Source organism: Enoplosus armatus, chromosome 12 (genome assembly GCF_043641665.1).
Source record: "Enoplosus armatus isolate fEnoArm2 chromosome 12, fEnoArm2.hap1, whole genome shotgun sequence".
Taxonomy (NCBI): Eukaryota; Metazoa; Chordata; class Actinopteri; order Centrarchiformes; family Enoplosidae; genus Enoplosus; species Enoplosus armatus.
The window spans coordinates 22468536-22540624 of record NC_092191.1 but is presented as its reverse complement, the minus strand read 5'-3'; the positions used below and the strand labels follow the sequence as shown (position 1 = coordinate 22540624).

At 41.5% G+C, this 72089-nt stretch overlaps 3 protein-coding genes across 6 annotated transcripts in view; all 3 read right to left on the bottom strand.

Moving 5' to 3' along the window:
* Positions 1-9513, bottom strand: part of LOC139293921 (B-cadherin-like) — a 15685-nt gene extending 6172 nt beyond the window's left edge. Inside the window, exons 1-9 of one of the 4 annotated variants that reach the window (XM_070915598.1) lie at positions 9330-9513; positions 8137-8251; positions 4147-4235; positions 3411-3552; positions 3277-3332; positions 2844-2984; positions 2531-2686; positions 1322-1466; positions 505-674 (exon numbers count right to left, since the gene is read on the bottom strand). In XM_070915598.1, coding sequence (XP_070771699.1) covers positions 505-674; positions 1322-1466; positions 2531-2686; positions 2844-2984; positions 3277-3332; positions 3411-3552; positions 4147-4235; positions 8137-8251; positions 9330-9380 — 1065 coding nt within the window. In that variant the 5' untranslated portion in view covers positions 9381-9513. Of the gene's footprint in view, positions 1-504; positions 675-1321; positions 1467-2530; positions 2687-2843; positions 2985-3276; positions 3553-4146; positions 4236-8136; positions 8252-9329 lie in introns of all 4 variants that reach the window. The other 3 variants (XM_070915597.1, XM_070915596.1, XM_070915599.1) reach the window with 3 other exon arrangements.
* Positions 9514-31497: 21984 nt separating this feature from the next.
* On the bottom strand, positions 31498-43267 carry LOC139294634 (NK-tumor recognition protein). Its single transcript, XM_070916555.1, has 8 exons — positions 43067-43267; positions 37716-37861; positions 36980-37592; positions 34780-35437; positions 34267-34334; positions 34062-34158; positions 33860-33978; positions 31498-32043 (listed from the first exon to the last, which is right to left on the bottom strand). The coding sequence occupies exons 1-8, from the start codon at positions 43265-43267 to the stop codon at positions 31498-31500; spliced, it is 2448 nt and encodes an 815-aa protein (XP_070772656.1).
* Positions 43268-44004: 737 nt separating this feature from the next.
* Positions 44005-50821, bottom strand: fam98a (family with sequence similarity 98 member A). Its single transcript, XM_070916144.1, has 8 exons — positions 50781-50821; positions 49923-50071; positions 49385-49519; positions 47588-47769; positions 47267-47347; positions 47058-47174; positions 46594-46761; positions 44005-45353 (listed from the first exon to the last, which is right to left on the bottom strand). The coding sequence occupies exons 1-8, from the start codon at positions 50816-50818 to the stop codon at positions 44694-44696; spliced, it is 1530 nt and encodes a 509-aa protein (XP_070772245.1). The 5' UTR covers positions 50819-50821; the 3' UTR covers positions 44005-44693.
* Positions 50822-72089: the final 21268 nt, after the last annotated feature.

Below are 72089 nucleotides of genomic sequence, written 5' to 3'. Positions count from 1 at the left end.
TTTTTATATTTTTGTACATTCTCTCATTTCTAAATTTATGCTACTTTCTACTCTTGAATGGGAGCACCGGTACTGTATAATTTCCCCCCGGGGATCAATACAGTATTTCTGATTGATTCTGATTAAAATCTGAAGCAGTGGCGGCACTACGGATGAATTGAAAAACATCAGTTCTACAAACTACTTCAGGCTGCACATTGTACAGTTTCTTCTGCATGGAAATTTGTGTTTGTTTTCCACCTACGGCAACCAATTTCTGTAGCTGTAAATCTAGATGACTGGGTGAACTTAATCAGTAGTTTAGTACCAGTTACAAAGCAGACCAAAAAAACGTCAGTCTTGGTGTGGTTGTTTGGTCTGCACCAGAGCTTGCATGAAAGCATTTACACCGGAATAATTGAACCAAATCAAATGGGAAAACGGGAGTTTGTTTGAAACAGATAATTTCAACATTTAGGTGTGAAAGCCTGCTAAGGCAGGTCAAATATATTTTAAAAGCCTCACCTCTCTGTCTAGCCCACTGGCATCGACTCTGATGGTTCCAGTGACTGGGTTTATGACAAACAGATCAGTGGGAAACTTCGGCTCCTGGCTCAAGATTTTGTAGCGGATATCTGCGTTGTCTGTGCCCTTCTGGTCAAGATCGTTGGCCACAACCGTAATCACCTCAAAACCTGGAGAGAGGGAAGTCAGCAGAAATTAAGAACAGAAGTCTAAATTAAGTACAGCGGCTTATCAAAGTATTTAGAGCACTTCATTAAAGACGTGTTTTACAAAATATAGCTGGGCTAACTATGATGCATTGTGCAGACCTAACAAAAAAGTAGATTTAGACAACTTCCAGATGAGTGTAATGACCCGAGTAGCGTCCAAGGTCGTATTTGATGTTGTCATCCGACACACAATATAGTTCTCTACACAGAATTCCTATAATTAGTGAATAACATATTGCACAAGTTGAGGGGGCTTTGGCTTAATTAGTGTGCACCACTTCAGTGGTGCACACTAATTAAACCAAATAGTTTTTCAATTTACATCTTTATTCTCCTGCCGTTTCGTTGTCTTCCCTGCAATATATAATTTCACCGGGAAACTTTGTTCAAACTTTGTTCAGCCGCTTAGCATGTGTGCTTCAATTCAAATGAAGAACTTTCTCTCAATGTTTTGCTCCAATGTACGGCTATGGGATGCCTAGAATGGATGATCATCAAAGTGAGTAGACCACACAAAAGGGGTTTTAACTGCGATCATTAGCCAAGTACATTATTTTGTAGACATCCAGACATCTTTTTCAGGCTTAAATGAGATCCACTGACAGTACCTTTTGACGAGGCCTCAGCAACTTCTCCCAGGAAGGTGGCTTGAGTGAAAGTAGGTTTGTTGTCGTTCTGGTCAATTACATTCACGTTAATGTCCATAGGTTGCTCAGCAAGTCCTGAACCTTCTACCCCAGCATGTGCTTGAAACTGTACACAGACAAACACATTTGTATTACAATACTGTAAATACAAGAGCAATCCATTTAGATGCTTTCATTCCACATCTCGAGAGCATATATGCAGGCGACACCATGCACATTCCTGCCACCGGTTTCACACTAAATCACTGATCTACAGGTGGCGGTAACATACCAAGATAGGCCGAGAGGAAGAACGCTGTTAGCATGTGCAATGTCTGCGTTTTGGACAAAAACCTCTTTGCAAAATTGGGCATTGATCATACAGATTCAAGAAATCCCGCTATTGACTAATACTTGAAAAGGTGACGGTATAGCGTCACCATGTCATTGGTTGATCGTGAGAGGCTTTGAACTTGCATAGCTTGGTTTTGTACGTGCTGCAGTTTCTGAGATGCGTTTATGTAATATAACAATAATCCTAGCAGCTTAATTTTCAATAAACTGAGGAACATTTAAACATGACCGAGTTATGCAAGAAAGAGAGAATTTCAATAGTCTGAATTCACATACGTGAGCTTGTAACCCTCATGTATTATGAGCACAATAGTGTGACACAAAATGCACATTCGGGCAAATTTGACTTTTTGGAACATATTTGGGTGTGGCTTGAGAAGGTTCTTGGGACATTAGCTTTTCAGATGTGAAAATTGGACAACAACCCATTTTTAAATTACATGAATGAAGCCATGCCATACCAACTGTTTTCTGAAGGAGCAAAGCACCAACAGGGTGAATGTTAGGTACTAAGAGGATATATTTTGGGTGAGGTATGGCTTTGAAGACGGGCCGAAACGTTGACCAAATGTTCCGAATAAATACCTGTGATTGTTCTGATTGGCACAAATTGTATTTCCATGTTTAATTCTGAATCTAAACTGAGTCAGCAGAAAATGTACTGCCTGTTTTACTGGATTGCATAGATTGCACAGGTGCAAGTTGCAGACTGGTAACTCAGTGTACTTGCATATAATGATGGGAAACAGAGTACCAAGTGTGTTCAAATGTTTCCCACAACTCCCAGTCTGATCAAAGGGTGTATGTATAAAACTAACATCAGAGGAGGATGCTTACCGTGTATGTGGCTTGGGTCTCTCTGTCCAGTGGTTGTGTGATATACAGATTACCAGAGTCTTTGTCCATGGTGAAAAGGCCATTAGGGGGCTCATCAGCTCCTGGACCAGTGATGCTGTAATAGATCTTCTTCAATGTGTCCTCATTTGAACGGATCTGGACAAAATACACCAGAGTTATGCTGCATAATAATTTTAACTACAGTAAGGAAGTATTGCAGAGGTCTTTGGCTTATGCTGCATTTACATTTATGGAGGTACAGAGTGGCCTGGTTACAATATTGTACATCTTTAGTTCCTTTAGTTCCTCTTACTTGAGATATTTTCTTGGGGAAAGGTCCTCTGTCATTCTCTGGAACACCAATGACAGGAATAACCCAGTCTCTCTTCCTCCTCCTCAGCCCTTTACCAGACTTGGGGAAATGCAGAACAGGCACCTGTGGTTCGGTTGCATTCTGGAAGAAAATGCACATTTGTAGTCACAGTTACAGTGCAAACAAATGGAGCCAATGAGTCTTGCCCATTCATGTATAGCCATAAGGGGGCAGTGTTTGTTTAAGAAAAACAGGTCTTTGCATGCAGAGCCTTTTCACTGTCAAACTGCCTGTAACAAGGTCTTTATTGTTCCAGGCCCTTGCCTGCAAAGCACATCTCAAAACAAAAAACAAAATGTGTTGTTTTGAAAGAGTTTTCAAAATGGGGTTGGAAGTTTCCGTCAGGCCCCTTCGACAGTGTCTCTAATCCTACCTCTGTGTTATTAGCAGAGTCCACCTCAGTAAGGTGGTGCTGATGGTTGTGGTGTTTGTGGTCTCCAGGGTGATGCTCAACATTGTGGCGGTGGTTCCCATGGTGTGGCCCATGATGATGCCCATGGTGCGGCCCATGGTGCGGCCCATGGTGATGCCCATGGTGATGCCCGTGGTGCAATACCCTGACAGTAACCGTCATTTTGTGACCTTGCGAGTCCCAGGCGTGGAGGAGGAAGTCTTGGTGTCCTTCATGAAGAACAACCTGTCTCTTTACCTGGAGGGGAGAAATAACATCAGCAAATTTAAGAAAGCTCTCTACATGACAAAATCAAAAACTAGGTCAAACTGAGATGCTGGGACAGTTTTGTTGTGTAAAGCAGATCGACAACAGTGTTGTTGCCGTTTGACTAAATCTCTGCAACATTTCAGGTGGGTTCAGGTCAATATGTAAAGAAAAAGACAAGAAAACATGCACATGTAGGGGTCTCTCTGAGCTACCGCTGCCACATCTTGAAGGGAATTCATATGGGTCTTCAGTATGATGGATATCACCCATACTTCATCTAAAGTGAGTCAAGTTGTGTTTTGTTACCGCACATCTGGCTGAAACCACCTGAATTATTGCTGAGAATGTATATTTCAATCTTGTTGGTTTCTCAATTAGCAAATCATAAAACTATAAAGTGCAAGTATTACATCATTCGTGGGACACAAAAAAATCCCACTCCTATTACTTAGTAATACCAAAACATAGTTACCCAAATCCCCTAATCATTATAACTCTTGCATAAAAGGATGTGTGAGGATTTTGGAGAGGTAAGCATTAGAAACTGCAAGTGCAACTGCAATCAAGTCAAACTCTACTGACCGTCAATATGCCGTCTGTCTGCACCTTGAAACGTGTGTCTTCACTTCTGAAACGAAATCGTGTTCGGCCTGTGCAGTCAGTGAAGCCCACTGGGATTGAACAGAAGAAACAGGTATCCGTTACAAATACAGTACATAAAAGAGAAAACAAAAAGAATTGGCATGTCTTCAGTACACCCTTTTACAAGTGTCATTACTGCCTCTTCCGGGCAACAGTGACACAGATTAAAACTACATCATACATACTCAACAGGCGGACTCTTTGACAACATGGTGAAGAGTGGACACCAACCATGCCCACTTTGAACAAAACCATGCCGAGAACACAGAAGAAAGTTGTTGTAGTAATTGTTAAATCACAGCAAGGGCGGGGAACAGAGACTCCACTTAATAAAAGAGTGTTTCACTGGCATGATGGAGGACGTGCTAGAAGGAAAGCAAAAGGATTAAATGAAAGAGAAAATAAATCAGATGCCACTGTCTGCTCTGCAGCAAGACAAACAGATTCCTGCTGAAGATTTGCTCCAGCAACTTCGCTGCGGCGTAAAAAAAAAAAAAAAAAGGGTACAATTCATCTCACTTGCTGTGGATGAACAGAAAAGAGGCACAGGCAACGCACAAGTGATTGTATTTGTCAGATTTTATGATGAAGAAAAACAGGGGTTTTGTGAAGATGTTTTGGGACTTACATCCCTTCATGGTCCCATAAGACGGGAGGATCTGTATGAAGCCATCGTGCAAAACGCTTTCTGACAGAGGAACAGATCTGAAGCATGCTGTGTCCATTATTACTGATGGAGCAGCATCCATGACAGGATAGAGAGAGAGAGAGGGGATTGGTGCGATGCTTAAAAATTCACCACCCTGGTTTGATAGATCATATTATATCACTGTGTGCTGATCAGGGTGAAATGTACTCAGGTCATGACAACTGTGATGAGACTTGTCAACTATTTGAAAGCATCATCAGAAGCACCGCAGCATTGTATGCTGCACAATTTTGGCAGAGGTCGACGCAACTTTTGACGATTTGTATTCAGATCCTTTGCTATGAGAACTTCTCAGCTCAGAGTCCGGCTGTGGTAAATTCAATTGACTGGACATTGGGGGATTGAACCGCCAGCCCGCTCTACCTCCTGTGCACCAACATGGCGAGACCAGATCGTACTGGAAAAAAAAAAAAGCAACTAAAAAAAAAAAAAAGGACAATGACAACAAATCTGCAGATTCAACTGCTAGCTTGCCAGCAGAGGCACCATAGACGAGCGGAGCAAACAATGAAAATAAGGTTGTCAACGAGGGATACCACTTACTTTTATCCAATATAAATCAGATTAATTAGAAATTGTGCCTTTTTAGGTGTTTACAGAGGTGTACGAAAGGACAAAATCTAATTTTCATTTTAATTTCAAGTGTGTGAGAAACTAATTAAAAAAGTGGTGTACACACTTCCACAGCAATACATTTCAATACTACACCTAATTACTCAATGCAAAAGTTCACCTACAACATGAATGCTAATTTTGTTTTTTTACCCCCAAAAATAAAAAATAAAGATTTAGTTTGGCCAATTTAGCTGGAATACTTAACAGTCTCAAAAACCTTGGTTATGGCTTTCAAAAGTGGTGTTGCCCTAAGCTGGAATAAAAATGTCTTGGACCAATCTCTGTACTGAACGCACAGAGATGACAAATCATCTTTATCTCTGCAATCTGATCAGTAAGAAAACAGACAATTTCATTTCTCAAAATTGACACTACAGTCTCAAACTACTGCTTTGCTAGTGTGAGGTTTAATGAACAGTCACTTTGTCGGGGTTAGAAATAAGGATGCCCCGATCAGCTTTGATTGGCCCCCGATCCCAATCCAAATGCGTTAATATTGAGTATCTCCAATACAGAGTCCGATGCAATACTTATATTTACTTAAATGCTGACTAAATATGTATCTGACACAATGAAATGACATGTAGCCTTCTGAACTTGGCACACCGTATTTTTCATGAGCTACTTCATCCAAATACTGAAGGTTAACAGCATAACCACTGAGAAAGAAAGGGGGGAGGTTCCTTAATGTCCCAGCCCGACTCAAAAATCACGACCTCGACAGCACCATCATGACTGAGTTCTCATGATCAACATTCAAAATGCATCCCATGCAGTACACAGTCCCTTTACATAACATGGTGTACAGCACCATATCACTTCATCCATCAATCACAGATCGAGGGTTTAAATTGTAGGTTGGCAACACAGGCTAGATCACAGGGAGCAACCACTTTATTATATTATAACAGTACTTCAAACAAGAGAGACTGTTCTATGTATACCTTTGTTCATAAAATGTAGCAGAGATTTCGTTAAGACACCATCTAGGTTCAATACCCAACTATGGGATTTAGTGTTCAGGTTGGGATTTCAAAAGCAGAATAACTGGTTTTACGTCACCACATTAAAGTACAGACCTTCACCTACCTACACACCCAGGAAATGACTGACTGATGACTGACCCGGCACTGCTGATGAAATCACACTGACAAAGTGCATCAAGTAAAAAAAAAAAAGAAAGAAAAAGAATTCAAGAAGGATCTGCCAGGACAGGATTAGTGGGCAATGTTTCTGGTAAACAAGCAATGGAAGAGCAGACAGTACAGACTGTGATAATCAGCTGACTAACCACTCCCTTCATTTTTCTAAAGAACCTGAACTATGTCAGCCAAAGAGAGGATGACAACATATGAAGATTACATTTACCTGCACAGCCACTTAATACAAAGCACTGATGTCTCAGCATTTGGTTAACCCCTGCAATGCACGTCTTTACTTGTACACCATGGAACACTCACAGGCAAGTGTCCACAGTAACTGATTATGAGGAGTATGGGAATGACAGGAGGCTTGAGGGGCATAAAAAGAGTTCTACAACTCCAAACAAACAATCTAATATTGTAACCCTCCTGCTAAGAAAGACACTGTACTTGAACACCTGATACTGTCATACTTGTCCAGGAGCATATTACTACGCACTGGCCACTAAACACAGACAGGCTTTCTTGACTGTAAAACAGTCATAAGGCTGCATCGGACTGCTGGTCAAGACCACAACAACTGGACAGCTGTTTTGGTTGTCCCAGATGAGTATGAACAGTTTGTGTGTCAGCAGGGTCATCATGGACTCTCCGATCACCAAAGAGCTAACATGTCTCTATAGACTCTGCCTGTCAGTGCATGAAGTGAAGTAAAATTTGACCTCACCCTGAGGGCTGTATTTGTTTTTTTTCCCAGTCCGTCTCTTTTGGTCACAACAGACACTTTTTCTACATTGATATTTTTCAGAGGACTCCAGGGTAGAACTGAACTGTTGTTGAACATGTCTTCAAGCTATGCAGAGCAAACCAGAGGCCTGTTTCATGACAGTTTAACCATGCGTTAGACAAGCAAAAGGTCTGACAGTCAGACAAACACCTAGACCACACCAGGGCAGTTAGACATTCTGTGGGGAAGAGAGAATGGCGGACAACTTTAATGACCTCACAAACATGCAAATCCACAGCAGCATTTTCTAATATCTACTTTTCAAAGTTATAGAAATTATGTAACCCAGTTAACTGACACAAAAATAAAATCAAGTGCCCCTTTTCTAAAGCTACCATTTGAAAAGCAAGGCCTGCAGAACAGGCTCAGGGACATTGTTCAGCCCTGCAGCGTTACATTAGGTGCAGAGTGCGTGCAAGCTGAGACCTGAGGTTGTTTGGGCTACATATGAGAACAATGTGAGCAAATAATCTGTAGAAGACCATCTGAGGACTTCACAAAAGCTACAGAGTTCCACCTATAACTAGCTACATAGCTAAAAAAAAAAAAAAAAAAAGCTCAAATGTTCTCTCGGGAAATACCTATATAATGATGATGAACACCACACAGTTTCATTCAGGTGTGTGTGTGTGTGTGTGTCTGTGTGCATTAGGCAATCCTTCCTGGAGTGTTCCTACCTTTGCCCAGTCTCGTGCCCCCCATCAGGTGCTTTCTGGCCCCTCTGAAAATCAACACATCTGACTTGAATCCAGGCACACATGTTGGCTCCTCAGCGTTCGATAAGTCTGAGGCCTAGGAGAAGAAAAACAGCCTTTTAACGAATCACAACCCAGATGTGCGGAAGACGTGGAATCAGTGGGCTACAAGCACACGCTTTCAGTCTGATTTAGTTAAGGAAACTTAAAATTCTGTTTGTGTGATTAAAACAGTATTCAAAACTTATATAAAAATCAACCAACCAGGGACAAACGAGTTTTTTTTTGTTTTTTTTTTACTATTAGCTTGGTCTATGAATTGTCAAACATGCCCATCACAAGCACTGAGATAACAAGGTGAGGTCTTCAACAGTCCCAAAGTCAAAGACATTCCATTTAAAAATAAATCAGTGACGAGCAGAAAAAAGAAAGAAAGAAAAGTAGCAGGTTCACATTTGAAAAACTGGAACTGGCATTTCTGTTTAATAATTAAGTAACCGTTAAATCGCTTATCAAAATGGTTCGGCTCTAACGTCAAGCCTATCAGTCATTGTAACTCTGAAAAAGAACTTCCAGGTGACCGCTGACATGTTCAAACTAATTTATTTAATTTTTTATATAGGGATTCTGTAAAAGTTATAGTTTGCATATGTATAAGAAACAACTTCTCGAAATGATTACAACATTTAAAAAAAAAATAAAAATAAAAAATCCACTGGTCTGACAAAAAAAAAGATAGAAAAAAGTGTGCGTTTCAACCGAAACGCGTTGGATTGAAATTTAACCTGCCACGACAACGTCATCGACGCAACAAGGGCGAGGCCCGTGTGGACCCCCACGCACTCGTCGAGGGAAGGAGGAATCAAACTTAGCAAATGGCGTTTTGTAAAGCTTATGTAGTCATTACTTTGAAATGACATGCGATTTAAAACAACTTCTCTTCAATTCAGCCTTGTTACATGCACGAAGCAGCACTGTCAGAAGTAACGAAGGCTTCTGGAAAAAAAAAAAAACAACAACAACAACAAAACAAACCCAAATGGCGTTCTGTCAGAGGTAAAGAAGTAGCAACGCGCACTTTATTTTAAAGCTGCGCACCGGAGATCCACAGAAATGGGTGGAAGCCGTTAATAGTAGCGTCAACGCCGAGTTGCAGCAAGAGCAGGAAATCTCACCTGAAAAGCGACGACGAAAATGGCCAAAACCGCGAGCGGAGCGGTCCCCATTTGTCAGCCAAGTCCTCTTTCAGCAGTCCTCGCAATGGAAGCGCGAACAACAACAAAAACAGTGAAATGTATTAGAAATATAGTCCTTCGCGGATTCTCGTCGTGGATTCTTTTGTCCCGTCTCCTCAGGGTAGTTTCAGCGACTGAGTGCGCCCCGCCGGACGGGTTGCAACAGGTAGTTTCGGCGTTGTGACGTCAGCGTACAGGTGCGCGGGTTCCGCGTTCTCCTGATATGGTCATGCAGGCCGAGCACACCTGGGGAGACAGACACCGACGGCTTCCTGTTGCTTTGCTGTTCATGAATACCTCGCAGGTATACTGGCAGATAAGAGTCAATAAACTGGCGTTGTTATTAACCAGCGCAGAGCTGTATGCGAGCAAAGTGAGCGGCAGTCTACAACTTTCTGTCTCACTTCCTCTTACTAACCCCCCCCTCTCTCTCTCTCTCTCTCTCTCTCTCACACACAGGCTTGAATTGTCTGAGCAGTATTGACAACACTCATTTTCATATACGGTGAGGTAAGAGTCTGATTTTAAACTGCCCTGTGTGAATCCAACCATGGTGGCTACCAAAAAATAATCTGCACCTAGTTGAGGACTGCGGACAGAAATGTTTTGGGTTTCTTTTTCATTCGTAAAGTCATTAGTGTGAAACTGGCCTTGAAACCACCCAACGACTCTATAAGCCAGTGGAAGTTTCAGGTTCCACATTTTCATACAACCGAGATCCTCTCCTAATTCAAAATGGTGACCGATTTCACAATGTCATGTGGCAGGGACATGGGGAAAAGCCCTGATGCATTTTGTGTTGATGCTGTATTTGCACAGTACAGCGGCTGTCACCGTCGGGCAGGACACTCCCAAAGAAGGGTGACACACAGAGACTTGCCTGTCTAGTTCTCAGGATACTCAGGTGCTGCGTCTGTTCGCCTTCCTTTTTTGACCTCTGTATTCATTGCCTCTTTTGAGTACGCTACATCCCACAAATCGTTTGCTAATAGGTGGTAGTACACAGAGATAGAAACCATTTTCTTAATGTGCTGGCTGAAGTCAATTTCTATGGCGGTGACCATCAATAATTAATCCCTAAGAAAAGAGCACTTCCTTCATCCATCCATCCTCTTCTGCTCCTGACTGTCTGAACATCAGCTGACTGAAAGACTAGCCTGCATGCCCCCCCCCCCCCCCCCCCCCCCCACACACACACACACACACAACTGTGTACCTGAACAAAACATAAACTAACGAAATAATCTCACTTGATGTTGCCATTGTTTTTGCAATTTGCCTTTAAAGTAAAATGTGTGGCTTATTGACCTGGGTGGGAGTAGCGAGAGTTCGACATAGTGCTCAACATAAAAATATACAATATTAACATTGCACGAAGAGAAAGTAAGGAACAACATTCACGCTCTCGATTGGCACACGTTTAACCTGAAAAAATAACTTCATATTTTCAAACTGTATATTTGCACCAGGTATTGTGCATTTTTTGTGGTCCATTATTTATGCAGGAATTGAGTTTGCCCAAACCATTCACCAAAGAAATCTTGAGTTACATATAATGGTATTTGTTCCACCCCTTGTTGAATTCGTGATGTAAGCCTGGCCAACTGACTTGTGACTGGATTCAGCTTTAAGTGTGACAACAGCTGTGTCCCAACCAGTAAAGGGGATGGGGGGGGGGGGCAGTAAAGTCAGGCTAAACTTGCTTTTCCTCCCCTCGCAATCATTTCAAAGTTTAGGGTTGCCCCTTAGACTGCTGACAAAATGTAAATGTGAAAGCAAACTTAGATGACAACTGAGTTTAGTGTACATGGTCTTTCACAACTTAAATTTCAAGCCGTGGTAGACAACATATTTAGGCTGCTAACAAGAGCAAACAGTGCAGATTATGTGCATTACTTCTTTGTAGCGTGAATGTATTAAGGACTATATAATATAGTTTGTGTTTATGTTAACATACAGCAGGCTAGCCACAAACAGGGATTATAGTATCCAGTGTCTGAATGTAACTAGCTAACATGTGGGGACAAGCTAACGGACGGCGTCTTACACTCAGTGTCAAGTGAAAAAAGTAACGTTACAAGCTCTAAAAAACACTCTCTGCATTTAGCGTTAAGAATAAAGTCAGTTGTATTAATCATAACTCAAGGACACACTTCTTAAAATATCTTTAAACATTTCAACGCTAAGTGAAACGTGGTGGAACTTAGCTAGCTGGGCATTTTCTGTCTTTTCCACTCTCGGCACAGCCAGCTAGCAACCCGATAACATTAGCCTCCCTTTAATTAACGCTAACTGTTTTTCATTTTAACAGGAGACTTTCTTCCCTCAATAGATGTTAAATGCGTTGTAAGCTGACATGGCCTCCTGTCTGCGCACTCAGTTAATTTAAATGATGACTGTATGATCTTGATAGTTGTTATCAGCTAGTTAGTTAGCTAGGTTAACTGTCCTTGTAGCAGGAGAAGGAGAAGCAGGGAATTCTCGCAAAGGGACGAGCAGCTTTGCTCAGCTTCACTGCCACCCTCCTTCAAATATGTATATGTAAATTACAGATAAAGCGAAATAAAGCACTGAATCTCATTGTACTTACTATAGTAGCAGAAGGTCTCAGGAGGAGGTGACGTAATATTAGCTGCTGTGGCTGTTGTAATTTTTTTCTTTGTACTTTTTGACTTGGGGGCGGAGTGAACCGTCCCCCCCCAAAAAAAAATCACATGCAACTGTTCATATTTTCTGTTCACAAGTGCAAAAATTATAACACATAAAAAAATAAATAACATAAAATATGGTTTGAAAAGAAATGAAGATAGGCCTATACCTGATGGAGCACCATCGTAATTTCAACGTTCACCGTGTTCACAAAGTCGAGCGTTCTTTGTACATTATTTTGAATAGCGCATTAGCTAGTGTTCTAACAATCTGGGACTTCCTTATTTCACTTAGCTGAAATTGCGTAGAGGACCATTAAATTTAACAAACTTCATGTTTGTATTGTGGTTCTGTGTATGGCTGCCAGACTCAAGACTCAGTTGTACGTTGAGGGCAACACCAGTAACAGTAGCATGCTAACATAACGTTAGCATGGTAACATGCAAAATGTTGGCATGCTGATGATTTAGGTAGCAACATTGCCTTTCCCCTTGGTGCAACCCTGAGGGTTTCTCTACCTATTTTTCATCATTCAACAACAGCCATGGCTGATTATATAGATTTCTTGTTTTTTGATTAGATTGATTAACGATTACAGACTCTTTAAAGTCAATTCAGTTCAATTTCGTTTATATAGCACCACAAGTTATCTCATGACACTTTACATATAGAGCAGGTCTAGACTGTACTTTTTTATAATTAAGCTATTGAGGAGCTGTAATTTCAAATATACGTGTGGAGGATGTCTCCAACTGTGTGCAGTTCATTCTATTTTTGTGAAAGATTTCATGCAGTATTATTATCCCAGTACAAAAGCTCATACAGTAGACTATACTGACTATAAAATGGGATGCTTAAGATATTAATGCCACGAAAACATGGAGGACGTTCCCATTCTGCCTTGAGGTCAACAATGCAAAAAAGGTTGAACACCTATAATGACAATAATAATCAAATTTATGTATAGCACCTTTCAAAACACAGTTACAAAGTGCTTTAAAATTAAAACAGAACACATTAAAAACACAAGGAGAAAAAAATGAAAAAGCCATAACGTGGAACCTAACATAACATTGTATGTAATGTAACTGTTGTGAAATATTGTCAGGGTTATAGAGTAAACATTTTGTCTGAACATAAGGAATAATTCTAAGAAAATAACAAAAGAAAGAAGGAGAGCAATCAAATTTGACTTAACAGATCTGGGATTTTAGGCTGCATTCTATTGTAAAACAATAATTTCAAGTCTCCCTTCCATCATATAGCTGTTCTACTTTAGTCTAACCATCTTACAGCTTTAGAGTGAATAAGTGTGAAAGACGGGGGACTTTTCGAAAAGCAATTAAGTGATGTTATCTTTTGCTCTTCCCCTCCATCAGTCATCCATCCTTCCCACAGAGAGACAGAGGGATGTGGGGGCAGAAGAAAGACTGGTCAGTTTACAGTGGCCACCACTTAGTCAGTGAGAAGGGTCAATGTGGGATAGTGAGGGAGAGAGGGAGAAAGGGGAAGAGGAGGAATGGAATGAGGGGGGCAGTGAAGGACGGAGGCAGAGTGGGAGGAAGGCAGTGAGCAGTGTCAGATTACATTGTTAGTTTGTTGAGTTTGAAGAGTGAGTGATTCACTTCCTTATGTGTGATCATGGGTGTATTCCTTTAATGTCAACGTGTTTGATTCTTTGTCACGTTTTTGTATTTGGTTAATTCGAGTGGGCACTAATTTAGCCTATTTAAACTATCATCAGCCAATAGTAACTCTTCATCGGGGTATAATTACGCCACATGCACATTCTAGATCCATTTACAGATTACTGCACATTTACCTATTTACATATTTTCTTCATTGACTGGTGCAATGCAGTTATACTTTTGAAGTCTAATCCAGAATAATGACGCTTAAACAAACCACCTGTACTGTGATGATTCCCATATTGTTTTCTAGGGATGGAAATGTTGGCTTTTGGTTGGTGATTCTCCTGGCGTTGGATCCAGTGCCACCAGTAGGTCCAAATGGCCATGAATCCAGTGAAATATATCAACCTCTTCTGGACAGATTGGGACAGAATTTGGTACATGTATTCAGGGTTCCCAGACAAACCCTAATAACTTGATCCCCTGACTTTTCATCTGGCGCCATCATCAAGTAATTTTTTTTCGATTTGTCCAATATACTTTGGTTCATGACTAAAACTGTACTTTGGGTTTGATGCCATTCTGAAGTATGATCAAGGCTTACGTCTAGTTATAGGGTACATAAGGGGAGCGGGTGGGGATGCAGGCAGGAAGCTTTTATCAAGCTTCTTCGGATTTCAAGTCCCCGGAAATGTTGTTCCTGGAACTGTTGATCTGTTTACTTGTCCTCCAGACTACATTTTACTTAGTTTGTGCCGGCAGGAGTATTTGCACCCAAGATTCTCTGCAAATTTGACAAAATCTCAAAGGTAATTTTCATATGAATTAATTTTAGTTCAACACGAGTGAAAAACAAAACTGAAAAACGTCGGCGAACCAACAAGACGAAATGTCGCTGAAGTCATTGCCTCAGTGAGGTTACAACGTTTGTAAATCAATTGGTAGGTGACAAAGCAGTCTTGCTGTCCTCCATGAAAAGACCATCCTCTATCAAGGAGTAGAGTTCCAGTGTCAACACACCTCAGCCCCCTCCCCCACAGAGAAGTGACGTTTCACATTCCAGGAGCCCCTTTCCATTGCCAAGGTCCCAATGACAAAATCTCTGCTCCTCAACCTCGCAGGTGGCGACCACGCGGTGAAATGGTTCCTTGTCGCTTTCTTGAGATTTCCCAGCCGCCAAGCACTCCTTGTTAACAGCAATCCCAGGAATGTAGGCGTCAACAAAATACAGAGAAAAAAAGAGAGACATAACTGACCATGTTGTACCTTTTAAGACCTATTATCACTGGTGTGGAGCAGTTTGGACTCTTTCTCTGTCCGTCCAGTTAATTTACCAGTTGTGACTAAGGCTATGTGGAAAGAAGGGGTGGACTGATTCCATAACTGTTGGATACAATACAATAAAACACATCAAAATACTAGTCAGTGAGAAGTCTAATTACCTTTAATTTCACTTAGCAAGTAACCCTATAACTCATTACTTCAATGTCAGGTATTCCAGGCTTGAAAAGGGGCTTGACATGCGCAGCATTTCCCCCATTATGCAGCCTGACACAGTGTTCCACACGCTGCTGCTGCACGCTGAAGTGTGTTTAGTGTTAAGGTTAATGCATTCTCACCATAATCCCTGATGGGACATGGTTTTCCATGGTCTAAGGCATGCAAATTGCTGTTTTATGTTTGTCTCCATGGAGTGCTCCTGACCTTTTACATCTTACAGTGATATTCTTATCTTTATATGACATAAATTCACAATGATATCTCCACTTACGAAGCCATCCGGCCTCCCCTGCCAATTTGTACTTCCCAAATGATTAAAGCTAAGCAAACTTGGCCTTTGTGCTGACCCCATCAAACGTGGTCTCTTTATATTTCATATGCCGCTGTACATGTCTTCTTGAATCGCGTTACACGCTTTAACAATTCAAAGAGAACTAAAACTAAAGAAACAGAGCTGCAGCAGTTTACCAACTTCCCATCTTATTCAAGTTGAGCAAATAACCCGCTGACCTTGACCGTGTTTATGTGTGTCAAATGAGAGACACCTATTATTCTAACCAGATTTCTTATCCACTGTGGCATTTCTAACTGTGAAACATTCTCTGCGTCTCACTCACTTTCTCACACACTCACACAAGCACTGTGTCCTTCCGCTATCATACTGGAATGTATAACAAGCTCCCATGAACTTGAATCTGGTTAGTTAGTAGAGAAAGCAAATGGTTGGGAGTCGGAGAGATGGTGCCAGAGAAGTAGCATGGCTAGCAAATGTTGTTTATGTATAATGCAGTTTGCAGGATGCATTGTAATAACTTTGGTGGTACTTTTGTCTGTAACCAAACAGCTGCAAAACTAAGGACGTTCCCAACATCCTCAGCTGCACTTTGTGTTTAGTGTTAGCATGCTAACACACTAAACTAACAGGGTGAAGACAGTTAACATTTTAACTGCTAAACATCAGCAAGTTAGCGTTAAACATAGACATTGCTAGCATTAGCAACTAGCAACGCATGAAGTACAGCTGTGCTGTGTGGCTGCAGACTCTTGACGTCTCGTTGTAAAATAACTGGTCACGATCAATGAGTAACTGCGCTGAGATCAGATTAGGAAAGAGCAGCGGAAGGTTTTGCTTTTCTTTCACTTAACTAGTCTCTTTCCGGGGCTTTCAACCTCATCTCATGGTCTGTTGTTCAGTTGCCATAGAGATGACTCAGCTGTTAATGTGATCATTTCGTCCCTTTCATGCTCAACAAAAAGTGCACAACATCTGCAATCATTCAGTATGGTGTATGCTAAGCATGCTACTGCTACAGTTGGTCGTTGCTGTCTTCTGCCCCATTGAATACAAATACATACATACAAATTTATAATTCCACACAAAACATTAGCTTATCAAACTCAGATCATCTGTCAGGAATAAACACTGTGTTCTTTTGTCTGTTTTACTGCCTGGCAGATTGTCTCCCTCTGCCAAGGCCATTAGTGGTGGCTGCTGAAAGGACATCATGTCAATTATTAACTGTCAGGTCAATGTTTAGATAATCTAGCATCTGCTGACAGGAGCAGGGAAACACAGAAGCTGGTGGACAGCACTGAGAAAGTTTAACACTATCATAGCTTAACTTTCAAAACTGAACATCTCAATAAACATAAATTAGTAATAAACAGTAGTTCATGTAATACAGTATGTAGTTTCTCACTTTGGCAACACATAAACTGCTTTTTTTTGTCTCTTGCATAACTTGGAATATTATGGGTTTTTTGAATGATGAATTATTGAAACTAATATCGTCTAATACAACAGCCCTGTGATAAACTCTTCCCTCATGAGGGTTCTAACACAACTGTTGAAGAGAGGCTGAGTCGTTTGAATTTCATGGCATTTTTGGAGGACGTAGTTTGCGGTGCTGTTCATTTGCGTTAACTGATGTGCACAGTGTGGGCAAAATATTTGAAACGTCTTTCAGAATAACGTGATACAATTCAGCATTAACCTAAAACAACAACCTCCATAATGAAGCAGCGCCTCTCTTGAGCAGTTTCAGTAAAAACAGAACCCTCATGAAGATAGGATTCATTGCAGGCAAGCCAATGAGCCTGCATGATGCCCAGGTCAGCAGGACATGTTGAGTTTTGGGAGGTGTGCGCATCAGCTCCACTGCGACCTACCATTACCCATAATACCCCTCTTTGCATAGACCTGCAAAGATGTTTAATGTACTTTAGGAGAGCTGTAATTCCAGCATTAGACCGCATTCAATTTTGAGAGGAGTTCGTAATGAACTGGCAACTAATAGCCTGTTTCCACAAAATCTGCTCTGGTTATCGAAACCAGTTCCGTTCAGGATTCTTGGAACCTTGGTTCTCCAGAAGTTGGAGATGACCACATCGTCACCAAGCATTGGGTTTCGTCGGCAGACCATTGCACGCTCTTCTTTTCTGACAATTTCTCACTTGAATCTCACTTGAATAGAATATGACACACCCACTGATGGCGTTACGGTTCGCACTTCTGGTCAGGGAAAACCTGCTATCTTTTGTTCCTACCCGGGAACCAACTTTTCAGGTTCCGAACCAATTTATTTTTGGTCCAAATGCTCCAAACGGTTGAAAATGCGGTGCGCTAATGACTACCTTTTAGTTTTGTGTGTTTTCGGGAATCATTTTCATCATTTTCATGTTGTTTATGGTACCAACATTTCTTTTTTGATTTCCACACTTTTTGGACAGTGGTCCGTTCTTTCTTTTCTTTTCTTTTTTATTAGAACAAGTAACAGTGACATGACGAAAACAAATATACATCCATTACATTGATACTCAAAATATATAAAAGTAAACGATAGTAGTATTAGGTATTAGTTCAATGGTAAAATTATAAATATAAATGGAACAACAAAAACAACAACAAACAAAAAAACTAGTTTAAAAAGTAATGTCCTTATAATGTCCCTGGAAAGAATTATGTTATTTGATACTAATCACGGGGAAAATACACATTTCCTTGAAAGAAAAGCTCCGAACCAAAGTAAATGTTTATTCATTATTCATTTCCGATTGAATCAGAATCAGAATGAGAAATACTTTATTGATCCCCGGGGGGGGTTGTACAGTACTGGCGCTCCCATTCAAGATTAGAAAGCAGTATAAATTTAGAAATAAAAGTATGTACAAAATATAAAAATAAGAAATAGAAAATAAAAAATAAACACATTTACAATATTTAAGTGAAAAATAAAAGTTAAAAATATATACAGCATCAATGTATATGTATGTCTATATATACATGTATGTATTGCACTTTTAAGAATAAGTAATAGTGAGGTAGTATGTGTAGAATATTTCCAGTCTGTTTCTTCTGAGTGTCAGTCCTGTGGCGCTCTGTTGTACACAGAAAACTTAATTCTTAATATATTCGATTCAGAGAAAGGTCTGGCTGAACCCATTATCATTCTGGCATAGGGGAGATGCTGTGCCCTATATAGTTCTTTCCACAAAACCTCTTGGAAACTATTAGGGAATTCTGATACAGTGAAATAAAACATCACCAAACAGAGCATACCTTGTGCAGCTAAAATCATTTATAACGCAGATGAATTCTAAACGCACATTTCTGAACAGTGATAGTGTTGTGTGAAGCAGGAGGTGCCAGCAGACGTGCTCCGCTGTGAGTTACCGCTCGGTGATTATGAACACAGTGGGATTACAGGAAATGCTCCATAGGGAGGACAGTATAAGCTCTCTGTGTCCCTCTGTCTCTTCTGGTGGGGCTGTAGATGAGTCCAGTGTTGTTCATCTATATGTCTGCAGCTGACTACAGCATAAAAGCACTCTCATCCTCCAGTAACACTGGACTTCCTGTTAAAAGCCCATCATCAGGCCATTGACGAGCTTTTAGTTCCCATCAGATCTCTAAGGCAGCGAGGCCTTTCACTGTCTGTCAATGCCCAGACGCAAACAACTTAAGCTTTCACTAGAGTTTAGATTATATCAGTCTGTGGTGTGTGTGTGTGTGTGTGCTGGCGGAGGACAGGCCCGGTCATGACTGTTTTTCCTGGAATGTGTGTCGTGCTGTGGTTTCACCTGAAGAGCCACGTTAATGCAACAGAGGGGAGGAGGGGTGAGGGATCCTCTTCCCCCTCTTCATGAGTAATTGTTTTAGCACATTCTAGTTTACTGCCTAAACTACCAAACCAAGGCAGACGAGATCATTCTTTCGTCTGCCATCGTGGATGGATGGAAGAGCAGGTGGAAAATGGAGGAGTCTCTGCTGCACGAATGAGACGCGCAAATGTCCCTTAAACCTTTGGGAAAGGGAACGATGGAGTCGCCTGGTAACTGAACCTCCACCCCAGCTACACAAACACAAAAGACATTTAGTTCAATCAGAAGCTACTCATTTACCTTGCAATGCCATCCGGGGCAGCCAAAGAAGTGAAAAGTATGTTGTTACATTGTATAAAACGCACAACTTGAAATCATCCGTTCATGACACCGTGTGGGAGGTCCATATAAGGCCATCATGGGAAACTTTTTGGAATACTTTCACAATAGTTCCTTCTCATCACTGATTCACAAGTTTGCACCACTAACTAACACCTTTTTCTCATTCACCGACGGCATTATCATCAGTTACTGTAGCATACACCCAGCTGCTCATGCGGAGTAGTCACAGATGATGAAACTGCATCCTACATGGGGGAAACAAAACAAGGAATAAAGCACAGCTGACAAAGGTCTCGTCAGAAGAAAGAACAAGGTGATGCTAGTTATTGGGTTGGGTTGATGTTAGTGTATGCGTGTGTGTGTATGTGCACATGCTTGTGTTCCACACTGTCAGGCTGGGAAGAAGTCTGAACAAATAAGAAATGAGAGGCAGTAACAAAGGTCTAAATTAGCTACTGATTTAGGAGGAAACCATGCACTGTGGGACAAAATTATGTGTAAGAAAAGCTCAATTTAAACCCAAGTAAATATTAGTTTATCGTTCTTTCATTATTGGAAACATAATTTTCCACATATTGAACTGTGTGCTTGCCTGTAAACACATTTTATATTTTGCATGTTCAGCTGACCTGCTCTGAATGAAAGACTCTCTGGGTTACACGAGCAGCTAATTGGAATGAATTGGAAGTGTATTCTTTATTCTTCCCTTTTATTACTTGTGATACACGAGTATATCCATTGATGCAGTATGCAGTGATTCTGTCAAAAACAGAATTAGTCAAGATCAACATAAGCTCTTCCCAAGTTTCTCTTGGCAACCCCTTCAAAATAAAAAATGAGCATGTCCCCATAAAGTAAAATCACAGCAATCTGTTTTAAAGGAAACAAAACAAGATCTCTGGGAATAAAGAGGTAGTGCTTTTGTATTTATGAGGGAAATGTGGTTATCATGTAATTATTTTTACTGTGAGAAACCTATAAATAATACAGGGGACAGACATGTTGATATAGTCTTCTAATACAAGGGAAACATTTCTGCTAATTATAAGGATATTAATTATGTTGGATACTTGAAAATACTTGTTGGAGTATCGTGTTAATGTGAGGAAGGAACAAAAGAAGAAGTCCACAGGCCTGTGGCTTCACATTTCAGGATAAAATTAAAAGATCATTGACGAGAAAATAATGGCTCAAATGTAATTAAAAAAAAATCATACAATCAGTGAAGCATGACGTGTCTGTCAAGAAACTAGGCTTAATCAGTGGCGTATGCATGGTTTTTGTGCATACTGCGTTTATACATCTGGCCCCTGGAACTGTGCAGTGCATTATTGTTCTAAATATGAGGACAGTAACAGTGAAAGAACAGTAAGATACTTGATCTAATACATAGAATGATGACAGAGCAGTCTAGGTTTCTAGGAATCAAATAGATGAGTAATGAAAGGTATATATATATATATATATATATATATATGTATATATTGTTTCGTAATGTTTTGTTTTGCTTTCAGGTGATAGTACCCTGAATTACTCAGTGGGCCGCCCCTTTTCCACTGTCTGGAGCAGAGATTACAAGGTTAGACTACAGTAAAACAAATTAGAATTTTGTGAAATGTCTAAATGATTTTAAAGCAACAGTATCTAATACTAACATTTTAATAATGACCATGTGGATGGGCATACTCCGTGCATTGTATGTATTGTCATATGTTGTTTTTTTTAAATAAACATCTGGTTTTATGGTATTCCAGTATCGTGGTCACTGTTATTTACTGTAATAACAACAATAGCTTTATTTGTATAGCACATTAAAAAATAGAAATGGAGGTGTAATATAAACAAATACAACCAAGAACACATTAAACAGAGATACAAATTAAAAACAGATAAAACTACTGCATGCAAGTATTGCCAAGAAAAGAAAAAAACAAACAAAAGTGTTTTGATTTCAGTTATTTCTTACAGCAAATATGTTGTGTTTTGACATCACACATTGTCACATTTCACTGTACAATGGACCATCCAGCTCGAGACTTTTTTTGTGAAACATCTCAACAACATCTGGATGGAGTCCCAGGAAATTTGCTTACAGATGTCCAAGGTGCCCAGAGGATAAATAAATTCTGCTTTCCACCTAGCACCACCACCAGGTCCAAAACTAATGACATTCCCATCAGCCTCAGCTGTACTTTGTGTTTGGTGCTAATGAGCGGCCGTGTCTAGATGGTAACCCTAGTCTTGTGAAACTCTTGCACGCAGTTCTATTAGGTTCAGGCACCAAAATGACGTGGTTAGGTTTACGAAAAGGTCATGGTTCAGTATGGCATGGTATGCTAAACTCAGATGGTGAACATGGTAAACATTAAACCTGCTAAATATCAGCATTCTAACGTCCTCATTCTGAGCACATTGGCCTGGTGAAATTAGCATTTAGCTCAAAGCACTGGTGTTACCTAAGTAGCTGCTAGCATAGCTGTAGACTGAAAAGAGTTGAAACAATGCAAGGTTGGGGTGTGTTGTTTCAGATACCAATGAGACATGAAGAAGAAGGCTGGTTTGAGTAATAAATCCATGAGTTTGAAGGCTTTTGCAAAACCTAATAGACCACCCAACTTGAACATTACATGCTATATTGTAACTTTTCCCCCACAGATAAGTCATCTAAAAGGCTCAGGTAGCACCTCTGAAAAGTTTTAAGATCATCATGATAATAGACACCGGTTCAAAAGAATCTTACACTGTACAAAGTAGTCTACACTATAAAGAAACTGGGATGATGGTAGAACATTTGTAATCACGCTGTCATGATTATGAGTCACGGGTTAAAGGGGGATACACTTGACAAACTCTGAAAGTTTCCCTCTATTTAACTTCCTGTTTCGTGTGTCAAGTCAAGGCAAGTCAGTTTTATTTATATAGCCCAATATCACTAATCACTAAATTTGCCTCAGGGTGGCTTTAAAATGTGTACATCATACGTCCTTAGATACTCGATTCGGATGTGGAAAAGCTCACCCCAAAAGAACCCTTTTAACCTCAGAAAGAGCAACAGAGGAGGGATCCCTCTCCCGGGACGGACAGACAGAAGCATAATAAAATTACAGCATGAACAATCATGATGACAAAATTATGAATAGATATGAGGGGAGAGGCTGAATCTCCTGGAGGATGAAGAACCAGATCCAAAACATCTGGCCACTGACATCCAGGGGAGGGCTAAACTGATGCAGTTTTTTTTTTTTTTTAGAAAGTTTACAATGTTCTCATCGGCAGGACAAACATGGACTATAAGTACTAGGCTTAATAAATCGATTGAGACTGAGACCCACCGGAAGGATAATGGTAACAGGTCCAAGGTAACCAAAAAATAAGCAGCTAACTGAAAGTTAAGGCAAAAAAAGATGAGTCTTAAGTTTGGATTTAAAGGCCTCAATAGAGTCAGACTGTTTGATATCAACAGAAAGGTTATTCCAGTGGACGGGGGCATGATAAGAAAAAGGGCCCTGCAGCCAGCTGACGTCTTTTTGACTCTTGGGACAGACAGGAGCCCTGTATTCTGGCAGCGGATAGCACGAGATGAGAATGAATGTGTGTGTGTGTGTGCGTGTGTGTCATGCCCCTGAGGCCTTGTGAGTCATGCTGTGATGAGTCTGTGGGTCATGCTGTGATAGTGGGAACTCGGAACGAAACTCTCTCCTCCTCTTGTGGTGGACGTTTCATCCAAAAACATGTCATGTCATACCATAATGTGTCATTGTTATACAGATGATACCCCACTCTACCTTACTTTGGCAACTGCAACAGTCTGTCTGGGTATCTTTAAGGATATGTATATAATACAATTACATAAATAGAATGTAAATCTCGTTGCAGCTAGGATCTTAACTAAAACCAGAAATGTGACCGCATTTCACCAATTTTTGCTCCACTTCATTTGGCTCCCTATCCACACCAGATCGGACTTTAAGGTGCTACTGATGGCCTATAATGTTCTAAAATGGGCTCGCCCCTTCTTATCTCTCTGACCTCATTAAACCTTATGTCCCATCCCGTGCTCTCCTCTCTCAGAATACTTGGCTCCTGTCTGTCCCCAGAGTTACAAAGGGAGTCAGCTGGCTGCAGGGCCCTTTCCTATCGTGCCCCTTTTCAACCTCCCTGTTGAGCTCTTACCACTTTACTTCAGTGCCTGTCTCAATGAATGTATTTACATTAGTACTTATAAGAATCCTCTGCTGTTTTTATTTGTGTTAATATTAATATACCTGATAAATTTTTGATCTGAGCTATGCTAACACCTTTCAGCCAGTCAGAGACATGTGTTTTCCATGGCCATGGTGTGATGGGAAACGAAGGGACATAGAAACGAAACGGCCATTCAGTCTGAATATCACGCTAGCTGAATATTTGTATTTTGTTCGTTGACATTTTCAGCTACAATAACTTGGCAAACAATGGTATGGACCCAAATGTCAAATGACTCACAAGTTGATGCACCGGAAATGTTGATTCATTAGCCATTAGCGGATGAAGACGGACTTGTCTGTAGTAAACATGTGAAGCAGTGGCCAAATATGAGCATGATTTTTTTTGGCCTATTCCCACACAGGCCATGAACCCCTGAGTTGCGGGGGTTATTTCCTGTCATGTGCTATGTGGGCAGAACAGCTGGTTCCCTTTTTTTTTTACAGTTAATATACAGGAGTATACAGGAAGAAAACTAAACGTTTATTATTCATTGATTTATGGGTAATAGGCTAGGTTAATATCAAAGCACTTGTCAACATGCGTGTTTGTTTGCGCATATACGTTTTCCGTAAGAGCGACATTCTAGGCTGACAACATAACGGTCACTGGTCTGTTTCCTGTCCATGGTGTGGGTGGCATTTCTCATCGTTTCTCGGCGGAGAGCGATTGAAAAAAGGGTTATTCAATCATTTTCTTTCTTTCTTCTATGTAGGAGTTGAAATGTCAATCAGGTTTCGGTCAGGCCGCTAAAATGAAGCAAGGAAAGCGAACACAACACGGGGCAGCTATGTTTACTCAGCTCTGAGCTGTAAAACTTTTAGAAATCGTTCCCCAAATTGGTACCATAGTACTGCTGGCATAGTACTACTGTGTGTGTGTACTACTGTGTGTGTGTGTACATGCAGGCTGGTTATATAATTTCAAGACTATGTAAGAAAGCAAGTCATCGGACATTAAATTGTCGTAACGTAACGTAACAGAGGCCACATTGTCCCTGGTAATGGTGATAATGCTGATACTGAAGTGGTGAAGTCGCCCTGCCAGCTCCAGTTATCCTGTCCTGTCTGAGCCGAAACCAGCCCGCTGCCTGACGCCTGACCCCCTCCCCCCCACCGGATCCCAAACAACATCATCTGCCAGATGACAGAGCCCCCGCATGTGTGCCTCAATACGTGAGGTTACCCAGTTTGTTCAGTCAGTGGCAGCCGATAACCATGTATATGTTTTGTTTTTGCAAAGAGAGGAGACCTCAAGGGTGACTACTAAATGGTCGGTTTGGCAAATGTAAAGCCACAGCCACATCCCTAATCTTTGCCCCCCACACAGTGGATGAGACAGTCCCGAAGGGGGGTTAGGGTTCCACCAGCATTTTGCACGACCTCTACTCAGTACTGCTGGAAGCCGCCTCTGCTGACATAGCATAACGGTTCAGTTTATGTTGTCACCCCAGGATGCGTTTCACCAGAGTTCAAATAGCTGGGCTCTCACCAAAACACTAACCACCAACCACCAACGATCGCGTTTGGTGAGGACACGCCTTTAGAACCTCGGGGGTGCTTGCTCCCAAGTTAACCCGCGCTGCCATGTTTTCCTCAGCCGCGAATGTGTCTAAAAGTATATCACCTATCGCCTGACTTTGTACATTTATTTCCCCCGAAACTCTGGAAGATTCGGTAAAATCAGTCCTGAAGTTAAAAAGTAAATCCAAGGTGGTATTTTTGTTCCTACATGGAAAGAAGAATTCCTCTGCATTCTTAACCCCCCCTAATCCCTGGAAAGGTGCAGACTGCCCCGAGGACAAGGCATTTCTGCTGTTTACCCCTTCTGTAAGCTTCTGACCACACCCTACACCTTAACCTCTCTTTATCCTTATTGCATGCGTTTAACTACCAGTCCATTGTCTCTGGGAGTGTAGGTGTGGCTCCTCTTCAGAATTACAGTCATTGACATTGGTAAACACAAGGAGCGAATCCACCTGACAAACAGGAGAGAGCCGCAGCAGGAAAAGCAAGCATTGCACTTTATTTTTAAATCAGTAACCCATCAACGATTGGAATAATAATAATAATAATAATAATAATAAAAAAGCACCCAGTCTTCAAGTTATCGAGGTCTGAACATGTATGGCTTTCTATTTTCCCCCCACAGTTTCCTTCAGGCTCAGACACATCTCTGCCTGTCAGTAGAGCTCACGGGCCAAGCTGGGCGGGGCGTCCTCTATTCCAATGCAAATAGAGGTAAGAACACACACACACACACACACACACATAAACACACAGACAGAAGCAGGAAGATGTCTTATCACGTTCAGCCATAAAACAACGTCACGAAGGCTGCGACAGAGAGTCGGGCAGACTGACTGCACCGACACACCCAGAGGCCTGCTTCACAGGAACACTGGTGGTGCGCTACTCGACTCGTCAGATAAAAAATGACAACACCAAGCCCTCATTTCAACAGTAACTACAGTGATGAATGGGGACTTTAGCAGGAGGCCAATGCGGTTTGTTGTTCTATGTCTGTGGTTCTTGTATTATGTGGCAGGGAACGTGTTGATCTATGTCATTTCTCCCTTTTGGTTTCTCATTTTTTTGTTGTTGTTGTCAAAGTGAAAGTAAAAAAAGCAACAGAATGGACTTCACCTTCTTCAAACAGCAGGCCATTACAGACGGGGGGGGGGGGGGGGGGGGGCATTTCACGGCAAAGCTGTTAAGTATTGAGATAAGGACGAATTTCTGTTTTCTTCACTAGAAATGAAGCACTGCAGTGTTAGTCAGTCTTGATTCTGTTTTTTTTTTTTTGTGAGGAAGTCACTGTGAAACTGAACGGGAGTTCATGCGTCACTGTCGCTCCCTCTCTGCCGCGTTAAATGCCAGTCCAATGCTGTGCTGTGTAAGTACGTAGATGCAAGGGAATTTGTCTCCATCAGCTGGGCAACCATGGATGTGACGGCGTGGTAAATGTTTAGCATGGCAGTCTTTTTCCTCATTCCTCTGGGGACAGTGCATAATGTACGTGTTTGTGATCTTTATGGGCAATAAAAGGGATTCATTCTCTTGGAAGTGATTTCTCCTCTTTGATAATGCAAGGGAGTTAGTGTCCGTTTTGTGTGGTGTTTGCTAAATTTGTATTATGCTGCAATGCTGAGTCTCTCCCTGGGTGTCTGTCTTGGTTTAAGTTGGCTAAAGTTGTTTTCGTTGACCTCGTATTCGCTGTAGACGTTTTTTAAATTATAATTTTATATGCAATTCCCAACATATAACATCCAACATAACATTATTGACAAATACTCCTGACTTATTTCATTAGCTTTCCGAATTGCACGGGCTACAAAGCATTGTGGTAATAAACGATACAATAGTACAATACCATGGGTCTAGTTTTTTAGGGGAATACAAGTACAGAGAAGAAAAAAAAAACAACCCAAAACTAAAAATAACCAAAATCAAACGTTTGTGATTTCCAGTTTAACAACACGATTCATTTCATACATTAAGGGGCCAAATGCAATAATACAATTTACAGTCCTTGATGTTTCCGCCTTTTTCGGCCCTCTGGCACAATACGGATCAAAGTCAAGACACTTTAGAAACTTGTCCCAACTGGTCTCACCTGGGACTCCGCATATCACTGTGACTCTGTGACAGTGTCCCTTCAGAAAGTTCAAATTCAACTTGAAGTCATGAAGCCTTTTGTGGTCTAGGATATCCTTCAGTTGTACCTTCTCTGTGAAATAATACAATGAATTAAAAGTTTCGGCAATTTCTTGACTTAGTCAGGGGTCAGTAAAGAAGCCCTGTCTCGGAGATGGCTTGGGTAACTGGTGCCACAAAAAAAGTATATACTTCTAGAGTAAAATTCCACCACTGGAAAAGTAACTCCAGTGGTGGAATGTAACTAAGTACATGTTCTCAAGTACAGTACTTTGTAATTTCAGGTACCTGTTCTTTATTTAAGTATTTCTGTTTTAGGGCCACTCTGTACAAATTAAGACTTTACACGCAAAACTTACGCACTTAGCATATAAAATATCACACATCGCTCTACATTAAGCTGCCCAACAGTATATCAAATAGTTAAAATCAGCTACATTTAAATGCTGCTTACATGTTAATGCACCATCAATTCTACTATATATACTAATATCATCACTAACAGGGACACTTTTTGATACTTGGATGTACATTTTGCTGATAATACCTACTTAATAATACCTAAATACCTATTTTTTACTTCCATAACATTACGAATGCAGGACTGTTACTTGTTGTAAATCTTTTTTGTTTTAGTGTTGTATTGCTACTTTTACTAGTAAAGGATTTGAACAATTTCCGGGCACACAACCCTGATTAGTGTGCAAGTTCTTCGATGTGGCCATGAAACATATCAGCTTTAGTTTGGAGAATATGACTCTCTCCAGTCGCTCGCCTTTGGCCGCCACTGATATTTTGACAAACTCCTGCTGTCATCATGTCTGTAACACCACTATGCACTCCTGGTTATGCTGGACATCAAGTTGGTATAATCTGCCAACAACTAAGTTAAACTTCAGATAAAAAGTTGATCTCGCCACAAACACACAATAAAGACATCTGGTATCTGAAATCATTCATCAAACACATGAATATATACAACAACAACAAAAAACAACCCCAGACCAGACTGTAGTTTGTCTTCATTCCACTTTATTATGACAGTTTTCCAAGCATGAAGATCTGAAACTCATGAGATGTCAGCACTTGTCCCCTTACCCCATAAACATGTACATTATTAACGGATATTAGGGGTGTAATCGTATCTGCATTCATCCTGAACTGGGCGGTTCAGTATGCGCCTTTGATACCTCCTGTGACCCAAACAATTACTGTCAAAACAGTAAACGGAATTAATTATATCTATATCAATGACTTTTATTTTATGACAAATAATGCTATTTAAAACATTTGTTTTCCCTGCTTTACCAAAAATGTAACAGAGACCCCAAAATCGAGGAATATAGGGAACTGTGTGTTGCGTACCGTTCCACCATTATTGGATATGCACTGTGTGTTCTACCCAGCAGCTTTTTTGGGATCTTGTTTCAGTCGCTGGAATTTTACAGGATCTTCAAGGCCACTTTTATTTCATAAATCAAATGATCAGTATAGACAGAAAACTTTGAAAGCTCAAACCCTCAGCAGACATGCATGTCTGACAGCACAGCAGAGATCAGCGTTTCATTTTCGTCCTGTGGTTTTTCTGTTCCGGGCAAAGAGTGGCGTCTCATGCAGCCCCCTGGATTTTTGCACAAGAGAAGGACACTCACCTTGGCTGGGGAATTGGCATTGTTGCCGGCTCGCTGGGGTTGAGTGCTGTGCTGGCATCAGACATCTGCCTACAAGCGTAGAAAATGTTATCAAATTGGAAAAGCTGAGTCTTTATATATTTTATTATTTTTTTCAGTTAGTTGGTTTTACAATTCTGTGGGGAAATAAAATATATAGAAATACGAATGTGTACATTGTGTTAATTAGAACACTCAGCATCCCTTTTGCCCCCTTAAGGTGACATAGCTTTACTGTACACTTCATTACATACAACTGCATTATGTCGGGATAAAGTGAACCAAAACATAGTAAAAACATTTGATCAGACTCCCGTTTGGCACATACTAAATATTTAAGGATCAGGAGCAATAAATGAGACTAGGACTTCCCTACTTTTGGCTGATCCCTGTGACTTTCCAAGGTAAAAAGCTCATTTCAAACAGAGGCTGTGGCCTTTGGGTCCCCCCCGAGCCCCTCGGCCCCCGGCCCGTTTAGTAATCCATTCATGCTGCCACGCGTGGAGGTCGCGATCACAGTGGGCTATGTGTTGCTAATGTCAGTTCATTCATTTACAGGAAATCCCACGCTACACTCTTACCTCTGTAAGGTATAACCTGAGAAGTTGGATGCCGTATCATGCTGATGAAGAGGAACGATTGGGTACCAGAGATGCACACATACATATAAATAATGGAATAATACCATTTCTTTTCTGTTTAGCTGCACTACTGAAGCCTTCTTTTGGTGTTTTTATTAGGTTTGTAGGCCAACACCTTAGCTGCTCTGGGGCCTCCATCATATGTTCTTTGTCTTACAATGGACAGTGATTCTTCTACTTCCATATTTAAGTAATCATTCATTGTTGCTGTAGCCTCTTTAAGGTTCCCTAAAGGTTCTTCAATACTGAGGTTTCCCCAGAAGTTTCATGTACATTTTTTAGTTCCTCAATTTTCCTTTAGAGGTTTCTTCCAAACTACCAACTTTCCCTAACCCTTACCAAAGTGCTTTTGTTGTGTTTTGTTACCCAACCGCCAGCGGGACTCATGATGCAAACCCCAGGCTGTGCTTTGCACAACCAACCATCCACCCCAATCTCCTCACCACAACTCCCGCAAGGTACAAAAAAAAGCAGCACTTCTTTCCCTCACAAAAATCCTTTTACCTGTGAACATAATCCAGTGATTAAATTTGCAACCTGCAACATCGTTGAGAAAACAGTTTAGTAAACTAGAAATTGGGGAGAAAATGTAGCATTGCTCTCAATAGCAAGTCACTTTCTATCTCACTAGCTGTCAAGGATTCTGCCCACCTGTAAAAACGTTGCCTTTTTGGTAACTGGTTAAGGCCAACGCTCTGCAAAGAGAAACAGCGTTCACATGATCACGCAATTGCAATATCATTTTAGTTGTTTTCCACTTTTTTTTAATTAAATTGTTAACATATTTCTGTATTTTACTTTCATCTAGAATGTCACCACAGGAGACGGACTTGTGTGTCATTTTGTATTTCAGATCAAAAGAAAAAAAAGGCAGACAAGAAGGAAACGGGACTCAACGGCAAAAATACAGATGTCACGTTTCTAACACTGCAATGCTGCTGGTGCTTGGAAAAAGACGCACGCGGTAGCATTGGTATTGAGAAAGATGAATGCGTTGCCAAAAAGAATCCATTGCTGAACTTTTGAAAACATGTGAAAGATGAAAACAGGATGCGAGACCTTTAGAGACACGCTGTACATCAACAGGTCCGTCGTCATGTAAAAAAATATAATGTCGGAAACCACTTAACAAAAAGGAAGCGTGCTGACATTTTGGAAGATGCACTTGTAGCAACAGCCAAAGAAGATTTATGTCAATTTCATCTCTGCGTCCAGTAGAAATCAGTCTGGGAAGCATTTGGCCTTTGTTGGCAGTAGCTCTATCAAGAACTCAAAACCGCCCCTCCCCCACTCCCCCCTTCTCTTCCAGTCTTAGTGCTAACGATAGGGTAAGACCTGTCTCTGTACTAAATGAACAAAGTTAAAATTGATATAAATGTTGTTGACTATGGTTGACAGCAACAAGTGCACTTCCTAACCTGTGAGACTGTTTCTTAAAGCACAATGACGAATGACTCCTTGAGGCCTACCTCCCCATTCTTCTTCTTCTTCAGACCAAGACAAAAAAAAAAGAACTAACTTGGAAGAGAAAGAAAATGATGACGCGGTTTTGAGGAGTGTAATGTTGAAACTTGGACCTTCAAGTGTAGGAACTTGGGCAGCAACAAGCTGCCAACATCATCTCAGGAACCAGTCTAATATAGATATGGAAACTGACACGTGTAATACAACAATTAAGACTTATACCCCTTCTTCTTTTTCTCCTTCTTCTTCTTTTTCTTCTTCGGTGATTTTGCTTTATGTTTCTTTCCTTTGTCATCGTCACTGCTATCACTGCTTTCGTGTTTTACTTTGGCTTTTTCTCTGCTGTCCTTGGATGATTTTCCCTTGCTGCCTGCGTCTTCCACTTGGACTTTGCTGCGGCCTCCGGCGGCCTGCTCGCTGTCCACCTCCTCTTTGACCCCGACGCTCGCAGGAGGTGTCAGGCCACGGGACACCGTGATGAGCATCCTCTCCTTCCTCATCTCCTCTTTCAAGGAGATGTTTTCCTGCCCGGCCCTGTGGCTTCTGTGGTCGTCCGTGTGTTTGCTTCTGGGGTCTCTCTCGTCCCCCCGGTCGCGTTGGTAGTCTCTGTGGTTCCTGTGGTCTCCTGAATCTCTATGGTAACCGTAGTCACTGTTATCTCTCCTGTCTGAGGGGTGTGGGTGTTGGTTACTGCTGCTGCTTAAATAGCGCAAGTGTTCTTGGCTGTCTCTAGCAAGTTTGTCCATTTGCACTTTCTGCTAAAAACACATAAAAAAAAAACAAGCATAAAGATACAGAAACCAAACTACAGATTTAGCTTTTTATGGGGCCTTGTCAGTAATGAGGCCAAAATGTAAAGTTTGTTTTGAGAAAAGAAAAGCCATGGGGTTGATAAAATCACAGAATTCATACCCGTTAAGACAATCAATGTACACAGCACATTTTAAAGCAAACAGCCTATTGAAGCGAAATCTTCCTTTTAACAATTCATAAGCAATAAAACACACCCTTGTTCAGCTGAAGGCATTTAGGGGTTTTGCTGCTGCAGCCTTACTTGGTCTGGTATGACCAGAAGCTCATAGTGGCTAATGCTAGGTAATATTAGCAAAACCTTGGAAAATATTGCCCTGTTAGTGACTTTACTGAGTCAATTTGCTCACTTCAAGAGTCTCCTCTACTTGCGCTACAGTAGTGTTTGCCATTATCTTGCCTGCTCCCACAGTAGGTGCAGTTTGGCAAAAGTTACATCGACTCTTTTTAAATGACCTAACAACTACCTTAAACTGACCTTTTCATTTCGACGTGAACAGACGACACCTTGTACTAACTTGTTTGTTTAAAGCATACTAAGGACTTGAGCATCCCCTTTTGCAAAAAGAACATACACAATTACATTATGATATTTTTCTTATTGCCAACAAATTCTATAAAAACACCAAAACCAACAATGCATTAGTCCGTCTCCCTATACTGTCTGACTTCCCCACCCTGTCTGTGGCGGTCCGCCCCAGGCCCAATGGTCCCTACTGAAGACATAAATCTTTATAAATGGGTCACAAATATACAGTTCTATTAAAAAAAGGCTTAGTGGTTTAATAAAAGAGCTGGTCACTGTAGTTTTTAGCAAATGTTACTCAAACAGGGGAAAATACTGCATTTGTTGGGGGCTATGTTCAGCTAATCCACATTTGGTGCTCTAGTGCAGTGGTTGCCAACCTTTTTCTTAAGGGACCCCTATTTTGCCATTGTATAGACACTGACGACCCCCACCCACATACATTTACAAAAAAGGGGACAAAGTAGCCTACTTCATTTGAATCTTAGCTTTGTGTATATTTCATTTTATTCTTTGCATAAAAAAAACAATAACTGCACAGAACAAATTGAAAAATTAACCTAACCAATGAAGTTTGAGTAAAAGTTTAAAATTCTGAATAGACTTTTCCCTGTGGATATTGCAATGCATCAGACAATTTTTCCTTGTATTTTAGGAACACAACACATGTCCATATTATGATTTTCTTTCTAATTTCATCATCATACATAAGTTTTAATAGTAGTAAAAAAAGCAGCCTGGCTTTATAATAAATATATAAAAAAATCTAACACAAGCCTTAAATTTAGTTGTCTAATTAAAGCACACACACATATATATATATATATATATATATATATATATATACATATATACATATATATATATACCCTTAAAATCAAGAGGGCCTCACGATCCACCCATGGAGCTTTGGCGACCCCCGATGGGGGTTGGGACCCTCAGGTTGGGAACCACTGCTCTAGTGAGTGTCGCGGGCAGCAGGATGGTGTATGTAGGACTGAGTCCAAATAAACTACAGTGTGTGTGTTCACGGTAATGAAGCAACGTGTCACCCAGGGCAACAGTGTGGCTCATTGATGTGTGTTTAATAGTTTTTGGACAGTGGAGCCCTATGGCACAGAGGAAGAAGATATGTTAGGCTTTGATACACACACAATACTTGTAGGATATATTCATTGTTCAATGGTTTTGGTCTTTTCATGAGCTTTGTTGGAATATATAGGAAGTATACTTACACTGCTAGGGTTACTATGGCAGTGGATGGCTGCATGGTTTTCAGCACTATTCAAATCTCCAATGAACTCCTCACATTTCTGGCAGTAAAACCCAATTACTGGTGTCAGAAAACTCAGTCCTGCAAATGGAAAAGAGTGTTTTAGCTTGGGATAGAGAAAGAAGACAGGAAGCACGGGATTGTCATTACAGAAAACATTTTACCATCCTGTTTCAACAATCCCTCCAGTTCTGTCATCAAGGATTCCATTTTACTCATTCTGGCTCGTTTCTCTCTCTTCCTTTCCTCCTCGCCCCCTGCCTGGGAAACACAAACATTCAAAATGAAAGGGTTCTGCGTTTCTTTAATGTGTCCAACTTTACCACTCAGATGTTGAGAAGTCAACGCCGCAGCATGGGAGTCTTTTACCTTGTGTTGATCAGCGGATGTCTGAGATGTGCCACTGCCATCTCTTTTAGTCCGATTTTCCTTTGTTGCTTAAGGGAGAAAGAACAACAACGTAACCCTGTAATCTGCATCGAAAGGATTAAACAATAAAAGACAAAGAAGATAAATCATCAGGCCGGGCGGCATCAGTTTCCAAATTAGTGGGTGCATCTCCACGTTCGGCCGTCACAAAATCTTATCCTTGACAACTGGAGAGAAACAGATCCGAAAATCAACTTGGCGCTTCTTGCAATTCGAAATGACAACCTTTAGGAAGGCAGACACACACCAGAGTAAACTAGACATTAACCATGCGTCCACACTTTACAGATCAGCAGACTTCCTTACATCAGGTGACTGTAACGTTTGACGCTGGCATTGTTCAATTTTATTTACTAATCCAATGAAAAGACCAAAACCAGCAATACTTTGTGTAGGCACTGTAGTATAAATATATATTTTAGTTGAATCTTTAAGTCAATACAGGATTCTCACCTTTGATCAGCGACTGTAGAGACTCCAGAGCTTGCCGTACGTTCGGGTTACTCAGTGCTGGCAATGCTAAGCCTGCTGCTGTTGGGTCTGAACCAAGAGCTACAGGAGACGGCTGCTTCCCTTCCCTCTGACCCTGCATCTTCACCATGATCTCGCTTATGTCTCCCGTGCCCAGACTTTTTAATATGTTCTTGATCTTCTCACACTCACTGCTGTCTAGATTGGCGGTGACTAAGCTTGAGGAGGTCATCTGAAGGGGCTGCTTCAGATCAGGCAGCTCCCCGAAGCTACTGAATAGGGACTTGTTCTGATGATGCTGTTGACTGCCAAGAGAAAGACTATCCATTTCCTGTTTTTTGGCATGTTCTCCAATCTTGGAAAACGCTGCAAAAAGTGTGTTAGAGGACTGACTGGCTTGTTTCAAGCCAGTGTCTTCATTTCCATACAAGAACGACTCTTCGTCTTCAAGCTCGTTGGCTTTCTGGGCTGCAGAGTCCTCTTGACTTTGTGCCTGAAGCCAAGAGAAGTCACTGCCTACTCTGTCATGGGGAAGGAGCATACTGTCATTCTCCAGTGATGTTGAATTCTCCTGACTGTCATGTTGCTGATGCCTGTGCTCGCCAGGCATGCGATCCACTTTTTTGCTTTCGTCTGAGGCCTGTACAGAAGAAGAAGAATGAATGAAAGAAGCTTTCCAACTTCTGGAGACAGCAGTACCGCATTTAGTCGGCACAAATGTTTTTCCACTGGATTATTACATTTTTCTGCAAACAGCATTCACTACAGTACTATATAGTATGATAATGGCAGTCATTTTTTTTGGGGGGGGGGTAATAAAGTTCAGATTTGGTTCAGCAGTCTGGGACCTTATTTATACAAGTGTACATAGGATCCATACCATAAGTTTACATGTGTACAAAAGACAGAAAATTACATTTATAAAACTGTACAAACGCAATTTTGTACGCAATCTTCCCACAATCAATTACAAAATGTGTGCACGTGTACCAGATAAACGATATCCTGCACACTATATACGCCCCACAGTCAACCACAAATGGTCAAAGTAAATCCCTCATGAATATTGATATATACATACTGCTCCGTGGGGAGGGCGTCAGTGGTGTTACAAACAAAAGAAAGCTGATGGCTGCTGCAGCAGCTGTTAATGTCAAATCGGTTTAACAAATCGGATCATTCCTGAAATTGAGCGACGTGGACTAACATGGAGGTGGATGTTAAGAGGCGCGTTGCTGCAGACCGTAGAGAGTATGACCTGTGTGGGCAAGAACACACTGGAGCTCACTGCTTAATATAACATGTCTATCAATATGTTCCATGTGCATTTTCATGGCATTTGCATATTAAAATGCATGCACGTTTTAGTGCACTGTCTCCCTACCCAGCGGCATTTCAATGCTCAGTTAGTGCCTGGCCGGAGCTCCAGAACTTCAGAAGACGTTAAGGCGCACAAGTAACCTACTTGTATATTACATATTACAAGTTAAGAATGTATAGTTATCTGGCTAGACACTAACTGAGCATTGAAATGCAGTTGGGCGGGGGGACAAATGGGGTCATCATAAAATCTATATTATATATAAAATCTGGCTTCAATTCACTGACTTGCCATCTGCATTGCCAGTTTCCAAAACGTTCCTGTGCATTGGTCAGAGTTTCCGTACAGGTTTGCTTTTATAGTCCTGACTTTTCTGTGCCAAGTGGTGCGTGCATGTTTCAAGGCCTGTTCTGTGTGCAATGGTTACGCATTTCACCATTTCTTTATACTCAACCCGGCAGCATCCCATCACCTATTCAACACCTTGGTCTGTGGCGGATCATCATCATCATCATCATCATACCATTCACTAAGAGCCGCAGCCATCATGTGTTAAAGTTAATTACGGAAAGTCGGCGACATGTTATTTTCTTGTACCACTAGATTATCTTAATAAGGACACTAGATGCACCTTCGTTTATGGATGATACATGCTAGTAGCTGCTCCATGTAGTCGATACAACTTTTTGCTTTGAATGGAACTCTTGGATTGGGTATGCGTTAAGAAAACGCCGTTGGTGTAACCTTGGCGTAACCCAACAGACTTCAATCTTCAAGAATCATATTTCTTTGTGGTGATTTATACTGATAACAGCCTGGAAAAAAAAGAAGATATTTTGTAGAATGAATGATGAGCTCTACCTGAATAGTGAGGATGGCGTCTTTGAGGGTGGGCAACCGCTCTTCCAGTTCTTTGCTGTTCATGACCAGCTTCAGTCCTTCTAACAGACTGTTCCCTGTCAGATTATTACCGCTGCCAACACTGCTGCAGCTGGGGCTGGGGCTCCTCTTTCTCTTTTTGTCTTTGCTACGGCTCTTTTCACTACTGCTACTTCGCGACTTGGACCTCCTGACCCGGCTCTTGCTTCGTACGTGACTCTTCTTCTTGCTCCGGCTCCGACTCCTACTGCGAGCCTTGCTACAGCTTCTCACACTGCTTTTACCGCGAGCATGACTCTTGCCACGAGTGCGACTTTTGCTCCTCCCTCTGCTACGGCTGACTGCTCGGCTTTTGCTTCGCGCACGGCTCTTGGCTCGGGATCTGCCCCGGCTTCTGCCACGACTGCGGCTTCCGCTGCGGCTCTTGCTCCTGGTCACATGCTTCTGGAATTCAGGGTCTGATCTGACCGCTTCTTTCAGGACATTTGCCGACTTCAATGCATCGGCCAGGTTGTATGCCATGTTCCCTTTGAGATAGTCTGGGAGAGGTTTGTTGGCTGCAATGCATCTCAGGAATTCCTCACCAGCTCGTTCGCTGAAAATCAACAATGCATGTGTTTCAAACACCAACAAACACAAAAAGTATGTTAGTGCAACTGTTCCAGCTTGGACTTATACAAAACATTTAATTAACACACACACACACACGCACACATACCTGTTGTCTGGAGGATGATGTTCCACAGGAGTGGGATTCCACTGTGGGACTTCAGTGCACGGTGTTTCTGCAGGAGGGACGATCTGCTGCCTGCCTCCCAAAGCAATCACTGTACTATGGTCTATGGCGAAGCTGCTACAGTGGGGCTGAGAGTATTAAGAATTTACGTTATAGGGCTGTACAAGACAGAACTGCAATGGCATTTTTAAGATGATACTAATAAGTCATTTGCAATTTGCCAGTCATATCGTATCCTACTGTCAATCAGCTGCATCTTGCCGCAAATTAGATGCTCAACAGATTGAAAATGCTAGCCAACATAAATAGACAACACCGGTGTACCTGAAATGGAATAGGCATTTCCTAATTATCGGCAACAATCGAGATAATGCGCAGCGTAAGACACAAATCGGGACACACGGGTCAGTGCTTCTCTGCTGGCCCACATGGCCAAGTAACGCTGTTAAATTTTCGTTTTCTTCCTTTGTAGACCAATGAACTGCAAATGTATATTACCTGTCAAAATTTAGCACAAGTTTAAATAAGTTTTTGTATAATGTTGTTGATAGCATACAATCATCATCATCTCATTATGTGCATTGTCTATAAGCCCAGCACATAAATTGAAAGCAAAGTAGTAAATCCTTGAGACTCTGGGTGATGTGATTGGTAGCCGTTTGATCCAACGAAACCTCTTTTTATCTTAATGTTCGACAGCTCTTCTGAAATATCCGCACATGGTATCTGTGAAGGTGTAGTTACGTTGTGGAAGGGGGTGCATATCATCAATGATGTAGCTATGCCAGAAATGTGCTTTGCTGTAGCTATGCCACAACCCCTTAACACACAACTATAAATCCATCTGTTTCGTCCGAGAATGGTCATATATTGCACGTTTTGCGCACTTGACATACTCAAGACAGTGCTCGTATAATAAGCAACAGCACGGCGTGTACTTCCATTAGTGGCAGTATTTGTAACAGAGTAGTGGTACAATGTGTACCACACCAGCGCTGAGACCAGGGACCACAGTAAAGACCAAAATGGACTAGCTCAAAGAAAGACAGCAAACAGGTTTTCCTTTTTAACCTTCTTATATATTTTGTAATAACACTGTTGAATTCCCTTTGTGGGGTAAAACAAAACACAGCAACAGGGACACATTAAAAATAACTAAAAATATTCGAGCATTTCATATCTAGCTTAGGTTTTCTTACAGTTTGAAGATACTGGTTTTAAACATAATTTACAGTAGCAAAAAAAGTCATAATTGTGCCTTTTTAGCCTACAAAAAGGTACTGATAGATCAATGACATCTCAGTGAATGCCAAGGGGTTTTGAATGGACTGCAAATCCTGCCCCCCCAAAAAACAAAACATATTGCTTTAAAAAACACAACAAAACAAAAAAAACCCCCAACACATTTGAGGGACAAAAAAAATTAAGTGCTGTTCTGATTATGCACAACACTATGTGGTCTAAAAGAACAAAAAAAAAAAAATATCAATCATAGGAAAATGTAAACATATGCAACAAAATAGACCAAATGTAAAGAGAAAAGGGGATAGCAATTAGCATTCTATTTACCCATTCCTTCTTAGACAGTGAGAACTGTACAATTTTAGGATAGTTTCACTTTACTTTCCCTCCAACATGTATATAAATTGCTCTACTCTGAATAATAATTGTTATCTTGTTAAAATCTTTGAAATTACATATACTCCTCCTTCATTAAAAATCCAGATATAGATATCCATTCTCAGTGTATGTGCGCTGGAGGCTTCAAGTTTCCACGTCACCCATCCGCAAGTTGAATAAAGGACCAGGATTGGCTTCCAAACTATTTGTGATGTCACAAATCGGGCTTGTAGGCCCGTGTCAAACTCTGCTCATACATCATTCTGTACAGTGACGCTCAAACATTCAACTGTTGGGACAGGAAGGAAAACATATTTTTGAGTGGAGGGGGACTTAAAGTATTTCCTTTTGTTGACACTTTATACTTTCACAAGACTACATTTACTGTACATTTATCAAATTTATTCATTTGGCAGATGCTTTCTGCTAAAGTGACGTACAAATGGAGGTACATTGGAGGTACATTGGAGGTACATTGGAGGTGAACTTTCTTTTGTGCACCTGCGAGCTTTCTTCCTCCTTTTCCAGTTATAGAGGATTGCTGCAGACACTTTTCTACATGGTCCAGTGTCTCTGCAAGTCCTTGATTCCTTTATATTTTTTACTGAAAAATTTGGGAAGAAATATAAAGGACATTGTCACTTAAATCATTATTATTCAGATATTACATTAATAAAAATATGTATCAGAGTATCACCGTTTCTACTAAATTAATCATGTAAAATAGAAGCAGAAACTTAATTTTAGTGGTAAAAAATTGTATAAAAAGTAATAACCACTAATATTTGCAATCAGAAAAGTATTTTAAGTTGCTTAAAAGTGTAAAACCTCTGTAAAATGTGCCATGGAAAAAGCACGGCACACAAACAACCTCGTCTATTTTTCTTTAAAAAGGAACAAATGCTTTTACAGGCTTACCCAGGTACATTAACCACTGCAGCCAATGCAAGAGGCTGATCCACACTGTGCTGACAAATTCCGCCATGCCGTGTGTCGCCATGCGACTGAGATGACCTCTGCAGTCAGCCAGGACAAACAGATGAAGTCGCATGCATGAGATGTGGCTCTGTGGTGCAACAGGACCAAAATTCAATTGCTGTTGCAAACAGCGATCTCCAAGCCTTCTAAGTATAAAGTTACCGATATCTTGCCACTTTCATCATACAGGTATGATTCGGGTGGATTGTACTTTGTGTCAGTAATCAGGGGCTTTCTGCATTGTTTGATGAGATACAAGTCCTGATGTCCTAATGTCCTAATCTGCATCAAGCCATGGATGAGAAATCTTAAAGCAACTACAAGGGATTTTTAACTGGTTATGTCTCAATTTAATACAGATGCCTTTATATGACCTGCATAAGAAAACGAGACCATCAGTGAACAGATTGGCTATTTCTATATAGTAATTATTCATGCCTGTCACCGGGTCCGACCAACGTCTATGGCATGCATACCGGAAGAGCAGTTTTGAAGTGAGTAGTATGTTAGCCAGTTAACAAGGGAGCAGGGACGTTATATTTTTTGGTTATGGCTGACACTGGATGTAGCCAGTGTTGCTGACCATCATGCACCAGGCAATCGACAGTAGTTTGTACAAAGTTGAGAGGCTAGACCACTGAAGTGAGTAAACCTATTTATGACCAGGCTTTGCCCTTCCAATACATGCAGCAAGGTTTGATTGGCATTGACTTAATGTAACAAAAGCACTGCGAGGCCAGGCTTTAGGCAACGTTGGTGTGGCTAGATTAGGCTTTAGTTGACAAGTACTAGGTAATCGCTACGGTCACATTCATTGTTATATTGTGTTACTGTTGTTGGATAGTAGACATATGTTGTCTGCGTCTTTCTTTCACTCGTTTCCAAAACAAACGCACGCGCTGGCCAGATCAAAATCTGCACGACACGAGTCAGTGGAACACTACTGCTTTTGACCACAGAGCTGCCAAAATTGACACAAAAAAAGGAAAGTTCCTTGTAGTTGCTTTAAAGTGAGCCACGTCACAGAATGCATGAGTGGGCTCTTAGTCTTAGGCTGCATTCAGACCAAATCCGGCGTTGCTACAATTAACGCAGGGTTTGTGTGGCGGTGTGGGAGCTCTAGGAGCTAAATCCACTTCAACTTTTCGCCACAGCGGCACTGCGTTTTTCTTTTTTCCCCCCGGGCCCCCCTGCGGCTGACTACCCACATTCAAAATGAAAGGGAGGAGTGGCATTTTAGCTGCTACGCCGGATTCGGTCTCAGTGCAGCTTTAGCCTGTTGATGCAGTCATGGCATTACTGAAATCACGACAGTGACACAGGAAACAATCCAGAGAAAATAATTCAAAATAAAAGGTCTACGTTTTGGGTCAGTAGTTTTAATTATCCAAGTATATATTTTAAACCACTTTATACAATCTGCAAAATCAATTCGTAAACTGGAGCTAATTAATACAACTTACATAAATAATACCCGACATAAAATATTAATTAAAATATTCTTGGACGAGAATATTCATACAAGCAGAGGGCCACTCATTCAAAATAAAAGCTCCTCAAGTTTTCCCTCGCATTTACTGACCTTTGACCTGCATTTGAATCCGAGTAGTACATTGTTATGTAACGCTTAAATCAATCCCAACATGTCATTTGGTAAAAATATGGCCGTCCGGCCTCAGAGAGTCACAAACATATCAGCCAACCCACACGTCTTAGAGGAACTTTTCACTACTTTCAGATTGTACAAAACGGTACTTCCGACGCTTATTACCTTATTATAACTATTAAGCTTAAATTAAGTAATACATAACACTAAAACATAAAAAATGTTATTTGTTTGAAATAAACAATTAGCATGACCGCAAAACTGGAGTCACAAGAACAACTACTGACATTACCGCTGAGCCACAAGGCCCATAGAAGATACTTCCAAAACCGAATGCAACCTGTGATGTGTAACTTTTGTGATGACACCTTTATTGATCCACTTGTATCACATTAATCATGTCCTAGATGATAGATTTTATTTACGAGCTGATTTTTCTTTTAGTCATATCATGTCAGTGTAGGCACCAAGAGGTGACCTCGCACCTTGTATAACGCCAGAGGTAGGGGTTGTCCTACCTCTACCTTGGTAGAAATATCTACCAATACCTGGTTGACATAGGGTCAAAGGACCACAGCTGCATATAGGACTAAAACAAGCTTCCTGCACCTGTCCCTGCATCACCTCCTCTGTGGAAATGCAGCTATTTAAGTACGCATGCTGTGGTTTTCAATGATCTCGCACTGCTATGGTTTAATTGAAGCTTGAGACATACCAGCATTGTGTCAGACGTGGATAACTTCAGGCATGGGTATACAGTAACGTATCTTTATCTATATGGAGAAACCGTACCTTTCTATACTACAGTGAGGAGGCGGAGGACAGTAAAACCACCAAGATTTAGGATACTTTCGTCGGTCTCGTGACGCGCGTTATATGTGCCCCCATAATACCGGAGATTGTAGGAGAAATTGGAATTTGTTTGATACGAGAAATGCACGCAAGAATATGTGATGCTGTGCACTCAGGCAACTCTACCTTCTGGTGCAAAAGCAGACTCGTACATTAGCTAGCTCCATTTGTAGCTACTGTTTGCCCGGTTAGCGTCATGCCAGCCAACCCCCCTTATCTAAATCACGAGCTAACGTTAGCCAGCCGAGCTAGCTTCATTAGCCCGTCGTGTACACACCCTGATGAAGTTCCCTCTGGGTGGCCGGTTGTGGAGAAAATGGCTATCCGGTGCTGAGGCCGCAAATGGTCCACAGGGTCCGTGGGGCAAGTGTCCAGGGGGAGGAACACGACAGGGCGCCCCGAGTCTGAAAGGAGGGCCATGGGGTGGTGGAGGTCCGAACGGCGGTGGCCCGTGTGCAGGTTTACCTGGCCGGTACATGTTCGTGCTCAAGAGGGAATGCTAACTCAGTTATGGCCGAATGAAGGAGGAGGAAGACAGAAAACAGTTACCCAGCAAATGTGCTGTTTTGGCACACAAGCGGGCGCGCGTGGCTCCACCGGCTGTAGCTGCCACCGAGTATACAACAAAGTGACACAGGAAGCAATCCGGGGAAAATTATTCAAAATAAAAGGTCTACGTGTGGCCAGTACTTCCAATTCGCCTCTCCGATTATATATTTTAAACCACTTAACACAATCTGCAAAACCAGTTCGTATACTGCAGCTAATTAATACAACTTACATAAATAACACCCGGCATAAAATATTAATTAAAATACCCTTGGACGAGAATATTCATGCGAGCATGAGGGCTACTCATTCAAAATAAAAGCTCTTCCGTTCCGTTTACTGACATCGTGTAATTGCTTTAGCATTATGTTGTTGAGTAGTACATTTTTATGCACTTAAATCAATTTCAGTATGTCATTTAGTAAATTCTGAAGTCAAATTACCGTTACCCCCACATGCTTTTTGACTTGATACAACTGTACTGTATATATTTACTATGTGAATGATTGTCAGTTATGTTATTTTGATTTTTTTGTGCATGTGCAGCTCTCTACCTTCTGTACAGGCAAAATTTAAATTAGCTTTCTGCAAGAATTTAATTTTGCCTAATCATAACATTTTACAGTTCCTTGACTTAGGCAATAAGACCACTGAATGAAAAAGTGATAATGTTCTCCTTCCAGATTTTATTGCTCATTCATACATCCATGCAAAACACTTCCAACATCCATATTTGTGTGCACACAATCTTCCATGAGCGGCGCAAGGTGACATCTTTTAAATAAGTAACAAAGGAGAGTCCAGTCAAATCTACAGAAACAAAAAAATGTAGACTGGAAAGATGAAGCGGTTTTCAAGTAATCGTCAAATTCAATTCAACACTGGAGGACTTCAAGAATCCTACGCATAATAATGAGGCGTATTTCTAATGTGAGGTGCACAGTGGGTGCACCAACACCTTTCAAAACAAAATGTCCAATATAAGGCTAATCAAGTGTCAAAATGAGGTCAAAACAGCAGAGTCCAACTAATCGACTAACTATTTATTACAGAGCTGTTGGCTTCAATATTGGTATTGAGGAGGCAGAGAAAACACCGACACACTAGTATGAAAAAGCAAAAGGACTATATTAGAAGAAGCCCTCTGTATTAAAGCAATAATTCCAAAACAGCCTGTAGTTTGTATTCAGTATCTGTGTGTGTGTGTATGTCCAAGTCCTCATTTAACATTTTAGTCAACTTTTAACCATGCAACAAAAATTCAAGATTGGCTGATAAGGCATTTAAAATCTGTTCACGCATGTTAAGCAGTCGGTCTTTGAGTGGACTCTGCTGCAATGCCCCACACGGTGTCTTCAACTAGTGTAGTGTCTGCCTTGATTAAAGCCAGCTTGGTTGTAGTGCTGCCCGCCATGTTGGAAGAACTGTTCAAACTGTCCTCCTTGGTTAAAATTCTGGCCCCCTCTCCCTCCCCCTCCCCAGCCTCCTCCTTGTCCCCCTCCTCCTCGGCCTCCTCTTCCCCTGCCCCCCCGACCTCCTCGACCCACGCCTCTCTCCTGATGCCAGCCTCCATCTTGGTGATAATTGTCATGGTAACCTCCTCCTCCGTGGTAGCCAGGGTCCTGGAAGCCTCCTTGGTTGTTCCCTCCTCCGTAACCACCTCTCCCTCCTCCTCCCCCCTGATGACCTCCTGCATCTTGGTAGTGGCCCTGGTTGTAACCGCCTCTTCCTCCTCCACCTCCGTCTCCCCAGCCTCCCTGCACCTTCCCCCCTCTGCTGCCCCCCCCTCTACCTCCCCTGTCTCCATGTCCACCTCCGCCTCCTCTCTCATATCCTCCACGGCCACCTTGGGAGTAGTGATCGTAGCCCCCTCTGCCGCCTCCGTGCCCACTCCCACCATAGTGTCCTCCGCCTTGTGGAGCATCTTGACGCTTCTGCCAGGAGGGCATCTCTGGAGGAGGTGCCTCAATCTCACAGGGTCGGCCTCCCCTGTCTGGCACCCGGCCCATTAGAACCTGAGAAAAGGACACGTGTTACAACAAGACGGTTCAAAAGCAAGCCAACTAGCCAAATTTGACCCCGCTTTTGTTTGTTGTGCGTATGAGATTAAGTTTCTGTCATTTTGACACTCACCAGTGCGTTAGATTTAGGGGCATTTATTTGCAGAAATGGAATACAATATTCACAAGTATTTTTTTTGTGTATAATCACGTGAAAATAAGAAACGTGTTTTCGTTAGTACCTTAGTATGAACCCTTTTTATCTACAGAGGGGGCGGGTCCTCTTCCACGGCGCCTGCCATGTTGCACCGCTATGTTTCTACAGTAGCCCAGAACAGACTAACAATACTCAGCCTCTAGAGAAAGCCTTCTGTGTTTTTCGCAGCCACCGTAGGCTCTCCTACATGCTTGGAAGGGAAGGCTGAGTAGAGGGGACATCAGTTGGTTTCAATCTGCAACCTCACCGCTAGATGTCACTAAATCCAACACACCGGCCCTTTAACATGTACCAGATGCTGGCGCATGAGTCATTCAGGGCTTCCTTCATTGCATTGCTGAATGTAGTGCACAGTTCTAGAAAGTATGAAACTACATCGAAAGCACATTCTGAACCTTCTCTACTTTCTATCTAAGGCCAAATATTTGTCTGGTTAAATCAACAACATGTGTTAAAAGTTTGCTAATAAGTTCTTTTGAATTTTTTCACAACACAAAATGTGTATCAATAGATAATAGTCCCCTATGAACACATTATTTCCTCCAGTGTGAACAACGTTTGCTAAAACCTACAGTGATCCGCTGTTTTAGTAAATCTACAATGAAAATCTATAATGAAATTATATATTTGTGGCCCATTGGTTTCAGTGGGAACCAGTGGGCTTGGGCTTGTCGAGAGCTACAGATAGAGTAGGGGAGTCGTAAAGTATTGCGAGACAGACCAACACATTGGTTCTTTTCGTGGGATTTTTGGATAATAAGAGAAACATTGAATAACGTCAGACCCATTCTTTAGGTGGAGGCACACATGGCTCTGTGTCACAGAAAAAAAACTGCCTCTGTCGCTAAAAAGATGGAAATGGTCACATCAAAAATTCTCTTTGGCCTGCAGGTTTTAGCACACACCAAATAGCCAAATACTTGTTTGGACAACACACCAAACAGCCTTGGGGACATGGACCTCTGTGCATCCCATGTGAACCCTAACTCACAAGACAAAAGCAGGGTATTGACATGAAAAAGACTGTGTTCAACCCACCTTATTAATAGCACAAGCAGTCTTCTCTCTTATCTTGCCACTGCTTGTACGTAGGATCTTGGAGAAATCTTGTCGAGCAGCAAGAAGGTGGGCCACAGAGATTTTACTTTTGGTGCCGAGGGCAGAGCGCAGTGGCTGGTAAACTTTGGCCAACTTTTCAGCATGTGTCTGTAGGACGACACACAAAAGGAAGTCTTATTTCATTTTTGGAGAACACCACCGATGTGCAAACCATCTATATCTATCTATATCTCTATATGTCAGATAGATATAGATAGACATTATTATATTATAGATATTATTGTGTCATTTAATCCATTTGAAAATGTGGAAAGATATGGCAAAAAAAATTGTCTTTCAGTGTATGTTTGGCCTTTTTCACTTTTCCATTCTGTGTTAAACAAGCTGTTCTTCCATAACCAACTCAGTAACGCAAAGAGCAGACCAAAAAAGTTCCCACATACCTTTGCTCTGTCAGACCAACCGAAAGACTGCACTGTCACATCGAGACGTTTCAACAACATTTTTCTTCTCACTTCATACTCATTTACAAGTGCTTGGTTTATAGCTTCAATTTTTTCCTGGAAAAAAAGAAAATGTATTTAAACAGCCAGACGCTTATGCAGTGTTCCTCAATTATATTGCATTTCTTTATTGTTTTTTTAGTATTCACCAAGTGCACAGGTCCAAGGGTCTTCTTCATCAAGGGCTCTCCTACGTGACTTGGTGGGACCCTACTTATGGCTTCTTTCAGCTACAACAAAAAAAAAAGAAAAAGGACAACACACAGATGTGTGTCAAGTTAAAAAATAGATCGAACAGCAGAAACAATACATTAAACCACATTGACAAAAGCAGGCCGTGCACAAGTCAAGTCAATCCAATGGCACTGTGGTTCTATAGGGTGCCTTTTCTGTAGCTATTGCCAAGGATTGAAAGAGAATGGCCTAGCTTGAAATATGGGTTTAACCCTACCAGATGCTGCTGTACTGACCTTCTTTTCAATTCCACTGAAGAACTGGAACATGGTAATGTTAGCTGGAGGCTTGGACATGCCCAGTGCCATGCAGATGCCCTTCAGTTCCTGGAACACAGGGCTGCCGGACTCCTGGGCTTTCTTCTCAGGCTTATTAACCAGAATCATCCTCGACGCCTCCAACTCAGACACCAGAAAGGCTGAGATAAAAAAAAAAGAAAAGTGGTTACATATATAATCGCTGTTACAGAACGTTTAGGGTTCAGAGAGTCATTTTTAGAAACACTTTCAATACTACAGTGGCCTTGTGAGGTTGCAGGTTCTAGTCGTGCAAAAAGTCAGATTAAATTGTGTAGTACAAGATTAATAAAAACACACAGTGTCTGCTCACCTTTAGGTTTGCCAGTAAGCTGGCATGCACAATACAAGGGCCATTGAACTGGCACACCCAAACGACTTGCACCATTATCATTTTTGTTTACACTTGTTTACAACGTGTTAGACAAGTCGTAATATGTGCCGCAAGGAAAGCCTATTGTATGGTGAGAAGTTTCGACCATCCCAAAGCTGCGCTCTACGCTTTCACAAACACTGCTGAGGGAGAGTGAGCCAAAAGCGTCAGCAGAAAAGTGAAACGAGTCACGTCAGCTTCAGTGCTAAATGCTGTGTGGGACAATAGTCAACATTTTCACATGTACTATTTTAAGATGGAGATACCTGCCAAAATATTGCGGCCAATCCAACCTAACAAGCCTACACTGGTGCTGACACAGAAACATAAACATAAACACTGCAATCCGTAAAAGGATGGCCCTGTGTACCCTATGCTAACGGAGATAGCACTGACTGAAGCGCCTCTCCTTAGCATTTAGGAGAATTAAACTGTCTCTTATCATGGCTGCCACTTCCGGGTCATTTCATTTAGAAAAAATATATATATTCGACAGCCCTTGTCTAAAATAAGGCCTGCCCATTCAGTTATCGCTAATTAGACATCTGTTCAGGTGGACACGGCTACGCTGGGAATTAAGTGAGATTGTAGTCTGGTTGTGGAATATTGTAATGGGTGACGGCACATGCTAAAATGATGACTTTTCTATTTCCCAACACAGCACACCGGTGTTTCTAAACAGGAATGACGGCTTGAATTTGTCTTGTCGTGTGGGCTTCGAATGAAGAAAAACTGGGAGAGGGTGTGAATATTTGAAGAGTGGGTGTGTAAAGTGATCATACCTTAACGCTCATTAGCTAAGGCTTGATTTAGGCGGCGTCGATGAAGTTAGAGGCTAGACACTGATGCAAAACAATCAATACAACAACAAAAATGTCTGCCACAGGTGTGGGACCTTTAAACCTCCTAAAGGCCTGATTAAATCTCTTTTCAGGGTTATGTGGGCATGTACAGGCTGTATTAGATTTGCATTTCTCCCTCAATCTCCTGTTACTTTTTGTTTTTGTCACGTCATTTCAGCACAGCTCCATCCAACTTCCACCTGAGCAGAGGTCTAATCAGCCAGAATGAGTGAAAACATCTCTGTGGATGTGCAGATGCTCGAAAAACTAAGGTGCTTATGCTGGCATCTAGTGGTGGCTGCATGCAATGTCAACACCCTGTGCGGCAAAGCAGTTCACATTCACAATATATGACTGTGCAACACTTTATCAGAGGTGGGTGTGGCACAACAGTCCATGCAAAGTGCAGCAGACTTAAGCCCTTCAGCCCACAGGCCAATGCAGCAATGCTTTCCTTCCACAAAAGATTTAGGGTGAAGCTGCTCTTAATATTGAGAGGTCTTCAAATTGCCGTTATCATACTGAGGAGCAGCAGGCAGTCGGTCCTGTTGAGGAGCCTCTGGGTGATGTCTCCGCTGGTGAGGACAGAGTAAGGACAGGCGAGCTCCGACAGCAGACCGCTCATCTCCAGCTGGAAACTCTCTGCCTCGCTCGGACCTGGGGAGGGGTAGAAGGACGCAACACACCAGACGTGATGTCATGAGGCACATAAACAGTCTGGTTAAATCTCACACATACCCAGTCTAAGCAATACAGCCAATTACATTAGTTTTGGCAGCAATCCTTACTGATGAATTTGAGACAACTTCTATCATCAATGAAACGCTTAGTAATGTAACCTAATGACTTAACCATAGCGTGCCATTTAACAGAAGTACAGTAAGTAAGTATTATATTTTTCACTTCTTTGCCATCGCCATCAACCTTTATCTAGCATGAAAGGGAAATGACACCCACAGGACCATTTGATGTGCGACCCTTCTGTCACTGTTCAATACATCCTCTTAATTCTGCATCAGGAGGGAGAAACCTCACTTAATGGTATTAAAATATGTCTTACAGTTAGTGGCGTGGACATTCTCCTCCAGCTTGCAGTACAGTCGAAGCTCTGAGACGATCCAGGCACATAGCTTGGTAAACTCAGGCGAAGCTGCTCCTCTACCCACAGCTGAATCCAGAGCCCCTTCCTCCAACAGAGGGCCTTGGTACCTACAAAGAGACGCACATAGCTCATATAGAAACACATAAAAAAACTTATTCAATCTGAACTCTTTGCCTCCCGTATCAGTGCAGCGATGATAAGCAAAGCTGGGGTTTGGTTTAGTGCGCAGAACCAGGTTTGACACTCAAGACTCCAAGTGCTGGTACTTGCGTTCGCCAATGACACCAATCGACATTTTAAAATCTGTTAATTTAAGGAGGTCTTGCTTACTGCGAAACGTGCAAGCCGCACAGAAATTGGCCGGGGACCTCTACCACATTGTGGGGGGCTAGTTGATATTTCCGCATATAAGTAATTAACCAAGGACTATCGAATCAATGAATCAGTTGTTTTTAGAAAGTTGGGCTAGAATTGGTGGGGAGAAAGTACTGCGTCGGAGCTATCCTGATATGAATCACGACGGGTTTAGCTTCTGCTGACGCAGCTTGTGGCACAACGTGTAAACTCTGTCTGCTGGTCTATTAATACCGGTACACACACACATAGCCATGACGAACATAAATGGCTAGGAAAAAAAATCACCATCACCCTCCGACTAACGTCAGCAACAACAGAAAGTTAGCCGTTTTGCTAAAGCAAGCTTCACCCTAATGCGCTAGCTAAAATGCGACAGACAGGGAGAGCTGGCCACTGGGATGCCACCCTTTGCACGTCATATTCATAAAGTGGCGCACATGTTAAGTTTTTCTGGCTTACCCTAAATCTTCAAGAGAGACGAGAATGTCATTCTCCATCCCAATAATCTGTCGTTATCGTTACTATGAAATAGGGTTTTCACATCAGCCAGCTCAGCTGATACACGTTTTACTTCTTCTACTTCTTTGGATTTATTGGCGAGCGGCGAAACAGCTTGCCGATACTTTACCGCCACCTACCGGAAAATGTGGAGCACGAGAAAGGAAGGAGACTTCTCTTCTTCTTTATTTCTTTCACACACACACATATATATATATATATATTTTTTTTTATTATTTTTTATTATTATTATTATCATTTTTTATCTTATATTTGTACATACTTATCATTTCTAAATGTATGCTACTTTTCTACTCTTGAATGGGAGCACCTGTAACTTGTATAATTTCCCCCCAGGGATCAATAAAGTATTTCTGATTCTGTTTTATGGCAGGTGGCAACCAGCGTTAAGGTGCATTACTGCCACACACTATGTTGGAGTGTGGACTAGAGTTATCTTTCCCCTTAACCAAACACAGACACACACACAACATAATGTATTATATTGTATGTGTATATATGCTCAAAAGCACTGATTCTTCTTATTTTATAGTGCTCACATAACACTGAGGGATGTTATTTATTATTTAGCATCTAAGGATATTGTTACTCTATATGGCATTGCCCTGGCCTCCAGCGCCACCGTGAGGAATCTTGGGGTTGTCCTTGATCTGGAGATCATATTTCTCCAGTATTAGCTTCTCTGCATTGGCTCCCTTAAAATCCAGAATAGAGTTTAAAATCCTTCTCCTCACCCACAAAACTCTTATTGGTCAGGCACCATCATATCTTAAAGAGCTCATAGTACCCTATTACTCCATGAGAGAACTGCACTCTGCTTGTGGTTCCTAGAGTCTCCAAAAGCCGAGCAGGAGCCAGAGCCTTCACCTATAAGACTCCTCTCCTGTGGAATCAGCTCCCAGTTTGAGTCCGGGAGGCAGACACACTCTTTACTTTTAAGAGTAGGCTTAAAACTTTGCTTTTTGATAATGCTTATAGTTAGGCCTGGCTCAGGCCTGCCTGGACCAGCCCCCTAGTTATGCTGCTATAGGCCTACACTGCTGGGAGACTTCCCATGATGCACTGAGCTTTCCTCCTCTCCCTCTCCATCTTTACACATTCATGTCCCTCCGATGCATGTTACTAACTTTATATCTTCCCCGGAGTTTCTCTGTGCTTTCTCGTCTCGCAGGTTCCTGTGGATCGTGGTCCTGGTACACCTGGCTGCTGCTGCTGCCATGGGCCTGCCTGACTCTCATCACTACAGTTATTATGTTTAGTCGTAGTTCTGTTTCTATTGAAGTTGTTATTGCTATTATTAATCATATCTCAGTTATTATCACAACTGTAACTACTACTATCAGTCATATTTCCATTGTTATTATAATTATAGTTGCTATGGCTACTGCTGGTGCTGCTATACATCTCTGCCTGTCTATCTGTCTGTCTGTCTGTCTGTTTGTCTCTCTCTGTCCAACCCAACCGGTCAAAGCAGATGACCCCCCCCCCCCCCCACCTAGAGTCTGGTTCTGCTCGAAGTTTCTGCCTCTTAAAAGGAAGTTTTGCCTTGCCACTGTCATCAAAGTGCTTGCTCATGATTAGGATGTGGGTTAGGACCCCAACCCCTATTAGGGGCAGGTGGTGCTCGGGCCCTCCCCCAGGTGGCTCCCCAGTGTTGTGGTACCGTAGGTTGGCCACAGCGTTTGCCGTAGCGAACCTCGGTCCACTCATTTCCCCATCCACCCATGATGGCAGTGGTGAAGGGGTTAATGAAATGTGTTTTTTTAATAGTTTTTTTAAACCTGAAATGAAATAAAATGAAATAAAACCAGTTTTTTAATGTAAATAACTTATTTAGTCTTGAAAAAACAAAAAATCAAAAATCAAAATCAAAAAATCAAAAAATCAAAAAAAATGTATCAAATGTATAAAATCAAATTAGTGTGCCCGTCTGGCGACGTTTCGACCTAATGTAGGTCTTCTTCAGGCCAAAGCACACTAAAACTGAATAAAATGTGAACCAGCGGCTGTAATGCAGTCTAGGTGTTGCTTCGTCCTTAGTCGAAGTGAGAGTGAGAGACTTTCCCCTGCTCCTCTATTTATAACCTCTGTTTCAAGTTCCCCTTTTTCCTTTGACACTAAGTTTCGTTTTTCCCATTAAGTTAACCCCTTGTATTCCAGTTGTTTTTTAATTCCCTATATATTAATACTGTTTTTAATTGTACATCCCTCCTAATAATAAATTATATTCCCAATTTGTGTCTGAAATCTGTATTTAATTATGAAATAAATTATGAATTTTTGTTAACCCTTTGTATGCCGATTATTTTATAATTCCCTTTCTTTTAGTACTATTTTTAGTTTTGCATCCCACCCAACAATAAATTATGTTCCCATTTTGTGTCCTACATTGTATTAAATTATCAAATATTTTTAACCCTTTGTCTACTGATTGTTTAATAATTCCCTATCTGTCAATACTGTTTTTAGCTTTAAACCCATATTGGTGCTACCTATAAAATATGTTTTTATGAATTACACTATGTATTAACCCCTTAATTAAGTTCTAATCAATTTCTTTAACCCTTTGTTTCCCGCTACTAATTAAAGGGTTAGGACGTGGGTTAGGACCCCACCCCCTATTGGGGGCAGGTGGTGCTCAGGCCCTCCCCCAGTTGGCTCCCCAGTGTTGTGGCACCGTAGGTTGGCCACGGGTTAGGGTTAGGTTGGGTAATAGCGGAGTGTTCCGTAGGAACACTACGAGGTGCACTGGCTCATGGGAACAATAAATTAGTTAGTTAAAAACTTTCCTTTGGCCAATAAAATTCCATAAAAGTCAATAAGATTGTTCATAAAAGCCCTAAAAATATGTTTTTTGCTTTTCCATGTTTGCCTCCTCTCCTTTAAAAAGTTTTTTTTTTTTTAAATTTTTTTTTGAAAAAATAAAAATTATAATAGATTTCTTTTATAAAAATATGCGGTATAACTGGGCCACTGAACAGGTGTGTCAGCGGGAATAAGTAAATTAACAAGAATCCTCCAACCTCCCTGGGTCTCCACGGGCACCTTATGTGTTGGCCCGTCCCTGTGGTGAACCGGCTAAAAAGACCCACATAAACATGCTAAAAGTGTGTTAAGAGCCGACAAGGTTATATGACCTAAAAACAAACATGTTAATAAAGTGCTAAAATATGGGTTAGTAAGAAAGTGCTTTAAAACAAGTGCTGAAAACATATAAAACACACTTTAAACAATGAATCAAATATATACACCACACCAAAAATTAGAAATAAGGATAAAAACATGATAATACCACACTTTAAAATTGATAAGAATATAAAATTATTAGGATATATCAAGTCGGCATCCAGCACACAACCAAAAACATAAAAGTAGGGGTCACAATAAATAGGTAAAAGATTCATCAAACAGGGACGGGCCCCGCATCCTCTCCTCAATAGTTATCCCTACGTGTGGTTCACTAAAATGAAAGATGGAGAAAAATAACACACAAAAAAGTTGAAGAATAATTTAAAAGGAATTCATTTATAAACATAGACATAAAAAAAGCGGGGGGGGGGGTTGAGACTCCCTGTGTAGATTAGCCCTAGCATAAAAGGATAAAACATGCATAAGAAGTGCTCAGTTAAAAAGTAAGTGCGATGAAATCAACCATAAAAACACAATGCAATATATAATGTATAAAAAAAGAGTAGAAAAAATGTTAGGATTATTTACAAAGGTTAGTAAAATTCCAAGTAAAATACACACTCTTTAAAATCATTAGGGAATCAACACAAGAAGAATCATTAAATAAATTGAATAAATAAATAAATAAATATATACGAAAGTGTTTAAAATTTATTTTCTTAAGAAAAGGAGGGAGGGAAAAAAAATTATAAGTATTAGTAATGACGATAATAATAATAATAATAATAATAATAATAATATTAATATTAATAATAATCATCATCAATCATCCTTGTTGTGTTAACATATTTTTTTTTATTTTTCATTTTTCACACGCAGAGAGGCTCTCTTTCAAGAGGAAGTGCGGGAAGTGCCGTATCGAAGAGGCCCCAGGAGGTAAGCATTGCTAGTCAATACTATAAAAAGAAATTTTTTACCAAGTAGAGGTGGACTCATCATCCGTATTTTTCATTTAAACCTGTCGGGTCTATTGTTTTTAATCGATGAATCCACCTCCTCTCCGCTGCTCGTCTCTGGGCAGTGGTCCAGTCCCTGTTACTCGCCAGGCCCATACTTTGAACATTTTTTGGGCCATGGAGTTTAAAATGTGCGTAAAGAACGCTCGACCTGTCTCCACTGTTTATTTTGTAGATATTCAATTCAATTCAATTCAATTTTATTTATATAGCGCCAAATCACAACAAAGTCATCTCATGACACTTTACAAAATAGAGCAGGTCTAGACCGACTCTTTATAATGTTATTACAGAGACCCAACAGTTCCCACCATGAGCAAGCACTTTGGCGACAGTGGCAAGGAAAAACTTCCTTTTAAGAGGCAGAAACCTTGAGCAGAACCAGACTCTAGGTGGGCGGTCATCTGCTTTGACCGGTTGGGTTTTAGGGAGAGAGAGAGAGAGAGAGAGAGAGAGAGAGAGACATAGAGACACAGATAGACAGACAGACAGACAGACAGATAGGTAGGCAAAGATGTATGGCAGCACTAACAGTAGAAATAGCTGTAATATTAGCTGAGATTAATAATAGGAGCTTTAATAGTGACAGAACTACGACTAAACATAATAACTGTAGTGATGAGAGTCAGGCAGGCCCATGGCGGCAGCAGCACCCAGGCGTACCAGGACCACGATCCACAGCGACCTACGAGTCGACAAAGCACAAAGAAACTCCGGGGAAGAAATAAAGTTAGTAACATGCATTGGACTGTGATGAATGTGCAAAGATGAAGAGGGAGAGGAGGAAAGCTCAGTGCATCATGGGAAGTCCCCCGGCAGTGTAGGCCTATAGCAGCATAACTAGGGGGCTGGTCCAGGCAGGCCTGAGCCAGCCCTTAACTATAAGCGTTATCAAAAAGCAAAGTTTTAAGCCTACTCTTAAAAGTAGAGAGTGTGTCTGCCTCCCGGACCCAAACTGGGAGCTGATTCCACAGGAGAGGAGCTTGATAGCTGAAGGCTCTGGCTCCTGTTCTGTTTTTGGAGACTCTAGGAACCACAAGCAGCCCTGCATTCTGGGAGCGGAGTGCTCTAGTGGGGTAATAAGGTACTATGAGCTCTTTAAGATATGATGGTGCCTGACCAGTAAGAGCTTTGTAGGTGAGGAGAAGGATTTTAAACTCTATTCTAGATTTTACAGGGAGCCAGTGCAGAGAAGCTAATACAGGGGAAATATGATCTCTTTTCCTGGTTCCTGTCAGTACACGTGCTGCAGCATTCTGGATCAGCTGGAGAGTCCTCAGGGACTTATTGGGACAGCCTGATAATAAGGAATTGCAATAATCCAGCCTAGACGTGACAAATGCATGGACTAATTTTTCTGCATCTGTTTGAGACAGGATCTTCCTGATTTTTGCAATATTACGGAGGTGAAAAAAGGCAGTCCGTGAAGTTTGTTTTACGTGGGAGTTAAAGGACATGTCCTGATCAAAGACAACTCCGAGATTCCTCACGGTGGCGCTGGAGGCCAGGGCAATGCCATCTAGGGTAACAATATCCTTAGATATTGTATTTCTGAGGTGTTCAGGGCCAAGAACAATAACTTCTGTCTTGTCTGAGTTCAACATCAGATAATTACAGGTCATCCAGGTCTTTATGTCCTTAAGGCATGCTTGGAGGTTGGCTAACTGATGAGGTTCTTCTGGCTTGATCGATAAATATAGCTGGGTATCATCTGCATAGCAATGAAAATGTATGGAGTGTTTTCTAATGATATCTCCTAAAGGAAGCATATATAAGGTGAATAGTATTGGTCCAAGCACAGAACCTTGTGGAACTCCATGACTGACTTTGGCGTACATGGAGGATTCATCGTTAACATGTACAAACTGAGATCGATCTGATAAATACGACTTAAACCAGCTTAGTGCGGTTCCTTTGATGCCAATTAAATGTTCCAGTCTCTGTAATAGGATATGATGGTCAATGGTGTCGAATGCAGCACTAAGATCTAACAAAACAAGTATAGAGACAAGTCCTTTGTCTGATGCAGTGAGAAGGTCATTTGTAACTTTCACCAGTGCCGTCTCTGTGCTATGATGAGCTCTGAAACCTGACTGAAAGTCCTCAAGCAACCTATTGTCATGTAGAAAGTCACACAGCTGGTTGGCGACTGCTTTCTCAAGGATCTTGGAGAGAAAGGGGAGGTTAGATATAGGTCTATAGTTGGCTAAAACCTCTGGATCAAGTGTGGTCTTTTTAAGAAGAGGTTTAATTACAGCTACTTTAAAGGACTGTGGTACGTAGCCTGTTAATAAAGACAGATTGATCATGTCTAGTAAAGAAGTGCTGACTAAAGGTAAAACCTCTTTGAGCAGCCAGGTTGGGATGGGGTCTAAGAGACAAGTTGATGGCTCAGTCATTAGTCTTTGAAAATAAAATTCCACATATTTAAAATGTCTCAAGATTATGCGGGCATTTCACACAGAAGTGTAAAGCCACCACGTTGAGGACGAACAGAGTGTTGTTGTGGTCATACTGTATTGGATGGAGAAACCCTTCAGAAACCCTTAAGACCCTTAATTGCGAGTTTGCTCTTGTTTCTGAGAACTTGCAACATATGGAGATCGAGTGGAACCTTGTGCCTCAAAATAGAGAAGAAAATAAGATCAAAGAGCAAAGAGCAAAGACTGTGTCACCAAGCAGGTCGAGGAAGTCCGACTGTGTTCTTGAGGTCATACAATATTTGAAAATATAAGTCCACATGTTTAAAATGTCTGAAAAACTTGAGATAGTGGGTGTGCGCATTTATCACAAAACTGTAAACAAAAACATTGTTTTCTTCCTCAAAGAGTAAAGACTGTGTCACAAAGCAGGATAAGGACATCCAACAGCCACATTGTTGAGGGCGAGCAGAGTGTTCTTGAGGTTTTACTGTATTTGAGGAAGCACACATTTTTTTGCAGTTGTATTTCTAAATGTTGAAATAAAATCGGGACATTTAAAACATGGACTTGCATTTTCAAATAGTAAATGGTCATACATTTTTAAGACAGATTTTGATCTTTCACACAACATTGTTTTTTCCATCAAATACAGTATGGCCATGTAAGGCTTTGAAACTTTTCTTTTGGATCATGTCAGTGTTTGTTAAGAGCAGAGAACCAGTAGTCTAGGAAATATGGTTTTCTACAGAAGCATTGGGTATTGAGATGTTGGGTCATTCCAAGTACAAACTGAGATGCTGGGTGTGATCCAACATCTACTTACACACCCATTTTACTCATAAGTAGGGTCTATACCGAGATAAAGGGTCACAGGACCTGAATGTACTGAAATGTTGGGTCACACCCACTATCTCAGTATCAAAGCCAATATCTATCTATCTAACCCTGGTATCCAGTAATCTGTGCGGGACGTTGAATTGAGCCAAACTGGTTTGGGACATCCGTGTGGCCCCTGAAGGGAAGTAGCCCTGCAAAGGTGTTCGACGGTTGGGCGTCAGTATTCTGGATGGTAGTGTTTTTGTGAGGCTCCTGTTTAAGTTTGACCCCATTTAGAGCTCAACTCAGAGTCTTCTACATTAAAGGCTCTTGAGGTTACATGTTGGGTGTTTCAGCTTGAACATATTTAGGTCACTTCCTGTTTTGTTATACAGACATGTCATGGGTCCTAGTGTTCAGGTAGACCTCACCTTTACGGCCAAAGTCACTGCAAGTCGATACACCCATATTTGGCTGAACAGGGGAATAGGGGTTTTAACCACGATGACATATTCTAGAATAAGTGTCGATAGGAAAGGCGTAGACACTTGAAACCAAGATATGCCATCCTATATCGACTACGGCCGTTCCAACGGTACCCGACTCTGTACGAGCTTCCGGTCCGGAGCTACGTCACTTTTTAACCGAAAATTGTCTGTATCTCGGGAACGCATGGGTCGTAGAGACTCGGGGACACGTCCTGTGTGTTCAGCGTAGTCGAATTATGTCAGACGGATGCTGGTTCGGAGACTGTTCGAGGTTCGGTTCGGGAGATATCGGCGAAATATGTTTTACATATGCGATATGAATGGGCGACACTTTTTCTTGAATAACTTTTGACAAGTAAGTGATAGAGACTGGAACCACGATCCGTCTGCTATAATTGGGCTACGAGCTTTCCAACGGTACCACCCACGAGCTTGTACGAGTTTCCGTTGCAGAGATACAAGTTTCACAAATTCCCCATAGTGAATGAATGGGGTGATTTTCAAGCGAAAAATCTTTAAGTGTGGAGGGAGGTCAAAAATGCCTAACAAAATCGTGTTCACAGAAAGTTGTTATGAGCACGTTTCAGGCAATTTGGAGTGGATTTGATGTCACTTGACTTTTGAGAATTTTGGTGGATTGGTAGGTGACTAGCACTTGCCTGGCCACACCACTGACCTTGCCTACTCCTGTGATGGTCAGGGCAAGGATACAGTACAGGTCAAGTGTAGAGGTAAGTATAATTATTTTACAGGGTCCAGGTAAGTATGAGCAGTTCACAGGTTTCAGGTAAGTATGAGCAGTTTATAGGTTTCAGGTAAGTATGAGCAGTTCACAGGTTTCAGGTAAGTATGAGCAGTTTATAGGTTTACAGGGTAGAGGTAAGTATAAGTATTGCATAGGTAAGTTGTGGACTCTTTGGTCTGGCCTCAGAGATTCTGAGGCACACAAGCCCCCACGCCACGTCAAGGCAGAGTTTTTGTTTTTTTTGTCAAAGTACTATACTACTATACTATGAACACACACACTCATGAACAAACAGTCAGTAACACTGTAACTCTAATACTATTATACTACTATACTAATAACACACACAGTTATGAACAAACAGTCAGTAAGAATATAATTCAAAGAATGTAGCTTCCAGCTTCTGGCTGGCATACATCAATCTGAAGTATAAATAATATGCTGGAAAAAGAAACGCCATCCTGCTTCTAGCTGGGGAATAATCAAAACGCTGATGAAGGATTGGGTTAGGTTAGGAAAACAAATATTGTCTACATCTTTGTCTTCACAAGTGTCTTTCTTGTCTTCACCTGGAAGGCGGAATGGGTACTTGCTGGAATTTTGTGCTCCCTGCAGCTGGAAAGATACATCTTGTAGGCCTGGTCCAGCTTTATGACAGGGTCCAGACTGATGAAGGATTGGGTTAGGTTGGGGCCACTCCTTGCGCTACTCTTGTTTTTTTTTGGCAAAGCAGCTCCAGACATCCATGATTTTCTTTAACATATCGTATCGCTCGCATCCACGTGTGTGCAGCACATACACATCATTATCCTCCTCCTCTGCACTGGAGGCAGATTTGGACCTCTTCACTGAAGTGGTGTCAGGAGCAGGGGTGCCCTTTCGTTTTTTAGTTTGTTTGGTGGCGTTCTGCGTCTTGGTGCTATTCTCCTCCTCAGTTTTGAGGTCTGTGCCTGGACATGCGCAGACACGCAACTTGAAGCATCTCTGTCATAGAACCTCACTATCTACATTAGATTAGGTAGAGACTTGCAGGTGGCAGGCGTTTCTTGATTTTCTTTAACATATCGTACCGCTCGCGTCCATGTGTGTGCAGCACAGACACAGCCTTATTCTCCTCCTGTGCACTGGAGGCAGATTTGGACCTCTTCACTGACGTGGTGTCAGGAGCAGGGGTGCTCTTTCGTTTTTTTGTTTGTTTGGTGGCGTTCTGCGTCTTGGCCCTATTCTCCTCCTGAGTTTTGAGGTCTGTGCCTGGACATGCGCAGACACGCAACTTGAAACACCTCTGTCATAGAACGTCACTGTCTACATTAGATTACATAAGATTAGTCTTTCTTGTCATTGTACAGTCACCTACACAACGAAATTGCAGTGCTACTTCTAAAAGTGCAGCAGCTGAAACTGTGGCTGAGACAATCTTTTGCATGACAGCTTAAAATTGTCAGAAAAATGCCACCTTCCAACGTCCAACTTCACACTTCCAACTTCAATATGCCAACTTCCAACATCCAAATTCACACTTCCAACTTCAAAATGCCACCTTCCAACGTCCAACTTCACACCTCTAACTTCAATATGCCACCTTCCGACCTCCAACTTCAAACTTCCAACTTCAATATGCCACCTTCCGACCTCCAACTTCAAACTTCCAACTTCAATATGCCACCTTCTGACCTCCAACTTCAAAATGCCACCTTCCGACCTCCAACTTCACACTTCCAACTTCAAAATGCCACCTTCTGACCTCCAACTTCACACTTGCAACTTCATTATGCCACCTTCCGACCTCCAACTTCAAAATGCCCCCTTCCGATCTCCAACTTCACACTTCCAACGTCAAAATGCCACCTTCCGACCTCCAACTCCACACTTCCAACTTCAATATGCCACCTTCCGACCTCCAACTTCAAACTGCCACCTTCCGACCTCCAACTTCACACTTCCAACTTCAAAATGCCACCTTCCGACTCATCGTCTGGTGAGGTACGTACTTGCTGTATGCTAATGTGAAGGATGCATACAGCTCCTGTCCCCTCCCCCCCTCTGGGTAGGTCAGACCGATTGTCAACTACCTGACTGGCAGACCACAGTATGTGCGCTTACAACACAGTGGTCAGCAACACCGGGGCCCCGCAGGGGACTGTCCTCTCTCCCTTCCTCTTCACCATCGACACCACGGACTTCAGCTACTGCACAGAGACCTGCCATCTTCAGAAGTTTTCTGATGACTCAGCAATAGTTGGATGTATCAGCAAGGGTGATGAGGAGGAGTACAGGGCTGCTGTGGACAACTTTGTCACATGGTGCGAGCAGAACCACCTGCAGCTCAACGTGACAAAGACAAAGGAACTGACTGTGGATCTGAGGAGGACCAAGGCGCCGATGACCCCTGTTTCCATCCAGGGGGTCAGTGTGGACATTGTAGAGGGTTACAAGTACCTGGGAATTCACATAGATAATAAACTGGACTGGGTAAAGAACACTAATGCCCTCTACAGGAAGGGCCAGAGCCGTCTCTATTTTGTGAGGCAGCTGAGGTCCTTCAACATCTGCCGGACTATGCTGAGGATGTTTTATGAGTCTGTGGTGGCCAGTGCTATCCTCTATGCTGTTGCATGCTGGGGCAGCAGGCTGAGGGTGGCGGACTCCAAGAGACTAAACAAACTGATCCGCAAGGCCAGTGACGTTGTGGGGGTGCAGCTGGACTCTATGACGGTGGTGTCAGAGAAGAGGATGCTGTCCAAGATGCCCCGCAGCTTGGACAATGTTTCACATCCTCTCCATGACGTACTGGTCGGACACAAGAGCACCTTCAGTGGGAGACTCATTCCTCTCAAATGTACAACAGAGCGCCACAGGAAATCATTCCTGCCTGTGGCCATCAGACTGTTCAACTCCTCCCTCTGAGTGTCAGACACTCAGGAAGAGACTGGAAATCTGGAACTACTTCACCTGCCATATACAATCTCACTATTTATTCTTTTAAATGTTTCAGTGCAATACATATATATATATATACATTGTTATTGTAGATATTTTCTACTATTTTTCACTTAAATACTGTAAATGTGTTTATTTTTTATTTTCTATTTCTTATTTTTATATTTTGTACATACTTTTAGCTCTAAATTATGCTACTTTCTACTCTTGAATGGGAGCACTGGTACTGTACAATTTCCCCCCGGGCATCGATAAAGTATTTCTGATTCTGATTCTGATATGATTCCCTTGGTCAGCCATCTCATCGATCACATGGGCCGATGGACCCAGATGGACTTCATACTGTGCAAGCCATGCCCTTCTGGGGAGTGCAGCCTCTCTCCATGCACTATTACACCACTTACCAGACACTGCCTTACTCTGTGATGATGGCATATACAAACTCATATTGAGACACACAAACACACATGCCCACTGTCATACATATTGTACTTACCTGTGAGTTTGAAGAAGTGAGTAGAAGTATTCAAAAGAAAAGGAGAAGGGGCCTAAGGTCAAGAAAGGTTTTTTGTTTGTGAATGGCGGGAGCCATTTTTATTTGTCAGAGAGCGTGTGACCCACATAAAATACGTGGTCACATTTAATTTCCAATTTAATTTGTGACACGCGTACACTAATGTTTTAACGGTCCTGTAAGCGTGTTTATGTTAAGGTTGTATCTCCTCGGGGCAGGAAAGGGCAGCCCAGCGCTTGCCGTAGCAGGGTTGTTGACCTGACGATGAAGTTGCTGAAAACTTGCCATTTTGGCAAGAATAGCCATGCAAGCGGATTGTTGCTGTCTTTGCTAGAGTCTGAATACCCTGTCATAATATGCAGACACGCTCCACATAGTGGTGCCTTTTACATATACGAATGACGAATTACATACTTTTAACATCACAAAATAAGAAACGTGGACAAAACCCTAACTTTTGGGTGCAGGCCCTAATTAGGGTTAGGATTATATTCCTCAAATTTGGGATTCAGTATTTGGTATTAGACGATAATTAGATTTTGGTCAGTATAAGCAGATCTTGTGAAGTGGTGGAATATTAGGGTTAGGATCATATTCTTGGAATTTTGGATTCAGTATGTGGAATATGTTAGGGTTTGGAAAATTGCATATTCTTGCAATTTGGGATTCAGAATTTGGAATAAATTAGGATTAGTATTGTTTACTTGAAATTTGAGATCCAGAATTTGGTATTAGACGATAATTAGATTGTGGTTAGTATGAGCAGATTTTGACAAAGTGTGAGGTGGTAGAAGATTAAGGTTAGGTCGTATTCTTGGAATTTGGGATTTAGTATGTGGAATAAGTTAGGGTTACATTCTATCTTAGTAACCTGTAACCTGTCAAAACTGTTGTGTGGGTCAGAATGACCTGCCAACTAATGTTCCGTGTACAGAGCAGAGGCTCGGGAGTGCTGGGCAGCAGGGGCTGAGAGTTGGGCTGGTAGCTCGGCAGCAGAATCACATCTCTCTCACATCTCATCATTTAGTCACTCAATTTTCTTCAACTTAATAAGGACAACACTGAAGTCCTTATCTTTACCCCAGCCAGGTCTGCGGTAGCAGGTTAAGATTAGCATCATATTCTTAGAATTTGGGATTCAGTCATTTGAATAAATTAGGGTTAGGATTGTATTCATGGAATTTGGGATTCAGTATTCGGAATAAATTAGGGTTAGAATCTTTCTACTTTTGTTAAATCGTCTGTTTTCTGCTTGTATTGAAACTTGGTGGTAGCTTTTGATCAGACTCTGACTCTTGACAGCCATATTAAATGTTTTATCAGTTCCCACTTTTGTCATCTTAGGAACATTTCAAGAATTAGACCTATAGTTTCACACAGTGAGTTGGAAATGATTATTCATGCATTTGTTTCTTCTCGTCTGGACTACTGCACTTTACATACTTCAGCAAAGCCTCACTGGATATCCTGCAGGTTGTCCAGAATGCAGTTGCAAAACTTATAAGTCAAGTCAATTTTATTTATATAGTGCCAAATCATAACAAAAGTTATCTCATGACACTTTACATAGAGAGCAGTGTGACCAGACTCTAAGACAATCTTCTAAGTGGTCCCATATGACTCCTATTCTGATGTCACTGCATTGGCTTCCCATTGAATTGAGTCCAATTCAAGGTCTTCACTGTCACCTACTGAGCTCTCCATGGTCTTTCTCACTGAACTTCTACAACCTTTCATCTCCAGCAGGACTCTCAGGTCCTCTAATCAGGGTGTGTTAGTTGTCCCATGCTTCAGGCTCAAAACTAAGGGTGGTAGCTTTTGAGGCTTTGGCTCCAAAACTCTGGAACTCTCTCCCTTTATCTATAAGACCTTCGGACTCGCTGGATACAGCTAAAGACCCATCTTTTCAGACTTGCTTTCTGAAAGCACTTCTTCTATTGTATTTTATTGTGTCTGTTTTTATGTCCATCTTACATGTATTATTTTACATGTATTTTGTGACTCTTGTTCTTGAAAGGTGCTACATAAATACATTCGCTTACTTACTTATACTTGGAATTTGAGATACAGTATTTGGTATTAGAGAATAATTAGATTGGGGTCAGTATAAGTAGATTTTGACAAAGTGCAAGGTGGTAGAAGGTTAGGGTTAAGATCATATTCTTGGAATTTAGGATTGATTATTTGGAATAAATTAGAGTTAGGATTGTAAACTTGGAATAAAGGAGTTAATCTTGGGAATTAGAGTACAGATAGATTGAGGTGAATATAAGTAGATTTGACTCCTAGTGTGAAGTGGTTGACGGTTTGAGGGATCTGGTGCTGATAGCCCGAGAATCAGAGACAAGTTTCCCCAGTTTCACATGCTGCCTCCTTTCAGTTGGTGATCTGTCTCAGTCGCTTCCAGACAGAGCCACAGTTACCTGAGAGCTGGTGTTGTAGTCTCTCTGAGTACATCATTTAGCTTTTCTTACCTCCTTTGCATCTCTTAGCATTTCTTTGTGCCCACTCCTAAATAATTCTTCCTTTTCCAACCATAGCTGTCTGAGTTTAGCTGTGAACCAGGGTTTGCCGTTGTTATTGCTCACCCTGGTGCATGATGGTACACAGCAGTCCTCACAGAAGCTGAAGTACTCATCCAGACTCTTGGTAGCAGTCCTGAAAACAGGTTCACCGGTCCACTGCTTTGATGTCCTCACAGCAGGTTTACAGAGTTTTAGTTTCTGACTATATGCAGGGATCAGGTTGACCATGATGTGGTCAGTGTGATATGCTCTGCTTACTGTAGTGTAGCAGTGGTCCAAAATGTTTTCTTCTCTGGTCAGGCATTAAGTGTCTGTATTTAGGGAGTCCATAGCTGAGGTTTCCTTTGTTTGAGTCACCGGAGACAACAACTAAAGACTCCAGGTTTTTCAGCTTCACATTCAGTAGCTGGTTGGCCAGCGAGCGGCCTCCTGTATGCAGGCCTGCAGTGGGATGTAATCACTGACCAAAATGAATGATGGCAACTCACCGGAGGAATAAAAAGGTTTGCATTTTATGAAGATTCCAGATCAGGAGAACAGTGCTGCTGAATCACTGCCACATCATTACACCAGCCACTGTGTATGACTTATACTCATCGGCCACTTTATTAGGTACACCTTGCTAGTACCGGGTTGGACCCCCTTTTGTCATCAGAACTGCCTTAATTCTTTGTGGCATAGATTCAACAAGGTGCTGGAAACATTCCTCAGAGATTTTGGTCCATATTGACATGATAGCATCACGCAATTGCTGCAGATTCGTCGGCTGCACATCCATGAATCTCAAGTTCCACCACATCCCAAAGGTGCTCTATTGGATTGAGATCTGGTGACTGTGGAGGCCATTTAAGTCCAGTGAACTCATTGTCATGTTCAAGAAACCAGTTTTAGATGATTTGAGCTTTGTGACATGGCGCATTATCCTGCTGGGAGTCGCAATCAGCCAAATCACAACAAAAGTCATCTCATGACACTTTACAAATAGAGCAGGTCTAGACCGATTCTTTATAATGTTATTACAGAGACCCAACAGTTCCCACCATGAGAAGCACTTTGGCGACAGTGGCAAGGAAAAACTTCCTTTTAAGAGGCAGAAACCTCGAGCAGAACCAGACTCTAGGTGGGCGAGAGAGAGAGAGACATCGAGAGGGAGGGAGAAAGAGGGAGGGGCAGAGACAGGTAGACAGACAGAAAGAGACACAGAGAGAGAGATAGACGTAGAGACACAGACAGACAGACAGACAGACAAGCAGACAGGCAGAGATGTATGGCAGCACTAGCAGTAGCCATAGCAGCTATGATTATAATAATACTGGAAATATGACTGATAATAGTAGTTACAGCTGTAATAACAGCTGAGATTAATAATATCAACAACAGCTTTAATAGTAACAGAACTATGACTAAGCATAATAACTGTAGCGATGAGAGTAAAGCAGGCCCATGGCAGCACCCAGGCGTATCAGGACCATGATTCACAGGAACCTGCAAGACGACAAAGCACAAAGAAACTCCGGGGAAGATATAAAGTTAGTAACATGCATTGGAGGGACATGAATGTGTAAAGATGGAGAGGGAGAGGAGGAAAGTTCAGTGCATCATGGGAAGTCCCCCAGCAGTCTAGGCCTATAGCATAAATAGGGGATGGTCCAGGCAGGCCTGAGCCTGCCCTAGCTATAAGTGTTGTCAAAAAGCAAAGTTTTCAGAATCAGAATCAGAATCAGAAACTATTTATTGCCAAGTAACATACATTAAAAGGAATTTGCTGTGGTCTGATGGTGCTGATGTAATGGATATAAGAATATACACTATGTAATGTGTGCATTGAAATAGATGTAAAGAAAAAAAGGACACTGGAGTTATTTTAATATCTTGAATAGGTTTATTTAGTACATACCTTTTGTTTTGTATTTCACCATATATACTTAAATTAAGTTCAGTTTACTGGTAATCCATTGCTCTAGAGTGGAGTCAGGATTTGATTAATCTGGTCTCTGTTTACGCCTGCTTCCGGGTCCGTCCACTAGAGGGCGCGTGTTGCTTGCCGGTCGGTCGTAATACAGATGACTTGAAGGCAGCAACATCGTGTCTGTTTCTTGCGTCGATGTTTCCCCTTTCTAGGTAAGCATAACGGTTGAAATATGTTATCAAACACTCATGCAATATTTTATGTGGTGTAAGGGACCCATGGATGGTGGAATGTGTGTTAGACTGTTGTGTTTTTTTCCTGATAATTCTGTTAATGTCAACAACAAAGGAATGTGCCGGCTAGCATGCTTGCTATGTAGTGCTGAGCGATAGAGACATGCTAGTAGATTAAGCTAGAAAGCTGGTTCTTTGTTCATATTGTATTTACATGTTGAGTAGTTACATATGTTACAGTTGAGAAGTCAAGGCTACAGCAATGTGTTTGAGAAGTGAAAGTAACAGCAATATTTGTATATTATGCTGTGTGTATTATGCTGTACAGTTGAAAATGACATATAGGCCTATGTATTTGTGATTTAAATATTTTGTATGTTATTTCGTGTTGAACAGAAGGAATGTTTTGTGACATGTGCAGAGAAGTTATTTGATTATGCATTCATAATATATTGCGTCTATGTTTCCCCTTTCTAGGGGCGTTACACTGACAACAAATATGTAAGAATGTAAAAATATAAAGGTAAAAGAATAAGATAAGATAAATAACAAACAGTGCAGTGACCAAATAAAGTGTCCAGTAGGGAGAGGGTGCGTTAATGTAACGCAGGGGGGCAAGGGCAGTGTACGTTAATATAACGTATAACTTGTGGGGGGCAGTGGTCCTGATGGACTGCAGCCTCCTGCGGGGAGGGGGTCAAACAGATAGGGTGGGAGGGGTCGGCAGAGATCTTCCCTGCTCTCCTCAGGGTCCTGGAGGCCATTCTCCTCTGACCTTTGGCATCAACAAGGCATTTTCGCCCAGAGAACTGCCGCTCACTGGATATTTTCTCTTTTTTGGACCATTCTCTGTAAACCCGAGAAATGGTGATTTATTTCCATACGGTGAATCCAAATCTCTAACTCTAACAGCAACCTTCTGTTGGCGCCACCTGGTGGACATTTCTATTCCAAAACAATGATTCCACGTTAAGGAATCTTGGCCATAGTAAAATTTGGCAGTAAAGTCAAAACAGGGAATCTTGCCACATTGGGTAATCCGGCCAATTCAAAAATTATAAGAAAATGATCTGACTGCCCTAACCCTTTCATTCAAAACAGGAGGAAAGGACAAGTTTTCAGTGAAAGAGGCCTGACAGTCAAGTTTTCATTCAAAACAGGAGGAAAGGTCAAGTTTTCAGTGAAAGAGTCCTGAAAGTCAAGTTTTCATTCAAATCCACTCCAAAGTGACGGTTTGACTCAAAACAGGTGTAATACGCAGTTTATGACTGAATTAGGCCTGAACGTGAAGTTTTCATTTAAATCAGCTTCACAGTCACGGGTTGACTCAAAACAGGTGTAATAAGCAGTTTATGACTGAAAGAGGGGCGAAAGTGAAGCTTTCATTCAAAACAGGAGGAAAAGACAAGTTTTCAGTGAAAGAGGCCTGAAAGTCAAGTTTTGACTGAAAGAGGCCTGAACGTGAAGTTTTCATTCAAATCAGCTCCAAAGTCACGGTTTGACTCAAAACAGGTGTAATACGCAGTTTATGACTGAAAGAGGGGCGAAAGTGAAGCTTTCTTTCAAAACAGGAGGAAAGGACAAGTTTTCAGTGAAAGAGGCCTGAAAGTCAAGTTTCCACTCAAAACAGCAGGAAAGGTCAAGTTTTGACTGAAAGAGGCCTGAACGTGAAGTTTTCATTCAAATCAGCTCCAAAGTCACGGTTTGACTCAAAACAGGTGTAATACGCAGCTTATGACTGAATGAGGGGCGAAAGTGATGCTTTCAATCAAAACAGGAGGAAAGGACAAGTTTTCAGTGAAAGAGGCCTGAAAGTCAAGTTTCCACTCAAAACAGCAGGAAAGGTCAAGTTTTGACTGAAAGAGGCCTGAACGTGAAGTTTTCATTCAAATCAGCTCCAAAGTCACCGTTTGACTCAAAACAGGTGTAATACGCAGTTTATGACTGAAAAAGGAGGAAAGGACAAGTTTTCAGTGAAAGAGGCCTGAAAGTCAAGTTTTCAGTGAAAGAGGCCTGAAAGTCAAGTTTCCACTCAAAACAGCAGGAAAGGTCAAGTTTTGACTGAAAGAGGCCTGAACGTGAAGTTTTCATTCAAATCAGCTCCAAAGTCACCGTTTGATTCAAAACAGGTGTAATAAGCAGCTTATGACTGAATGAAGGGGGAAAGTGATGCTTTCAATCAAAACAGGAGGAAAGGACAAGTTTTCAGTGAAAGAGGCCTGAAAGTCAAGTTTTCAGTGAAAGAGGCCTGAAAGTCAAGTTTCCACTCAAAACAGCAGGAAAGGTCAAGTTTTGACTGAAAGAGGCCTGAACGTGAAGTTTTCATTCATATCAGCTCCAATGTCACGGTTTGACTCAAAACAGGTGTAATACGCAGTTTATGACTGAAAAAGGAGGAAAGGACAGGAGAGAAAGGCAAAAGGGAAGAAAGAAGAGAAGAGAAGGAGAGAAGAGCCACAAAGACACTCAAAAGAGAGGGGGATGAAAAGTGAAACAGCTGGAGAGGGAGGTAGAGATAGAGACAGACAGGAGAGAAAACAGTTATCTGAAGAACCAAGAAGGGACTCAGAAGAAAGGGGGATGGAAGCTGAAACAGCTGGAGAGGGAATTGGAGATGGAGACAGACAGGAGAGAAAACAGTTATCTGAAGAACCAAGAAGGGACTCAAAAGAGATGGGGAAGGAAGCTGAAACAGCTGGAGAGGGAATTGGAGATGGAGACAGACAGGAGAGAAAACAGTTATCTGAAGAGCTGAGACAAGACTCAGAGGAGAGGGGGATGGAAGGTGAAACAGCTGTGAAAGAAGTTGGAGAAGGAGACAGACAGGAGAGAAAGGCAAAAAGGAAGAAAGAAAAGAAGAGAAGGAGAGAAGAGCCACAAAGACACTCAAAAGAGAGGGGGATGAAAAGTGAAACAGCTGGAGAGGGAGTTAGAGATAGAGACAAAAAGGAGAGAAAAGCAAAATGTAAGAAAAGAAAGAAGAGAAGGAGAGAAGAGCTAAGAAGAGACTCAAAAGAGAGGGGGATGAAAGGTGAAAGAGCTGGAGAGGGAGTTGGAGATGGAGACAGACAGGAGGGAAAAGAGTTATCTGAAGAGCCAAGAAAAATCTCAGAGGAGAGGGGGATGGAAGCTGACACAGCTGGAGAGGGAGTTGGAGATGGAGACAGACAGGAGAGAAAATTGTTATCTGAAGAACCAAGAAAAGATTTAGACACAACAAGTAATATGGAAAAGGCCAGGCCTGCAGAATATACTGAATACATCGAGGACAGTGAGAGGGAAATCAGCGAAGATGACAGCCCAAATAATATAATGGAAAAGCTTATGGTGGTAGGGCAGAGTTTATTGAGCTTTTTACAAATCACTAGATAATCAAAGTTAAAGTCATACATTTCATGTTAGTCAAACATTTAGAATTCTTGTTGTCTTTAACTTTTCATTACAGCTTATAAGCCCACTTCCGACCCATGCACCGGCTGTTAATTCTGCTGGAGAAAGCGTAAGTACATGACAAAGTCTACTGGATAACTTGTTAAGGTATAAAGCACTAAAGTATGAGTGCTAAAGGAAGGAGAAAGGTTGTAGAAGGCGACAATGCTGAGTGAGGAGGAAAAACAACAGAAGAACAACATGTAGATGATGATGCACTGGAAGGACTGGAAGTGGTTACAGTACATCACATTGTTTATTTCAAAATTGGTGTATTGTTTATTGTCATTAATTGAGTCAAGTGTAATTCAGGTTTCTCTTTACAGGAGGCTCCAAGTCCCCTTCCTCGGACTGTTCCCAGAAAACATGGTGTTTGTTCAAAGGTGTGTTCATGGCAACAGAAGTAATATTTTCTGTCAACAATTGAAACATTATGTTAATAACATATAAGAATGAAGTTCAAGTTCTTCATTTGTCATGCACAACAATTATAGAAGCAGTTGTTGGCAATGCAATTCTTGTTCTCAGGCTCCTCCAACAATGTTCATACAAAATATATGAAACGTAAAAAGGAGAATCTGAGACTGAAATCGTGCAGAGAATAAAATACAGAAATTGAATATAATGTATACAAAATAAAATATAGATAGAAAATATACTATGTAGACTGGTGGGTATTAAAAGTGGCATATATATGATAGTAACAGTTCGACGTACTGTATCATTTTCAGAAGCGAAGAATAATGGTTTACACTGACGACCTCAAGCAGGAAATAACTGATGCTTTTGGAGGTTATTGGAAGGAAACCATATCAGTGGCACTGGTAAGTATTTGCCTAAAGTACTCTATCAACAAGACTGAAACTTTGTGTTTAAAGTTACAAGGTCATATTTCCTTGTTGTAGATGAATAAGGTCCTGGAAGACGACCAAGGATTGCTTCTTCGATGCAAACAACAGCAAATGACAATTTATAATTTTAAAAGTCTGGTGGAAAGAATTCAAAGGTATGTGTTCACAATTTGTAAAGATACAGTTATATAACCACGTACCATGTAAAGTAAAAAAAAAATTACAGTTTTA

Coding starts and splice junctions, on each gene's coding strand:
- LOC139294634 (XM_070916555.1), bottom strand. CDS start 43,267: ATGTACCGGCCAGGTAAACCTGCACACGGGCCACCGCCGTTCGGACCT. Junction 37,862..43,066: donor CCAGAGGGAACTTCATCAGG/GTGTGTACACGA, acceptor TAATACTCTCAG/CCCCACTGTAGCAGCTTCGC. Junction 34,335..34,779: donor TCTACAGTCGCTGATCAAAG/GTGAGAATCCTG, acceptor TTCTCCCTTAAG/CAACAAAGGAAAATCGGACT.
- fam98a (XM_070916144.1), bottom strand. CDS start 50,818: ATGGAGAATGACATTCTCGTCTCTCTTGAAGATTTAGG. Junction 49,520..49,922: donor GAATGTCCACGCCACTAACT/GTAAGACATATT, acceptor ACCCCTCCCCAG/GTCCGAGCGAGGCAGAGAGT. Junction 47,770..49,384: donor CGACTGCCTGCTGCTCCTCA/GTATGATAACGG, acceptor TTTTTATCTCAG/CCTTTCTGGTGTCTGAGTTG.